The 60,948-nt window shown below is 45.6% G+C and overlaps 4 protein-coding genes across 11 annotated transcripts in view; 2 read left to right on the forward strand and 2 right to left on the reverse strand.

The window, feature by feature from the left end:
* The window catches only part of AOC1 (amine oxidase copper containing 1), a 14,292-nt gene extending 10,884 nt beyond the window's left edge, over positions 1–3,408 (reverse strand). The window contains exon 1 of one of the 2 annotated variants that reach the window (XM_036863762.1): positions 3,230–3,408. The gene's annotated coding sequence lies outside the window, so the exon portion shown is untranslated. The remainder of the gene's footprint in view (positions 1–3,229) is intronic. The other variant, XM_036863761.1, reaches the window with a different exon arrangement.
* A 17,364-nt stretch (positions 3,409–20,772) lies between these two features.
* On the reverse strand, positions 20,773–25,520 carry TMEM176A (transmembrane protein 176A). The gene is given in 8 exon segments (XM_036863626.1): positions 20,773–21,081; positions 21,672–21,782; positions 22,330–22,542; positions 22,706–22,762; positions 23,892–24,002; positions 24,492–24,536; positions 24,539–24,689; positions 25,453–25,520. Coding segments are annotated over 7 exon segments (708 nt in total). The 5' UTR covers positions 24,668–24,689; positions 25,453–25,520; the 3' UTR covers positions 20,773–21,039.
* A 456-nt stretch (positions 25,521–25,976) lies between these two features.
* Positions 25,977–37,219, forward strand: TMEM176B (transmembrane protein 176B). 6 transcript variants are annotated; one of them, XM_036864372.1, is made up of 8 exons: positions 25,977–26,058; positions 26,758–26,823; positions 28,888–29,119; positions 30,909–31,019; positions 31,390–31,446; positions 31,686–31,916; positions 32,851–32,970; positions 33,405–33,718. In XM_036864372.1, exons 3-8 carry the CDS (start codon positions 28,928–28,930, stop codon positions 33,492–33,494), a joined length of 801 nt encoding a protein of 266 aa, XP_036720267.1. In that variant the 5' UTR covers positions 25,977–26,058; positions 26,758–26,823; positions 28,888–28,927; the 3' UTR covers positions 33,495–33,718. The 6 variants fall into 6 exon arrangements, with proteins under 6 accessions (XP_036720267.1, XP_036720268.1, XP_036720266.1 ...); XM_036864373.1 differs by having other exon boundaries at positions 28,920–29,119; XM_036864371.1 differs by having other exon boundaries at positions 25,978–26,075.
* A 17,239-nt stretch (positions 37,220–54,458) lies between these two features.
* LOC118900923 (GTPase IMAP family member 5-like) lies at positions 54,459–60,686 on the forward strand. Of its 2 annotated transcripts, none has more exons than XM_036863798.1 (3): positions 54,459–54,680; positions 58,286–58,334; positions 59,293–60,686. In XM_036863798.1, exons 2-3 carry the CDS (start codon positions 58,292–58,294, stop codon positions 60,171–60,173), a joined length of 924 nt encoding a protein of 307 aa, XP_036719693.1. In that variant the 5' UTR covers positions 54,459–54,680; positions 58,286–58,291; the 3' UTR covers positions 60,174–60,686. The 2 variants fall into 2 exon arrangements, with proteins under 2 accessions (XP_036719693.1, XP_036719694.1); XM_036863799.1 differs by lacking the exon at positions 54,459–54,680 and adding an exon at positions 55,210–55,274.
* Positions 60,687–60,948: the final 262 nt, after the last annotated feature.

The raw sequence follows: 60,948 nt of genomic DNA on the forward strand, positions 1-60,948 counted from the left end.
TAAAGCTGACCTAATTTAATTTATAGATGGGTCCTACTTATGGGATGAACGGGACATTACCGAGCCAGGTATGCAATAACGTCCACAATGGACATAATTGAAAACTTTTTTTTACCAGAAACAAAGTCAGCACAACAAGCCAAATTAATTGCCTTATCTCTAGCTTGTCAACTAGCTAAGCCCAGGTAACAAATATTTATACTGACAGTTGCTATGCTTTTGGAGTGGCATACAACTTTGGAATGCTATGAAAACAGTGAGGTTTTAAACCTCTTCAGGACAACTTATAAAAAAATAGAAAACAGGTTGAAGAGTTATTAATCATTATACAACTGCCCAAACAGTTAGCAATTATTAAAACAACACGGCATTCCAAATCTGACACAGCAGAAACTAAAGGAAATCAGCTTGCTGATGCTGCAGCCAAATGGGCAGCTTTAAATATTCGTCCTGTCCAGCCTCCAGAATGTCCACTGCTGGCCATTAACCCTGCTAACTCAATAAAAGATTTCTTTCTACAGGCTCAAGAAATCACCACTAAAGGAGAGAAACAGATATGGCAACAAAAAGGGGGAATTTTGACCCCTCCACACAAATATGGTTTAGACCTGATAAAACAAAATGAAACTTATAGTGTCTATTGAAGCCCAATGGCTATTGCTCCAACATGTACATTCTTTAACCCGTTGGGCGTCTGAAAAAAGGTTTTTATGGGGAAAACAATATTTTGGAAAATTTCACCCATAGTGGTGCAGAGGAAATATATTATATCATTGACAGGGACTTATTGAGACAATTAAAAAAATTGGTAACTACTTTTACAGCAAGCTCCCAGGAGATGAAAAAGATCATGGATTACAACCTAGAGATTTTATTTATTGGAAAGGACATCAGATAAAAGATTCTTTGCAGCCATGATGGAAAGAACCTTATCAAGTATCAATATTATTAACTAATCCATGCACAACCAAACCGAAAGACACTAATTCATGGAATCACACCTCCCATCTTAAAAAGACCCCTCCACTTGAATGGACTTTGATCCCTGTTTCTGGCACCTGGCTTCAACTAAGGCAAGCATCACCAAGCTAGGATGAGAAGAAGATGACAACAGTAGCAAACAACTGATCCGAGAGTCGAAACCAGGCCTGTAAGACCCATCCCACCAGTTCAATTGTACTGTTTACCAAAAGTCTGTCTCTCTATCAAAATTAGAAGTTATTGTTTTAATTCTAGCTACGTTTTTGCCCCAAAGTTTAGGATAGGAAGAAAACTCTTTAGTACCACTGTCACAAAATATAGTTACTAGGGGCAATTTAGCTGCTGTTGGATTTGTCATCCAATTCCTAAGTCAACACAAGGCCGAGATAACCCCACATAATTTTTGTCACTGACTTTTCAGATGTTTCTATAATCTATAAAAAGTCTCCCCATTGGCATATACCTCCATATTGGTTTACTACATTCAATTAGTTTACTCAGTTCTGAAGTTTCTATGATGAGAAAGTGATGCTGAAAAATCAAATGGCACTTGATTTTTAAAACTGCTTTGCAGGGGAAAACTTATGCTATAATCCAGACAATGTTGTGCTTTGATACCAGATGAGTCCTCTAATATAACCATCTAATGACTCACATAAGAAATCAGATTTCTGCACTGGGGAATTCCCTTTCTAGTCTAAATGAAATCTTGAATAAATGGTTCAGTTCTGGGGATTCATAGCTTAAATCTCTGCTTCTGACTTTGTTATTGTTGTTTGCCATATTGATTGTGTTCTATATCATTTATAGAGTAATAATCTCTTGTGCCTCTCGATGTATATTCAAAACTCCACCTAGAATACTGATGTCTAAATGACTTGAAACTACTGATCATATCTATAGCTCTATATAAAATAGTGGGCATGCACAATTCACATACAGAGTAAAATTGGCATAAGTCTTATTGGACAACCTAGAGTTGACTATCAGTCCATGCCAAGCATTCTACTAGCCTAATCCCCTTAAAGGAAAGAAAGAACTGGGCTGTTAAGACAGGGCATTGGGGGACATGGTGGATCCAGAGCAGATAAGCAACCACCCTGGCATTAGGGGACCAAATATTTGATCACCTAATGCTTTCTATTGAAAGATTAATGATCAAAGGGGGGAAATAATGAAATAAAATTTACATTTTAAGGTAGGACAAGAAAAAATTAAACATAGAATTTTCTCTCTGTGTTTGTTTGGGCCTCCCTCCTTTCCTCCTTAATATGCAATGTGCATCTGCATTACACATTAACCAGAGCTCCTCAAAGATGGGAGTGCCTGCTGGACCGTAAAGATCAATGTTTTCCCTTTCTTCTGATGCTAGCAATGTCACCGCTGAAGAGAATAGTGTTCTTTCCCAGCTCTGCAGGGGGTCATAGTGACTTGCTGCCTGCTCTATATGTGCATACCTGGACTATGCATCCTTGGTGAACTTTATGTAAAATATCAATATGTCATTTTGATGTATGACCCTTTTGTCTTGAAAATGTATATGACTGTGCCTTCAACTTCTAACTGGCAGAACAGCTCTCAGAGCTTTCTGAGAATCTGCTCCCTGAGTTCTAATCCTCAGTTTGACTTGAATGAAATTCTCCTTTTTTCTTCTTAACTTGGTAGTTAACTGAATTTTCATCAACACTTCTTATCCCCAAATTGCTTTTTTTTTCTTAACTTGGTAGGTAACTGAATTTTATTTTCTTAACTTGGTAGTTAACTGAATTTTCATCAGCACTTCTTATCCCCAAATTGCTTTCTGCTCTGCTAAGGAGGGAGATGAGGAAGAGACCTGCGGTCCTTTAACCCGAACTTGGCTATTCCTTTAACCTTTCCCTCTCCCAGTACCATCCTCTTGTCCAAAGTCCAAATGGGCAGTGGATGAGGTGGACAATGGCAATGAAGCCATGGGAGAAGGGAGAACTTAGTGGCCAGTGAGACCTCCATGCTGGGAGATGTGAAACACACCCTCTCCTCCCCGCTGCTCATCTCTGGCACCCGAAGAACAGTGGCCACCTCCTCACTGCACATTTCCCATCTTGCCCCCGGGCAGCTTGTGCCCTGGAGTGACACCTTCTGGGCTGTTGCCCCTCCGTCTTGTGTCTCTGTTTCTCTTGACCCCTCACTCCATGTCCATCTTCCCTTGCTTCCCTCCTTCCCAGTCAACCCCTGCTTGACTCTCCCCAAATATCCCATCAGTACATACCTGTGTGCTCTGCTCTGGGCTCGCCTCTGTTGCCAGACTTTGTCTCTGACTCCTTGAGCTTTATGGCTCTATTGGTCCCGCCCTGGAGGGAGGGACAGTGTGAGGCATGTGCTGACCAAGGTTGTGACCACAGCTCAGGAGGCTCCACAATGGGCAAGGGGAGTGGCACAAGGAATTGTGTGGGGCTCTGGCTGCTGCAGCCCAAAAGGCACCTGTTACCCCAAGCACCCAAGCTGGGAAACTGCCCAGTCCTTCACCACTTTAGCAGCTGGGTTCACTTCTGTTTTCCCCAACAACACCTGTGCCCTAGATCTGCTTCCCTATCTTCCTCCTGCTGCAGGGACACCTTTCACAATAGTTGTCTGTGTTTTCTCTGTTATGATCTGTGCTGTGCCAAGGTCCGTTAAAGTAGGTGGTGAGTTTCAGAGGCCGGAGATAAGGACAAGGAGAAATTTACCAGCAAGTAGTCTCACCTGAAGCAGATATACGGACAAAGGCAGAAGCTGGTAGAGACTGACACCAAAACCAAAAACAGAGAATTTAACCCATGTGTAAATGGAGAATCAGAGACAGAATAGTTTGGGAGAGAGAAGCCACTGAGTTGAGACTCCAGAAGAAGTCATATTAGCCATCTCTGAGACCCTGGCAGGATTCAGGAAGGAGGGAGGAGTTGGCTGGGAAGAAAGTCTATCAGGATGGCTGAGGCTGCGGCCCAGAGAAGGGAAAAGGGAAAGGGAAGTGCGGGTGGGGTGGGGCAGGTACCTGTGCCAGGAGGGGAAATAGTACTAGAGTGGCTTGGTTAGATGGCGAGGGGCAAAAACGGGCAGGGAGGATGCTCTTGGTCAAAGGGAAAGAATAGTCAGGAACACTGTGTGGCTTGGGAGGACCAAGAGGTCATTTTGCCCCTTGCTCACCGACTCTTGATGGCTGATTCTGTTATCATTACATGCCTTTTGTCTTTCTCATCATTATCTCCCTGCTTCTTGCATTGCAAGTCATTTCAGTATTCACTGACAGCTAGATGAAGGAAGGAGAAAATGGTTAATCAACCTGATACTTGTTTGCAATTTCAGAAATCAGAAAGTCAGATAACAAGTGTTGGTGAGGATGTGGAGAAATCAGAACCCTATACAGAGTTCACGGGAATGTAGATGGTGCAGCCACTTTGGAAAACAGGCTGGCAGTTCCTCAAATGATTAAACATAGAGTTACCATACGTCCAGAAATTCCACTGCTAGGTGAATGAGAAATGAAAACATATGCCCACACAGAAACTTGTATATGGATGTTCATAGCAGCATTATTCATAATAGCCAAAAGGTGGAAACAGCCCAATGTCCATCAACTGATGAATGGATGAACAAAATGTGATATATCCACACAACGGAATGCTATTTGGCATTAAAAAGAAATGAAGTACTGATACATGCTACAGTATGAATGAATCTTAAAAACATGTGAAATGAAAGAAGCCAGTTAAGAAAGACCACCTATTATATTATTCCATTTAAATTAAGAATCCAGAATAGGCAAATCTGTAGAGACAGAAAGTAGATTAGTGGTTGCTTCAGGCTGAGGAGGGGAGGTTGTGTAGGTGCTGATACCAAATGGATGTGGGGTTTCTTTTTGAACTGATGAAAATGTTCTAAAATTGACTGTGGTGAGGGTTGTATATATCTGTGAGTATACTAAAATCCATCAAATTATTTACCTTATGGGTGAATTGTGTAGTAAGTGAATGATATCTCAAGAAAGCAGTTTTAAAAAAAATATCGAGAGGGACTAATATCTAGAAACACACACAAAACTCCTAAAAAATCAGCCAGAAAGAGGAAGTCATCCCAATGGAAACATGAGTGAAGAATCTCAAGGTAACTTACAGAAGGGGAAACCTAAGGGGCTCAAGGGAACGTGAAAAGGTGCCCAAATGTAGTGGTTGTTAGAATAGTGCAAATTCTTCAACAATGAGATATAATTTTATACCCATTTCTGGCAGAAATGAGAAAGCTGGATGACGCCAAGTGTTGGCAGAGATGTAGGGAAATATGCTTGAGGGACGGGATGCGATGATACAGTCATTCTGGAGCGCCATCCCCAGGACGTGGGCACAAGGTAGTTGCATCGCAGGGTAGAAACAGCCTCGGGAGCAGGTACCACTGCAGGGCTCACTCCTGGAGGATGAAGGATGGTGAGGCCACCACTTACTTTTGTGCAGGCGGGGACGGAGGGCGTACAAGTGCACATTTCACTTTTTTATTTGAAGGAGTACAAAAAATGTTCACAGAAAGATAAAAATATTACAGGGTAGCACAGACTAAGTGCCGCAGGAGTTGTGCCCGACTGGGATTCCTGCAGGATTCAGAAGGAGCTGGCCCTCAGGACTGCCAGCTTCTCAAGGCCTGGGGCTCTGTTTAGATTCCCCTGTGTTAGACACCCAGGGCTGCTGTAACAAAGTGCCACACACTGTGTGGTTTAAAGCAACAGAAGTTTATTCTTTCACAGTTCTGGAGGCTGGAAGGCTGAAATCAAGGTGCTGGCAGGGCCACTCTCCCTCTGAAACCTCTAGGGGAGGGCCCTTGCTTGCCTCTTCCAGCTTCAGGTGTTGCCTGCAATCCTTGGTGTCCCTGGGTTCCTTGGCTTGTAGACGCATCTCTCTAGTCCCTGCCCCCGTGGACATTCTCCACCCCCCCCACCCCCGTGTGTATGTCTCTCCTCTTCTTACAGGGATACTTAGTCATTGGATTAAGAGCCCACCCTACTCCAGTATAATTTCATTTTATCTAATTAAATCTGCAATGACCTTATTTCTAAATAAGGGCGCATTCTGAGGTTCCAGGAAGGACAAGAATTTGAGGGGACACTATCCAACCCAGCACACCCTCTTCACATCCCCCCCTACCCCCTGCCCTAGCAGATGTATGGCTCAGGGCAGGTGAGCACTCTGGGCTGCTCCACCCTGAGGGCTCCACAAAGCTGAGGTGAGTGTTGTCTTGGGATGTGCGAGGGACCGAGGAGGAGGGGCAGGTAGGAGCAGAGCTGTAGAGCTGAGATGGGTGGTGTATTCCTGGGACTCCGGCTGGGGTGTGAGTCCTGGGCAGAATCTGCTACTGTGCCGAGGAAGGCAGAGGTGGGGTGTCTGGGAGGAGGTGGTTAGAGCCATGAGCCCCTTGTGCCCGTCTGTGGAAAAGTGGGACGAAGAGGGGGACTTGAGGGAATGCCATGGAGACCGTGGAGAAAAACGTCTTTAAGAACCACCCCCAAGGAAAGAGAAAAGAATGGACCCAGCAGAAATGCCCGGTGAAGCTATGGTTGTTCACGTAGGTCGAGGGCAGTGAGGTTTGGAATTTTGGAATTTTGGAATTTGGGCTCTGCTGCCTTGCTTCCTGCTCTGTTTTCCCAGCTCACCGCAGTCTCTGTCTGGCTGCTGGTCCCTCCTGTACATGACCTTGATTTCTCAGGTGTGGTTCCTCCCCTCTTGGTGTTAATGATTGGTGAGAGTTACAGATAACACTTGGGCAAAGATTGTGTCCTTGAAGTTCTGGGCTCCCTGCCTCCCTTAAAGGGGCAGAAATGATGGCCTTGGGGATGACCGTGTTGTAGGGGACAGATTATCCAGTCTTGGGGAGGGGCCGCGTGACAGGTAAGGATGGCGCCAGTGTCCGTGGTTAGTGGGCCAGAGGTCACAGCTCACAGCTTCCCCATTGCTAACTTTTTTTTTTTTAAAAGGAATTCCTTTTTAATTTTTATTATTTATTTATTTATTTATGGCTGTGTTGGGTCTTCGTTTCTGTGTGAGGGCTTTCTCTAGTTGTGGCAAGCGGGGGCCACTCTTCATCGCGGTGCGCGGGCCTCTCACTATCGCGGCCTCTCTTGTTGCGGAGCACAGGCTCCAGACGCGCAGGCTCAGTACTTGTGGCTCACGGGCCCAGTTGCTCCGCGGCATGTGGGATCTTCCCAGACCAGAGCTCGAACCTGTCTCCCCTGCATTGGCAGGCAGATTCTCAACCACTACGCCACCAGGGAAGCCCCTATTGCTAACTCTTGATATTTTGTTTCTGGAAAAGTCACAACACATCAGAGATAGTTTGCGATAATCTAGACAGCGTGAGTGTTTCCGTAGAACCAGGAGAAAGAAATAGTTCCGCAGGTGCTGTGACCACCAAAGTCACCTGATTAGCTCTCTAGGCTAATGAAGCCACCGTCATGGGTTGCATCCCTGATTAGGGAAGACTGGTTCACAAGGAGAAAATTCTACCGTTTTCATCAGGGGCCCTGGCACTACTGATATTTCGAGCCTGGTGACTTCGTCATGTGGCTGTCCTGTGCATTGTAGGGTGTTCAGGAGCACCCCTGGCCTTTACGCACTAGATGTCGGTAGCACCCACCCCCCTCCCGTTGTGACAACTAAAAATGTCTTCTGACATTGACAAGTCTTTCCTGAGGGGCAAAATTGCCCTCCTGTTGAGAACCACTGGTCTATATTTAAACCCTCATGATTTGTACCTGGAAATTATTATTATTGCTATTGCTATTATACAATAGCATCCAAACTCCCTGACTCTCCACTGGAGTCTCTCCCATCTGTCCTTCACGCTTTTGCAAGAATAAATCTGACCACGGGCCTTCCCCGCTTTGGTGGGGTACTGTTGCCTATTGGATAACACTCATACTATTGAGTTGGCATTAAACACCCTTTCCAGCCCAGCCCTGATCTTCCTTTTGTTCTTGGAATATCCCTTTCCCTCTAATTTGCCATCACCTGGCCCCGTGCTCCAGCCATTCCCAACCAGGTCAGGCCCACAGGGCATCCTGGCCTTGGTCCACATCGTTCCGTTGTCTGAAAGGTCTCTCTCACTCTTCTTGTTCACTCACCGAGCTCCTTCCTTCAAGGCTCAATGCCAAGGCCCCTCTTTCAACCCCTCTTCCATTCCCCCATGGTCTTCCTTCACTGCTCGTAACTCTCTGTTCACAGGTCTGTCTCTTCTTATCTGCTTCCTTGAGGTCAGGGACTGTGTCTTAATTTCTTCAAATATACAGAGACCAACACAGGGCCTGGCATACGGCAGGGACTCGAGTTTTGTTTTCAGAGTGCATGAATGGACAGATCATGTGGACAAGGGGCACAGAAGAGATGTTAGAACCCAGAGGTTAGAAAAGTCTTGATGGATTGCTGTGTGGCCTTCTAAGGAAAAGACATGCTCCACGGTGAAGTTTCGACTAGATTACGCTTCTAGCTTTATTGAGATATAGTTGACCTACAACAGTGGGTAAGTTTAAGGCATAGTATGTGTTGATTTGATACACTTACATATTGCAATATGACAACTGACCAACTGCAGTGTCAGCTAATGCCTCCATCATGTCACATAATTACCATTTCTCTTTCCTGGTGAGAACGTTTAAGATCTACTCTCTTACCAACCTTCACGTATACAACACAGTATCAATAATCACCATGCTCTGCATTAGATGCCCAGAACTTATTCATTTTCTAACTGGAGGTTTGTATTCTTTGACCAACATCTCCTCGTTTCCCTCATGCCCCAGCCCCTGATAGCCACCACTCTACTCTATATTTCTACAAGTTGGGCTTTTTTTTTAGATTCTACATAAAGGTGGGATCGTATAGTATTTGTCTTTCTCTGTCAGACTTATTTCACTCAGCATAATGCCCTCAAGATCCACCCATGTTGTCACGAATGGCAGGAATTCCTTCTTTCTCATGGCTGAATAATATTCCAGTGTATAAACATACACCACATCTTCTGTAGCCATTCATCTGTCAGTGGACCCCTAGGTTGTTTCCATACCTTGGCTATTGTGAAAAATGCTGCAGTGAACCTGGGAGTGCACATCCTGTTTTAATTTCCTTTGAGAATATACTCAGAAGTGGGATTGCTGGGTCGTATGGTGGTTCTATTTTTAATTTTTTGAGGAAACTCCATACCGTTCTCCATAGTGGCTGCACCAACTTACATCCCCACCCACAGTGTAGGAGGGTTCCCTTCTCTCCACACCCTCCCTAACCCTTCTTACCACTTGTCTTTTTGATGACGGCCATTCTTAGAGGTGTGAGGTGATACCTCATTTTGGCTTTGATTTGCATTTCCCTGATGATTAGTTTTGCTGAGCACCTTTTCATGCACCTGTTGGTCATCTGTATGTCTTCTTTGGAAAAAATGCCTATTCAGTTTCTCTGCCCATTTTTTAGTTAGCGTGTTAGTTTTGTTGCTGTTGTTATTGAGTTGTATGAGTTCTTTTTTTTAAAGTTTATTTATTTTATTTATTTATTTTTGGCTGCGTTGGGTCTTCGTTGCTGCACGCGGGCTTTCTCTAGTTGCGGCGAGCGGGGGCTACTCTTCGTTGCGGTGTACGGGCTTCTCATTGCAGTGGCTTCTCCTGTTGAGGAGCACGGGCTCTAAGCGTGCAGGCTTCAGGAGTTGTGGCATGCGGGCTCAGTAGTTGTGGCTCATGGGCTTAGTTGCTCCGCGGCATGTGGGATCTTCCCAGACCAGGGCTCGAACCCATGTCCCCTGCATTGGCAGGTGGATTCTTAACCACTGCGCCACCAGGGAAGCCTGTATGAGTTCTTTATATATTTTGGATGTTGACCCCTTCTCAGATATATGATTTGCAGATATTTTCTCCCATTCTGTAAGTTACCTTTTCATCTTGTTGATTATTTCTTTTGCTGAGCAGAAACATTTTCCTTTGATATAGTCCCTCAAGCAGGTTACTATTAATATGGCCACATGGATGGGGTCTGGGGTGGGCCCCTTGGGGCAAGGACAGCGGAGGATGGTGTGAGTCAGCTCGGGCTTCGAGGGCGTGCAACCTGTGGGGTCTCCCAGGCTCCACACTAAGCAGGGCCCTGCCCTCAGTTTAATGCTCTACTATTGCTGTCTTGAAGTTCTTAACTTTTGAAAAAGGGGTCCCACGTTTTCATTTTATACTGGGCTCTGCAGTTTATGTACCTGCTGCTGGCTTTATAAGGACAAGATTTAGACCTGCCTTTAGAAGGCCAAGGAAGGGCAGGTCACGGGGACGGGGTGGACGGCAATCAGGCTAGCCCACTGAAGGTAGATGAACAGGGTTGATAAGATAAAGGGGTGAGGCTGAATGGCAGAGGGATCCAGGTCAGGGGTCAGGAAAAGAAGCTCCAGGAAGACGGGTGACAGCAGCAAATATGTAACATCAAGTGGGGCCAAAGTCTCAGATGCCTAATTCTGGGCGTAACCCTTGCCGACTCCTATTTCTTACTCTTAAGGATGTTCTTTTGCCCCATTCTTCTTATACAACTCCCCGTTTGCTGGAGTGCTGGACAAAGGCTTATTTCCCTCAAAGCAAATGCCCACTTTCAATGTTACAGCCCCTGGGTCTGGAGGCAGGTTGGGGACTGAGGGAGCATGACTGAAGAGGCTTCTCTGAGCCAGCTGACGTTTGCTCTAGAAGAAAGGCAGTGGCCACAGGAAGCCCAGGGCTGTTTGAAAACCCACATTCCAGTCTGCAGCCTGCAGGAACCCTTGACCGGCTCCATGGCCACTGAAGTTGCGGCCCGGGCATTTCTTCTCCTCTCCTTCTCCGCCTTCCTGCTGAAAGCTGTAGGATTTTATAAACAGCAAGAAAAAGAAAACATCTATTATCATACATTATCCACATCAGTGGAGGGGTGAATGAGGCCCAGGCATGTAGCTCAGGTTTTTTATTTTTTATTTGTTTATTATTAATTTTTTTTATTGGAGTATAGTCGCTCTACAATGCTGTGTTAGTTTCTTGCTGTACAACAAATTGAATCAGTAATACGTATACATATATCCACTCTTTTTTAGATTTCCTTCCCATTCAGGTCACCCCAGAGCACTGAGTAGAGTTCCCTCTACTCAATGTAGAGAACCTACTGTGTTATACAGTAGGTTCTCGTTAGTTATCTATTTCATACATAATAGTGTATATGCGTCAATCCCAATCTCCCAATTCAACCCTCCCCCCCTTCTCCCCTTGGTAACCATAAGTTTCGTCTCTACATCTATGACTCTTTTTCTGCTTTGCAAGTAAGTGCATCTCTACCATTTTTCTAGATTCCACATACAAGCAATATTATACGGTATTTGTTTTTCTCTTTCTGACTTACTTCACTCTGTACGACAATATCTAGGTCCATCCGCGTCTCTGCAAATGGCACTAGTTTGTTCCTTTTCATGGCTGAGTAGTATTCCAGCTCAGATTAACAGAGAGAGTATCAAGCTCTCAGGGTGGGGTTGGAGTTGGGCCCTGAGGGTACAGGGTGAGACGGACTTCGCCAGCCCTGGCTCTGAGGGAGCCACAACCCAACTCCCCGGGCCAGGTTCATCCTTGTCCTCCCTTTGATTTGTTCCCCGCTAGGACTCGGTAGAGCCTTGTTTTACAGATTTCGAGGGTTAGGCTGGGCGTGCTTGTTAAAGGGAGGTGCAGGCAGGGGACCCAGAGGAGGTGACACTCAGGGGGTAAACTGAGGCCACCGGCCAGCTTGTCCCTTCAGTGAGGAGGGTCCCTTCCACATTAGCGTGAGAGGTCCTGGGTTTCACTGAGGAGTGAATACCCCCCACCGCGCCCATCACTCACGCAGGCCCAGGCGCCACTGTGCCAGGGACGCTGTGCATGGCCTCGAGGAACCCTAGAGGTGGCCCTGCAAACAGGCATCATCCCTGAGGCTGCACTGCTGGTCAGTGGCAGAACCGGGATTTGCACCTGGGTCTCTCTGGCCCCCAAACCTGCAGCCATCCCTGTTCCCTGCGACAAGGTGGTATTCAGTCCTGTAAGGGGCAGGGGAGCACTTTCCTTACAAGAGGCATCTGCTGAACCCCCTTCATCTGTGTAGGCAACCCTTCCATGTCTCTTTCAGGAAAGGAACTTTTGTGTCTATGCCAGGATGGGTGTGTGGGAAAAAAAGACCTACTGCTAGTAAGCAGATACCTCTGCTCACACCTACTTAAAGAAAATCTTCAAACAAATATTATATCTAGAGGATATCTTTTACCACCTCAATGGCATTATAACTTAACCTAGAAGGTAGGGCGTAAGCTGGAAACATTTGCTTTTTTCGGTAAAGATCTTTGCACCTAAACAGGTGCTTAATCTCTGATTTTAAGCTATCGGAATCTGTCCAGGATAAACCCAGATTCCATGCACTGGAGGCTTCCTCTGACAGCTCTGGGTCCCATCTGGATGAGGAAGGGACCCTCTCCAGCGGGGGCTGCATGGGGCACCAGAAGGATGGCCTGATGGTTTCACACATGACAAGGCTCCTCACGGGAGCAGGAGCGAGCTGGTCCCCCTGCCACCCCCAGGGATGGCGCCGACTTCATGCATGAGCAGAGCGGCCTCTGCCCTGCGTGGGCGGTCAGGCCCGTTAGCAGGCTGCCTTCGCTTTGGACACAATCCAAGGCTTCTCTAGAACTGTAGGAGCCGATGAACCTGTGTTTTTCATAGGCTCCAGGACTATGGAGATTTGTGAGCACCCAGGGTAGAAAAAGCTTCTCAGCCGTGGGGCTCTGACACTTGCTCAAAGAAGCAAGGTCTGGGCTATTCTACCTCAAAGGGGGCAAAAAAGAACTGAAAACAAATATGGAACTCTAGTGAATGATATGTGTGCTGAAGTATTGAAGGGGACGGGTACAGATGTCTGCAACTTACCTTAAAATGCATACAAAACAAAATGCAAAAAGGGATGGATGATATAGCAAATATAGCAAAATATTAATCATAGAGTCTGAGTAATGGATACATGTAAATTTTCCCGCCAACTTTTCTGTGTGTTTGAAAATTTTCATAGTAAGATGCTGGGGGAAAGGCAGAGGCTCCCTTGGCGGTGTTTCGGAGTGGGCAGCTGCTCTGCACAGCGATGTTGTCTGCATGGCTGAGGGAGCAGTTGGAACAGCCAGTAAAAATGCCAGAGAGGGAGGCAAGGGCCGGACGTGCAGGGAATGTGGACTTTATCTCGGAGACAATGAGGAGCCAATGAAGTGTTTTAAACGGGGAAAACAGACCTGTTTTTGCATTTTCACCTCTCACTGTGCAAGTCACATCCCCAGACTGAATCTTCTGAACGGCTGGTTACTTGATTTGAAATGCAAATCATTTGGAATGGAGTTAGGAGATAATTCTGCTTTAGTCAAAGCATTACTTCCCTCGGTTTTCTTTCTCATTAGTGGGTATGGGGGCAAAGTCCCAGGCTCTTTCAGGAACACATACAAATTGGAAAACTCAGAGCCTGCAGGCATAGGGCAGTTAATTTTAGTGTTATCTTTAAGACCTACCAGTCCTTGGAGGTAAACAACATGAAGAAAAAAATATAAAACTCTAGTATAGGGCTTCCCTGGTGGCACAGTGGTTGAGAATCTGCCTGCTAATGCAGGGGACACGGGTTCGAGCCCTGGTCTGGGAAGATCCCACATGCCGCGGAGCAACTAGGCCCGTGAGCCACAACTACTGAGCCTGCGCGTCTGGAGCCTGTGCTCCGCAACAGGAGAGGCCACGATAGTGAGAGGCCCGCGCACCGCGATGAAGAGTGGCCCCCGCTTGCCACAACTAGAGAAAGCCCTAGCACAGAGACGAAGACCCAACATAGCAATCAATCAATCAATCAATCAATAAATCTTTAAAAAAACAAAAAAAACAAAAAAAACCTCTCTAGTATAGATTGAGCAACTGAGGAGCTCATTCAGTGAAATGATTAACGAAAAGCCCAGGATCAGGGGTCAGACTCTCTGGATTCAACTATCCGTGATGACATTTCCTAGCAGTGTGGCCTTCGGCAAGTTACTTAACTTCTCTGAGCCTTAGTTTCCTGTTTGTAAAATGAGGATACCACTAGTCAGTGCCTCACAGGGTTGCTGTGAGGATTATAATAAATGAGGTAAAGGCATTCAATCACCATAAAATACTTGGCTTAGTGCCTGGCATGCAGCCAGTGCTGAAGAAATGTTCAGCAAATAATTATTGCTCACTGGTCTACTTCTCTACATGCAGTTTATCTGTACTCATGGCTTATGCCATTCCACCAATGTCTTTAAAATGATTATGAAGTGCCTATCTTTAGTTCATACTATTTGGAGCTTCAGACCTATAGCTCCCTTATCATGGGAATGCCCCTTCCTTCCACCCGAATGCTCCAGCTGGGCATCTGACAGGCCTGCCAAACCTGGACTTCTTGGCCTCCCAGCCCCTCCAGCACACCAGCCAGTTCTGTGCCCAAGCAGCTCCCTCATCTATTGCCTGCTCTCCACTCCTCCTGCTATTGATGCCAAGACCTTGGCCTCTGTGCACCGGGGCTGAATCGAATCTTGGAGACAGAGTTTTGGGTGAAGTAGAAAACAATAGCTTTATTGGTCTGCCAGGCAAAGGGGAACACAGAGGGTTCCTGCCCCTCAAAACTGTGTGTCCCAGCCCAGGAGGATTTGGTGAGGAGTTTTATAGCAATGGTTCAAGGATGGGGCTGCTGATAGGGGTAGGGTGTGTGCAGGGCCTGCGCTCCTTTCATCTGGTCTCAGGTAATCTCTTGATGAGCTTCCTGGTTCCTTTAATCTGGCATGGTTCCTAGAACAAGCTGAGACTTGTAGGACAGAGCCACCTGACAAGAGCTGTGGCCCTTGGTAGGACGCTGCCATGCCAAACTGGGGTCTGGCACAGAGGAAGCCAGGGGACCAGATACTTTGATCACCTTCACCTGCCAGGGCCACCTATAGGCTGAACCCAACCTGCACTATGGCACAAGGGAGCTTACCAATGTGGTCCATGGAGGCCAGCCTGCCAGGCGAGCAGGGTGGAGAGAACACCTGGAGGGGCAAGAAGAACATCAGCACTCTTAGGAATCCTGGTTTCTTGTCCACTGAGCAGGTCTAGGTCTGTGACTCTGAGCGCGGAGGAAGGAAAGTGCTCACATCCGTAAGAACATCACCTCCTTTCTTCTGGTTTCATCTTTTTCAACCAGAAAAGCCATACTGGCAACCAAGGAAGTCCAGACCCACTCCTGGGCCTGGCACGGCAAAGTCACTGGGGCCACGAGAGACACCTGATATCCACTCTCTCCTGGCTGTTCTCAGCTTATGCCACGGAGGCCTTTCCATGGTGAGCCCTGGTTCTCTTCTGAAACCATCGGAAAGCTGGGACCAGTTTCTGTCACTCACAGTGGTCAGGAGTGAGTATATCTTTTGCAAACTCAAGGGTAAACTTTAAATATCTCTCTCTTATTTTTATCTTCAGGTTTGGCCACATGCTCTGTTAGGAAGAAGGCTCGTAAATCACGTCTCTAGGGCAGAACCTAATTGGTTTCTGTATCTTCTATTCTGAGCATCCAAATTCAGCCCATGTGCCTTCAGGCAGAAAACTTCATGCCCAGAATCATGGGCAAGCCTAATCTAAAGAATTTGGAGTCCCAAAGGAATTCTGTGCCACCTGCCATCCTGCAGTTTTCATTCCCAGGGAATGGTGTGATGGAAAAGTCTCACTCTATTCCGAACAGGCAAAGGGAACCGGTATTGCCCTAGGACTTAGACTGAGCTGGGTAAAAAAAAAAAATTTTCTTGCAATGAAAACTCTTAAGATTTACTTTCTTAGTGACTTTCAAATTTGCAATACAATATTATTGACTATAGTTCTCATTCTGTACATCGCATGACTTTTTTTTTTTTTTTTTTAATAACTGGAAGTTTGTACCTCTTGATCCCCTTCACCCATTTCATCCACCCTCAACCCCCTTCCCCTCTGGCAACAACCCGTCTGTTCTCTGTACCTATGAGTTTTGTCCGTTCGGTTGTTTTTTAGATTCCACATATAAGCGAAATCATAGACTATGGCTTTCTCCATCTGACTTACTTCAATTAGCACAATGTTCTCGAGGGCCAGCTATGTTGTCACAAATGGCAAGATTTCATTTTTTCTTAGGGTTTAGTAGTTTTCCATTCTCTCTCTCTCTATATCTCACATCTCCTTTATCCGTTCATCTGTGATGGACACTTAGGTTGTTTCCATATCTTGGCTATTGTAAATAGTGCTTCAATGAACATAGGGGTGCAGATATCTTTTCGAATCAGTGTTTTCATTTTCTTCGGGTAAATACCCAGAAGTGGAATCCTCAGGTAAGAACTCTGGGGTGTGCAAACGGACCTGAGCCAGTCCTGACTTCAGTGTTCACAGTCTAGTTGGGGAGATAAGGGAGCTACATGCACACATGTATATATCACTTGTATATACAACAACAGTGTATATACAAGTGATGGGGGTTTCCTGGTGGAGGAAAGGTCACCTATTTGAGAAAGGGTGTAGAAATAGATGGAGGCAAGTCTCTCTGAGGAGGTGGGGTCAGCACGACGGCACGTGCAAGTTGGGCTGCACTGGGCGGGGGAGGGGCCTGTCTGAGTTTATCTTCCTGCCAGCAGTGTATGAGCGTTCCCATTGCCCCGCATCCTCACCAACATTTAATATTGTCAGACTTTTAAATTTTTGCCAAATATGACGGATAAGCTCATGGTATGTTATTGTGGCTTTTTTTTTTTTAAAGCTATTTTAATTAATTAATTATTTATTTATTTATTTATTTTTGGCTGTGTTGGGTCTTCGTTTCTGTGCGAGGGCTTTCTCCAGTTGCGGCAAGCGGGGGCCACTCTTCATTGCGGTGCGCGGGCCTCTCACTGTCGTGGCCTCTCTTGTTGTGGAGCACAGGCTCCAGATGCGCAGGCTCAGTAACTGTGGCCCACAGGCCTAGTCGCTCCGCAGCACGTGGGATCCTCCCAGACCAGGGCTCGAACCCGTGTCCCCTGCATTGGCAGGCAGACTCTCAACCACTGCGCCACCAGGGAAGCCCCATTGTGGCTTTAATTTACCTTTATCCAAATATTGATGAGTTTGAGCACATTTCCTATACTGACTGGCCATTTGGATTTCCTCTTATGTGGAGTGTCTGTGCAAATCTTCGGTCAATTTTTCTGTCGGATTGTCTGCCTTAATGATTTGTAGGAATTCTTTATGTTATTTTGAATCACATGAAGTTGCTGGTATTTGATCATTCTGACCTACAAAAAATGGCAGTTTCATATGGTTCAACTTGATACACACTGGATACTTGTCCTATGTTAATTACATGTGCTGCTAAGTATTTTATCATGTTATATGACTTATCTTTTCTTTTTCTTTATTTTTTTGAGGGTCAGAAGTCTCTAATTTTAATGCAGTTAAATGTATCAGTCTTTTCTTTTATGGCTGGTGCTTTTGGTGTCCTGTTTAAGAAATCCTTCTTGTCTTTTGTGCTGAAGGTGACCAGACGGTGCTGGAGGCTTGGGGCTGTGCTCTCAGGGCATCTTCTTTGGGCCCTGGGTCACGCTGCTTCCGCTGTGGGGCAGGCAGATTCCTCTGGGACCCCAGGCTTGGCTGGATAGGGGAGGGAGAGGCCACTTCCGGGGTCCTTCTTACCATGGAGCCCAAGTTTCCAAGAAGAGATTTTTCGTGGACCGTGTCCCCACCATTCTTGTGAGTGTGGAAGGTCTTCCCAGTGGATGGGCAGGCCCGTGTCCCAGTGGGCCAGGGTTGGGGCAGGACCGAGCTAACACCTGTGTGGATGCTGAGGCAGGGTGGGCTGTGACAGGGGCTGACTCCAGCTCAGAACTGGGATATCTGGTTCCTGAATCGTGGGTCCCTGGAGCAGATGAGGTGGGACGGGGAGAAAACTGGAGGCGCTGGAGCAGTAGGAAACCTCCCATCTGCCCTCTAATTCTGGATTTGGGGGGATGTAATGGCACGATTCTAATCAACTGCCTCAAGCAGAGCAGGTGGCAGGGGGTACGCCTGCTGGGGGATGGGAAAGATGTCGTGAATTCTTGGCCCTTACTCCTCAAGGTCACCTGGGTTAGGCAAGGCAGAGGATTGCCCCACTGTTCACAGTTCTCTTCCCAGCACCCACAGTGCCTGCCACATGGGAGGCATTAGTACATATTTGTTCAGTAATGCATTGACAGTTTTCAAAGAATTGTGTAAGAAAACTAATTTTTTCTCTTCTAGTTTCTCCTGAAGAACACTTTTTGTAGCCACTAGGTGGCGGAGTTAATTACATCAAGCTGGCTTGTCGGGGGGAATTCAGATAGGGAAGCAGGCGTTTGAATTTAAATTCAATCTTGCTTTAATTCTGTTTTGGAACCTGTTAATCACTAAGTTTAAAAAACATATTGTCATAAGAAACATTTGCAGGGTAAATCTGAGATAAAGACCGTGGTGGATTACTTTCTTTCTCAAGCTAAAGATGGTATGAATTTCTCTTCTACAGTGTTTCCAAATTCAGTCCTTTTTACGGCTGGACTAGATGTAAATTCTTTCCGTTCTTTATTCAGATAAATGAATGTCAACTCAGTTTGCCCTTCTGCTCAGAAGTGGTCTTTTACTGTCAGAATGTGGCAACCTCCTTTGTTTATTGCATCTGGCAGGTCTGAGTCTCTGGGACTGACCCCTTCCCAAGTCCCCCCCCAGAGCTCTTCCTCAGCTTCCGTCCCCGTTGGTTACCCTTCCTCCCTCCGAACAGCTTCAGAGAGTCCTGGATCTTCAGTTTTCTCTTCTGTAGGAAATCAGGTATCTTGCCAGCCCTGCCTTTTGTTTAAAAAATTTTTTTCAAAAGCAATTTGTTTATTTGAAAATACAGGGCTTCCCTGGTGGTGCAGTGGTTAAGAATCTGCCTGCCAATGCAGGGGACATGGGTTCGAGCCCTGGTCTGGGAAGATCCCACATGCTGTGAAGCAACTAAGCCCATGTGCCACAACTACTGAGCCCGTGCCACAACTACAGAAGCCCATGCTCTTAGAGCCTGTGCTCTGCAACAAGAGAAGCCAACGCAACGAGAAGCCTGCGCACCACAACAAAGAGTAGCCCCCGCTCGCTGCAACTAGAGAAAGCCCGTGCACAGCAACAAAGACCCAATGCAGCAAAAAAAAAATGTATATATATATATATATATAAAATACAGCTACAATCACAGGCTTGCATCAAAGAGGCTCTTATTTTGAGGGGGAAAATGAATGTACACATCTGGAAATGACTTGGAGGTGTTGAGATAGGGATGGACAAATAATCCCAAATTTATCTCCATATCATTATGAGTTATTATGATAGTAAAACTGACCTTCGTTTTTCTGTGTACAGGTCTGTGAGTTTTAATACATGTATAGATTCCTGTAACCAGTACCATGATCGAGATAAAGAACAGACCATCACCCCCCAAACTCCCTTGTGCCAGCTCTGCTTTTAGTCACACTAAAATGTTGCTGTACAATATTGTGCTTACATTTAATGATTTAAAAAAACATGGTGCCACTTTCTCTGGCCATCACAGTTTCTGATGAGAAACCACACTCATTGGATTACCCTTCTCTATAGGTAATGGGTCATTTTTGTTTGGCTATTTTCAAGACTTTGTCTTTAGTTTTTAGCAGTTTGATTATGATATATCTAGGCTTGTACTTCTTTGAGTTGGTTCTGTTAAGGATTCATTGAGCTTCTTTTTTTTTTTAATTTTATTTATTTATTTATTTATTTATTTATTTATTTATTTATGGCTGTGTTGGGTCTTCGTTTCTGTGTGAGGGCTTTCCCTAGTTGCGGCAAGTGGGGACCACTCTTCATCGCGGTGCGCGGGCCTCTCACTATCGTGGCCTCTCCCGTTGCGGAGCACAGGCTCCAGACGCGCAGGCTCAGCAATTGTGGCTCACGGGCTTAGTCGCTCCGCGGCATGTGGGATCTTCCCAGACCAGGGCTCGAACCCGTGTCCCCTGCATTGGCAGGCAGATTCTCAACCACTGCGCCACCAGGGAAGCCCCCATTGAGCTTCTTGAGTCTGTCCGTTTGTGTCTTTCAGCAAATTTGGGAAGTTTTCAACCATATTTTTTTACACACAGACAAAAGTAATTGTTTCGGATACCATTTGTTTGCCTCTCCAGATATTCTTTCCATATTTCTCTAGCCTGCTCTGTGCCCCTGCCCCAAAGGCGTGTCTTATATGGATCATATCATTGCCCAATGTCCCATGACTTCCTGTTAGGTTTGGCGAATAGGGAAAACTAGCAAGAGGTAGAAATGGGTATAGAAATGGGTAGTTTGGGTATTTATTCCTCTGGATGCCTCACTGCAGAATCATCTCAGGCTGGCTGTGTTTCTCTGGGAAGGTGAGAGCTCAAATCAAGCACCATCTCCATCGGGTTTCTCTGTCTCTGGCTGAAACACAGTAATTGCTCCCCTTCCTCATTTTTTGGGTTTAGCTGATAATACGCTCCCCTCCACCTCAGTTAGCAATCCTGCTATGGCAAAATTCATAACAGGGAGCGGGGATCAGAGTCTCTCTTCCTTTCATCCTTCATTGCCAGGCATTTGGGCCTACAGTCCCAGGACCAGCCTCAAAGAGAGTCTGTTTTCAAGGCCGGCAACTCTAGACTCAGACTGGCTGCTGGGAGTGGAACGAGCTTTGTAGGTTTGCTGTTGGCTCATTCTCCTCTGCCTCCCTCCAGCCAAGAGAAATACCCTAAGCAAGAAGCTGGGAGCAACAGCACGAGAGTTTATTATCATCATTGCTCAAGAGGGGACATGAAGCAGGCAGGATGGTGAAGGTGAGCAGGAAATGGACCAGAGCAGCTCTGATGGTTGGTGGTGCAGGGCAGTGGCTGTGGCCATGGGGGAAGGATAACTGGGGCCAGAGGAGAGCCTCTCTTCCCAGCCTGGTTCTTCTTCCACCAGGCAGATGCTGGGACACCCAGTCCCGGCGGAGCTCCAGACATGAGTCCTCTGGAGAAGCAGGGCTAATTTCACTCACTCCCAGCAGTTTCTTCCAAGGGAGGGTCTCTTTTCTAAGGGAAAAGGAGGTGGTGGGACAGCCCATGGGGGAGAGAAAGTGTAAATGCTTTGTACCAGGGCAGCTTAGTTCTGGAGCCAATCAGATCCAACATCAGCCTCATGGAACCTGATGCAAAGAGCCCCAAGGTCCCACCATGTACACGGACTTCCCTAGCTTCCTAGGGTCTCTTTTTCAGATTTTTTTTTTCTTGTTTTGATGTGGACCAATGTTTTAAAAGTCTTTATTGAATTTGTTACAATATTGCTTCTGTTTTATGTTTTGGTGTTTTGGCCGCGAGGCATGTGGGATCTTAGTCCCCGACCAGGGATTGAACCAGCAGCACCCCCTGCATTGGAAGGTGAAGTCTTAACCGCTGGACTGCCAGGGAAGTCCCTCCCTAGGGTCTTTGGACTGGGTGTTACTTGGTCAGGGACAAGGGGTCTCTGGGCTGGGCCACTACTGGGGTGGAAACACAGGAATGACGCCCCTTGACACTCACTGTAATGACACTTTTCTCCTCCCCAAACCATCCGCTCTCCATTCCTGTCTCCCCTGGAAAGCCCTGCTGCCCCAAACACACAGACACAAGCTTTAGGGACTCACCTCCTTAGGTCGGTATTTTCTCCAGCAGCACAGACACAGGGGGACCAGAGATGCCAGAAGCAGTAGAGCCCAGACCCCCAACAGCATGGCATTGATACTTATGAACAGGGCCTGGGGACAGAGGACCAAAGCGGTAGGCACCAGAGTGACTGTTGCCGTTTGTGGTCTGTCTTCACGCTGATCGTGGCACAGGGTCACTCTCCTCCCCATTCATCCCATCCCCAAGTCGGTAGCTTCCGGGGTGGGGGGAGGCTGAAGAAGGAGCCCGGGGTGGGGGTCAGTGGGTGTAGCATGCAGAGAGCGGCCAGTAACCCCTGTCACCGGGTCTCAGCGTCCTCATCTGAGCAGCGATGGGCTTGGGCTGTGGTCTGGTTCCCTGACAAGCCCAAGACTTGAACATGCATTTAACACCTTCGCAGCTCTTCACGTATTTGCAGTATTAGCTCATTTATTATGAGTTCAGTGTTTGTATTTCCCATAGATCTGTAACTCCCACAACCATAGGAACCGCTTCTGTTTTGTTCCCTGCCACGCTGTGGTGACGGGAGACGTGCTCAGGGTAGAACAGGCCATGCCCTTTTCGGTGGACAGCCTCACTCTCCACTGTCTGACCCTCCCTGCCCACCGCCCGCTGCCGTGCCTTCCCCGGCCCGGCTACCTTCAGCATGTTCACATAGGAGGTGCACAGCTTCAGCCTTCCCATGTCTGCACTCGGAGAGCTGGGGGCCCTGGTGGGCCCCCAGGAAGGGGAGACATCACAGATACTGTGAAAGAAAACATGGTGGTACTCATGGAAACTTCTAGCCCCGATGATGATGGCGGCTGTGGCCGTGGAGAAAGCTGCCAGGGCGAGCAGGGTCCTCAGCAGGGCCTGGTGAGGACAGGGGGCAGAGACAGACCTTGGAGACTCAGTCTCTCTGGAGCCCAGCCCGGGACAAAGAGCGGGAAGCCTAGTGGAGAGGGCGTGGGATGGGTGGCAGGCTTGGGGTGGCCTCCAGCTTCTGGGCCTGGTGTCAACCCCTCCCCGAACTCACCCAGTAGGTGCCACCTCGTTTCTCATAAATGAAGGCGACAGCACCAGCCAGCACAGCCTGGGGAGAGAGTGAAGCAGCAGGGGGTAGCTCAGGGCAGCCAAGCCCCACCCCCAGCAGCCTGCTTCTTTTTCCCTCCTCAACTCCCACAGGCAAAGCCAACCATCCTGCTGGCCTTTCCCCACAGCACCCCACGTGGACCCTAGGTTTTGAGCTGAGCTCTGTTGTCTGTAAGACAACGGTGAGGGTATTGAAGGCTGAATCAAACTCCCGAGGCTGCAGGACTCTCTATTTTAGGGACATCGAAAGTGCTCATGGTCAAGCCGGGTGTAAACCCCCCTTCCCTTCTCCAAAACCTCTCTTTTTAAGCAACACCAGGTGCTTTACGAAAGCTCCAGGGCGGTGGGGTGGAAGGTCCGGGGTGTTGGAGGAGCTCTCAGTGCAGGATAAGCGTCCGCTGCCTCGGGGTGAGGGCAGGCGCTCGTTCCAGCAGCGCTCAGCCTCCCACCCAGCGGGTCTTCCGGGACAGGAAGTCTGGTTGATGCCAAGGGAAAGATGGATCTGAATCCTGTTTGGCAGTTCTGTAGCTAATCTCAGTGTTTTGGGCCACGGGGTGGATGAGGATGATTACTTCTGGCTCCTCTCTTAATCGGTATGTGTGTTTTGCTCTTGTTCTGTGAGGGTGGGCAGGACAGAGGGTGCCTCTTTCCTGCTATGATCTGCCCACCCATCTCCTGCTGCAGGTGGCACACGTCCATCTGCTGACATAACTGCTGTTGTCCGGTGAGCCCCCCTGGACTTCCCCTGTGTGCAGGGCCTGCAGAGGGCAATGGGAAACCACCGGGAGGTGCATCTCCCTTGTACACACCCTCCAGCACGTTCCGCCTCCCTCGATCTCAGTGCAAGTGCCTGGAGATGAGCCCTGTCCTAGATCCTTAGCTGATCTGCTGCTGAAGGTGGGAGAAGTGGTGGGAGAAGTCCGGTGCAGGCACCCGCGAGAGCTGACCGGTGACCGTGGCCCTCCCAGCCCTTAGCTCAGCTATTTTCCCATCTGTAGAAGCCTGGCGTCGGCCGAGAGAGCTGGGAGTCTTTTCAGCTGCAAACGGTCTACATTCTGATGGGGTCGATGGTGGTGGTCTCTCACCTCTGATAGGGGTCCCTCTGCCCACGGTCCTCCCGCACCACTCACCACCGCCCCTGTCCAGATGGGAGCTCCCGATCCAGGCAGCGTGGTGTAGTAGAAGATGAAGAGGACTCCTCCCAGGACCCCACTCAACACGCCCAGCACGATCTGCACCGCCTGAAAGATGAAAAACCTAAGAACCCGGATCCCAGGTTCCCGGGCCCAGGAGAAACCCTCTGCGCCTAAGTCTCAGGGGAGTTGTGAGGACCTGCCACTCCGTGTATTAAAGGTTAGAACCCCATGAAAGGGAAAGAGAGAGAGAAGAGAGAAAGAGAGGGGGGACGAGGAGGGAGAGGACAGGAGGGGAGAGAAGGCGAGGGGAGGGGAGAGCTAGCCCACGCTGGGTCGGGAGAGGATGAGCTCCGGGTTCCACCAGCTGGGACTTTAAATGGTCAGGGGCTCCTTTGCACCCTTCAGCCCACAGCCCACCCTACGTACAGCTTTCCCTGAGAGGCCAGTAAGTGAAGGAAAAGCCAGAACTTGATCTCTAGGAAGAACGTAAGACTGGCTCAGCATCGCATTCAGAGAGAGGCTGGCTGGGAGAGTGTGCAGCAAGAGGAGGGGGCTTACCCTTCCCAGTCCAGGGAGACTGGGCGCCCTACTCACCCAGGAGGCCACCAGCAGCCGGCGGCGGCCCAGGGCCCGGGAGGCGGCGTGGGGCGGGGGCACGCGGGGCTGCAGCCGCTCAGCAGCAGCTTGGCCAGAGCCGACTCCTGGCGGATGTGCACCTTGATGCAGGTGGGCTGGGGAGCTCCAGCGGCCACCTCCCCGCCACCTGCCATCCCCAAGCCTGTGGACACCCGCCTGGGAGGGAGGAAGGGGGCGTCAGGAGGAAGAGTTGGCAGGAGGTTTGCACAGATTCCGCGGGAGCTGGCGAGGCCCCCGGTCACAGTGCAGCATCTGGGACCTGCCTTGAGGGGTGTCATGTGAGGGATCCCTGAGTCTGCTGAGGCTGAGGCCACCACTCAGCCCACTGGAGTCGCCGCCTTCACCCCAGATCTGCTCTGTCTCCCCATCCTCCTCCCACGGCCTCAGGGTCTGGACCAAGCGGTGCCCTGGAGCCCTCACCTCTCTCCTTTCTGCTCCCAGCTCGCTTGTGTGATCACGGCCCTCACCCTGGCTTTCCCCTCTGCCTCTTGCCCTCCAGAGCCCTCAGGCTGCCAGACAGAACTGAGTCCTGGCTGCCTGTTGAACTACTATTGAGGCAGCTGCTTCCCAGCTGAGCCCGGGGACCCACCCCCGGCCCCTACATATTTCCCTCTCCATCAATGGCTACTCAGCCCTGCGCTGCCTGTTCAAACTGCCCCCCCCAACCCTCTGCATGAAGTTGTGGGTGCAGATGGAGGCCAAAGGCCAGGATGATTTGGCATCACACGGGGACAGGGATGAACCTGGCCTCCACTTGTGCCACCTTCCTGGATGCACATCCTCTACGTGGTCATTGGTCCCTCCCTCCCCAGCAAGTTCTGGGGGGCCTGTGAGGGGGCAGGGTGGGCACTCCTCTGGGGAGGGGCCCTGTGAGAAGGGTCTCTGGGAAAGGGCCGCCTGGGCTGAGGGCCTGCCTCACCTGCTCTCCTCGGGGACCGACAGTCACGGTCGAGGGTGATAGGAGGGCTGGGGACGGCTGAGTGGGGGCTGAGAACCAGGCAGAAAGGGGAGGGGGTTGGTGGGGCTCCAGAAAGGGAAGGATGAGGCAACTTCCCAGCACACAGCTGGAGCAAAGGGCCCCTCCAGGGTTTTCCAGCTGCCAGGGGGGAATCACTGGGCTCCGATGCCCTGGAGAGCACAGGGGCCAGGTGGGTGGCCTGGGAGACTGCAGAGCTGACCAGCCCTGGAAAATCCCCCATCCCCACCAGGGCAGGGGCTTTCTGAACAAAGACTTGCCTGTGCCGTGTGCACCCCAGTGTGTGTGCTGAGGAGGGATGAACACGCCAGTGTGTGTGTGTTTGTGTGTTTGTGTGCTCTGCCTTCTCCGGCCAGCCTGATTATCTACTGGAGACCAAACCCCCCTCGAGGGGCCCCTTTGGGCCAGCTATTTTCTGGGAAGTCAAGGTGCTGAAGGTCAGGCCCTCATCACTCCACCCCTTCCTTCTGTTCTCTCCCACCCACTGCCAGGTGCCTCAGCTCTGGGCAGCTCTGCTCTGCTCGGCCGCTGGTTCCCAGAGGACAGCAGGTGAGCAGGGCCCTCAGGTGAGCCACCCAGGTGACCTGTCCCAGGAGACTCTCAGTGCAGCACCCCTCTCTCTTTCTCTCGAGGAGTCTCCAAGACCAGTCCCCAAAGCCCCCATCCTGTCTCACAGGATGCCATTCTCCCCCCATTCCTGGTCCCTGTAGGACCTGCTTGGGAGGGAGGGATACACTAGATAGAGGACGTGACACTAGAAAAATGGCTAGGCGGGTCGGAGGGCCACGTCAGCTGGACTCTCCCTCCCCAGTGCCTCATATCTTTATTCTGAGGGTGGGATGGCTGGTTTCCTGGTGAGAGGTCCTTCAGTAGCAAAGGCAGAAGGTGGAGGGCCCAGGGTGTAGCTGGGATCCCGGCCCTCTCTCCCCAGCTTCAGGGTCACAGGGAGGAGCTGGGCAGAGAAGAGCGTCCAGGGCAGCAGGGAAGAGCCCCACACCCCGGAGTTAGGGTGGCGTGAAAGGGGATCTTCATGGCGCTGGCCTGGCTCAGAGGAAGAGCAGGAATCTAGGCTGATCTGGGGATTGGAGCTGGGGGGTGAGGCGGGAGGGGGAAGCAGTGGTATCCAGAGGGTTCAGAGGGAGCCGGAGCCCAAGGCACATTCTGGACTGCAATATGATGCTGAGCCCTGGGTCCCAAGGAAGATCTGGCTAGAATCCCAGCTGGGCTTCCTTGTGTGTCTGTGAACAGGTCTGAACCTCCTTGCCCATCTGCAGAATCGTCAAACACCTGTCCTTTATACTGCACGGAGGCCAGGTAGGTGAAGAGTGAAACTGCTCTGTAAAGTTCATACGATACAAATGGGAAGACCTTAAACTTATTGCTCTTGCTGGTGTTTTTAGAATTGTTATTAATAATGTTATGATTTAAACAGTGAGAAGTAGGATGCCCATGAGAATTACCTGGAGAGGATTCCCTTTGGAGCTAGGCAAGTTGATTCTAAAGTGCCTAAGGAGAAGTAATCTAGCAAAAGTGGCCATGAAAGAAAAAAGTAACATGGGGGGGGGGGGAGGGTCATGAAACAGCTCAACTAAATATTAAACTCTATACTCATTATTAAAATTACAGTAATGCTGCATGACTCATCAGATCCACCAATGGGCAGAATATAAAGACTAAAATAGGCTTGGATTCCTACGGGAATTTCATTTTTGCTCAGGGGAGTATTTTAAATCAGTGGGAGAAAGATGATATATTCCGTAAACAGAATATACTCTTCAGAAGTTTACCATCTGAAGAGAACAAACCAAAACCAACTTGGATCCATTTTTTCCAACTTACAAGGTAAATTCCAGATGACTCAACATTTAAATGTGAGAACTGAAAACATAAAAGCACTTAGAAGAAAACATGGACGGATTATTATTTTATAATCTTGAAATGGGAAAGTCCCTTTTAAGTACAATATAAAACCCAGAAATCATAAAAAATGACTGAAAACTTTGATTATATAAAAATACAAACGAAGTCAAAAATAAATCACAAATTGTAAAGCACTATTTGTAACTCATGTCACAGATGGTAATTTTTCAAATACACGAAGAACTCCTATAAAGACCAAAACAAAACAGAGTAACAGAAGGAGGTCATAGGATATGAAAGGAAAGCTCACAAAAGAAGAGGAAAAAGGCTCTTAAACATGTGAAAAGATGACCAAACTCACTCATAAGAGAATTGATACTGGAATAGTCACAGAAAGCAGCCTGGTGGTTGCCTGGGGCCAAGGGTTGGAGGGGTTCCTGGGGAAGGGACATTAGGGAACTTTTTGCAACATAGAAATGTTCTGTATCTTGATTGTAGTTATGGTTGAACATATGTACACATTTGTTAAAAGTCACTGAGATACACAATTAAAAGGGGATATTTTATTGACTAAAAAGGATTAAAATCTACAACGGAATGTCATTTTTCCGAGAGACATTTGAAAAAGATTAGAAAGTTTGCTGACACCTTCTGCTGGTCTTGGGGAGGGGCAGTGGACGCTCTTGGAATTGTCCTTGCATGAGAATTGCATGGAAGTAGCTCCATGGAGGGAAATACCTTTTAAAATTACAAACACACATTCCCATTGACATGCTGATTCCACGTTGCTTGTAAGAAAAAAAATAAAGGTCTATAAATAGGGGACTGCTTAAAAAAATTATGATGCATTCATACAGTGGAATACTATGCAGCCATACAAACGAGTGAGGACGCATTTTATGGACTGATGTAGGATTATTTTTAAAAGATGGTTCTGCGAGCAAATCATTGTGCAGAAACTGTGTGTGCTATCCTGCCATTTGTGGGAAAAGAGGGAGAGAAAGAATATTTTTACATGTTTTTATATGCAAAAAAGTCATTGTAGGATATATTAGAAAATGATAATATTTTTCCACCTGGAAGACAGCTAGCTGGCTAGGAGAGAAAGATGGGAGAGTGGGTTTTAGCAGTATACCCTGTTTTATCTTTTGATTTTTTTTTAACCATATGAAAGTGTTATGTATAAACATATACACTCCGTTGCTGAAATAATTCAGATTCCTTTCTTTGTCAATCCCAAGGCCCAGACAAACTGTATCTGACCATTTTGGGAAGAGGTCCAAGAGTATATATGGTGAAAACTCTAGAGGTGATTCAGATTTGCAACCCAGATTAAGGTCACTGCGACAGAGACTTCCCTGGAGGTCCAGTGGTTAAGACTCTGTGCTTCCAAGGCAGGGGGTGTGGGTTTGATCCCTGGTTGGGGAACTAAGATCCCACATGCCGTGACTTGACTTGACTCGAAGACTGTTTTCTCTCCCTGAACTCATGCAGTGTATTCCTTTTTCCCTTACTTAGATCTCAGACCTCACTTCTGTGCATCTCCCCAGCAGGCAGGATGACCCAAAACATGCTGGTTGTGAATGGAGTCGACGTGGCCTCTACGCTGTCCCAGCCCACTCACATCGACATCCACATCCACCAGGAATCCGCTTTGGCACAACTGCTGAAAGCTGGGAGTTCCCTGATGGAGCACCTGTCCCACCGTCCTGCCAAGGCCAGGATAGGCTACGGACAGCTGGCACTAGGGGTAAGAGCGGGCTGGAGAGGTGGGTTAGCAAGGTGACACAGAGGAGGGTAACGCTCCTTCTTCCATACGATGCGGAAAAGGAAAGTGGAAACTCACTATTCCCCATGAAAACTCACTATTCGTATCCCATCTCGTTTGGGAAAAGAACGTTTGGGAAGTTTCGCCACAGAGATTTAGATGGAAAGGAATAGTGGATCCCTTCTTTGGTGCAACGTGAACAGTCCCAGCCAGAGCTGGGGGGTGGGCGGAAGGATCCCTGGAGGCGGTTCCTTCAGGTTAATTGAACCCACGTGGACGGAGGGCCTGCAATGCAAGGCAATATGATAGGCACTTTGGGGGAAAAACTTCAGAGAGGATATCTAGGCAATAACGTGAAGGTGCCCAGCATCCATCAGAAGGGATCAGGCAACTACACAAATGCCTAGAATTAAAGGTAGCTCAGGTGACATCCTTGGGAGGCAGGATGGCGTCCTGCAGGGGTAGGCATCTGAGCCAGCCCTTGAACGGAGCAGCGGTGTGTTTAGACAGATAGAGGTGGAAGATGGAAGAAAAGGAATTTCAGGTTAAAAGAATGGCAAGAAAGAGGACAAAGAAGCCAGAAAGCATAGGACAAGTTCTGTCAGGGTAAAGAGAATGGGACTCATGGCTGATTAGACTGGAAATACAGACCGGGGCCATATTGCTGAGAGCCTTGAGTGACAAGGTGAAGAATCTGAATCAGCTTCGATGGTGGGAAGACTGTGGAGAGATTCTGAGCAGGCGCCTGAGCTTCAGGCAGCCTCACAGCCAGGAGGTGTCCAGGTAAGAAGCATGGAGGGTCTGCACCTGCGACGTGGCAGCAGAAATGAGGAGGAAAGAGAGGAGTCCAGATCCTTTGTGGATGGGGTCGCCGTGACTTGGGAGTGAGTGGACGTGGAGTACAAGGGAGGAGAGGAGTCCGGGAAGATGCTGAGGTTTGGAGTGAAGGAGACCGGAAGATTGGAGCCCTGGAAGTCAGCGAGGCAGACACTGAGGGTGTGGGTGGGGTCTGGAATTTGGACGCAGTGAATCTGAGAAGCTGGCAGGACGTGTAGGTGGTGACGTCCAAGAGGCTGTGATAGTTGGATCCTCCAGGAAGCAGACGCCGAGTGGGAGTTGGGTGTGCGAAAGGTTTATTGGGGTGTAACATCCATGCAATGAAAAGGGCAGGAGAAGGACTGGGCAGGGGGAGACATCAGATCATGAGGCAGGGCTGACAAGGTCTGGGCCAGCCCAGTGGGGAGCTCGGGAGCAAAGACTGCCCATCACAGGAGTTCCGTGTTAGCTGAAAATGGCCCTTGAAACACTGCCTTGCTTAATCATTGGCTGGGTAGCCATCCCCAAAGACTGTGCCCTCAGTTTGAAAGATGAGGGGACCTTGAAGGCGCTGCCCACTGTAGGCTGTCAGCTAACCACTCTCCTTTTTTGAAGGAGGTCATCATGGCCCATCCTGGACAGGGTGATGGGTTTCCCAAGGGAAAATGAGGAGAAAAAAAAGAGGAATCATCAGGTGGGATGACAAATTGTGGTATTTAGGAAAAATAGGATTTAGAAAAGAATGAAGGATAAAAGGCTGGCAAGTCAAAGGGATGAGGGAGAACCAGGACGGGCTGCTTCATGGATGTTAAGGGAACAGAATTTCCAGAATCAGAGCTGCGGAGAAGTCGGGGCAGAGGAAGAGGAGAGGAAAACCACCTAGGTGGGAGCTGCATGGCTGCTCTTGGAGCAGGTGACTCATGGGAAGGGGTGTGGCTTTCCCCATCTCTTGCAGGTGACCCAGATATTGCTGGGGGCTACGAGCTGTGCTCTTGGAGGGCTTCTCTACTTGGGGCCCTGGATTCAGCTGCGTGCCTCAGGCTGTGCCTTTTGGGCAGGGTTTGTGGTGAGTAAGAGAGGGGTTGTGAGCTCTGAGGGAGGCAAGTGTTTATGGACAAGGAGAGAGAAAGTTCCTTTGGATCTGGGTCAGGGATTTGGGGAAGAGACCACAGACCCAGAGTCCAAATGCTCTCTGTTATAAGGAGGCTGCCTTAGGGGGTGGGCAAAACCCTTCCACCCTCTGTTTTTCTCTTTAAGGCAAGGCTGGGAATAGCGGGGCAGTTGTAAGTAGAGTCCTGTCCATCTGCTAGGTTTCTTTGCCTGTTCCTTGGATCCTGCTTCACATTGGCTGTTCTGGGGCCTGTTGGGAGAAGTGTGACGGGAGATCATTTCAGGACAGCCAACTGGAGGACTTTTCTGGTGTCTTCTCTTCCTAGGCCATTGCAGCAGGAGTTGGGGCCGTTGTCCATGAGAAGCACTGGGGAAAACTTTCAGTGAGTCTGGGCATCCTCTGTGCCCCACCTTGTCCTCTTCCCCCTCCTATGTCTCTGTTTTCCTGCCCTATTTTTCTGTCTTCTCCCCTTTGGTTTCAAATATCCTAAGATCTTTCCTGGAGGGGTAGGGAGGGTTTCCTTGGCCAGGAAGCTGGGGAAGAGGAGACCAGTTTGAGGCCGGGACCCCACAGCTCTGCCATCCATAGAGGGAGTCTGCCGCCTGAACCTCTCTCTTCTAGGGCTGCATATCAAGTCTGCTCACCCTGGCTGGCATTGGCACGGCCGTGGCCGCTGTTGTCTTCTGTGTGAATAGTTTAACCTGGCAACCTGATGTCTTCTATGACATCAGCTCCGTGTGTGATTCCTTAGTCCCTGCCACCCCCACCTTTGGGTACCAACAGACTGGACGAAGCAATTCCTATTCATCGTGGAAGGAGGAGCGCTGCAGAAACTACATGCAAATGCTGATGGTGAGAAAGGAGAGTCAGTCTTCCAGGACGCAGCACAGCTGTGCATTGGGGAATTGGGGCACCTGAGGGCAGAGATGTAGGCTCTCTGAGCTTCGACCTCACCCGAGGTCTTTGGTTCAGGAGGTTTTAACTTAATCTGAAGCCACTGTTCAGATCCTCATGGCATGAAAATTCCCTGAATCAAAGGGGATGAGGGCAAAGAGGAGACATTGAAGCGAGGATTTCATGAACCACCCTTCCGTCTTTTCTGGTGTGTGGCTGTTATCAGTTATCTATTGCTGCATAACGTACTACCCCAAAATGTACTGGCTTAACACTGCAATTTATTATTACTTCTCACATTCTGCGGGTTGACTAGGCTCACATGGGCAGTCCTCACTTGCGTTTTCTCATGCAGTTGCAGTCAGGTGTCAGTTGAGGGTGAAGTCATCCAAGAGCTTGACCGGGCTGGACCGCTAAGATGGCGCACTCACACAGCAGGGAGCTCAGCTGGGGTTATCAGCCAGGGAGCCTACAATGGCTTCTCCACGTGGCTTGGGCTTCTCGTAGCCCAGCACGCAGGTCCCAACAGGGAGCATTCCACTGTGAGCATTTCAAGAGGTAGGAAATGGAAGCTGCCAGGCCAAATAAGGGCTACCCCATAATTGACCTAGTGTCACTTCCACTGTATTTTGTTGATCAAAGCATTCCCAGGCCCTTCCAGATTCTAGGGGGGTGGAGCAGTGGATCCCACCTCTTCACAGGGGGAGGTAAGGTCACATTGCAGGCAAGCAAATGGGATGGAGTCTGTGGATGCCCCCGTAGTTGGAAGATGCAATCTGCTTTGGCGGGAAGTAGTTAGTTGGACAGGGTCTGATCCCTCCTGGGGTAGCAAGATGATAGTAACAGCAGAAGCAGACTCCTGACTGTAACTTTTTTCTTCCTTTATCTTCAGGATTTGTTCCTAGGAATCCGTGGTCTGCTCCTGGCCGTCTGTGTCCTGCAGGTCATTGTATCCTTGGCTTCCCTGGGCGTGGGTCTTCGACGCTTCTGTGGCCAGAGCTCCCGGGCCCTGGTGAGCTGTTAGGGAGGCACTAGGGAAAGAGCGGATCTGGTTGGTGAAGCTCTAGGGCTGGGAAGGACATCGGGGCAGGAACACTGCTGAGCAGGGGTCACGCTCCCCCTCACTCAGCCCTTTTCCTGTGCTTGGCTCTGCCCTTCACTGTCTGGGGAACATGACCCCATCACTATGTCCTGGGTTGACTTCTGCCTTCTGCCTCCGCTGCCCTTCTTTGCTCTCATTTTCCCACGTTCCCCTCTTTCCCACGTCCTAGGTCTTGTCTAGCTCCCCTTCCTCCGTCACCTTTTTCTTCCCTCCTTCTTTCATTTGTCTGATTTCCAGTTCTATGGAGCTAACTCTACTCCAACCTTTTCCTCCCAAGAATTGATTTTCCTCCTTTTTTTTTTGTTTTTTTTTTCTGTTTTGTTTTTGTTTTTGTTTTTTTTCAGGATGAAGAAGGGTCCGAGGAGAAGCTGTGGGGGAAGGATTCAGTGCCTTCCTCCCCCCACAAGGAGAAGAGCACAGCTGTTGTCCTGTGAGCAGCCAAAGACCCTACCTGGACCCTGCATGTCCCTCCAGAGTAGCCCAGGGCCCCTCACTGCCCTGTCCCTCACACTTGCCTCCTTTGGCTGCTCCCCATCACCCCAACACCCTCACCCACTGTTCCCACTCCAGGGTCCTCAATTCAGTGAACAGGTATTGTCACATTTTCCCCAATGCTTATTAAACAGAAACAACCACAAAAAATGATTTTGTGCAGAAAGGGTGTAGTCTCCCTTTGTTGATACACACGGTGCGTTGATACACATGGAATTAAATGAGAGTTATGTATCATATGGAAACAAGGTCCCAATAAGACTTAATTTACGTTCTGCTCTATATCCCAAGTGTAAAAACTCCTTTTCATGATTTCCTTCTGTTCAGTGTAAAGTGAAAATAACTCTTACATACTTAGAATCTTTTTACCTGCTAAGGTTTTCTTTAAGCATCTGTAACTGATCAGTGGGCTTTAGAGAACCATGTGAGACATGGAACAAGATCATTTCCTCCCTCCCTCCCTTTCTTCCTTCCCTTCATCTCCCTCCCCCTCTGTCTCTTTCCTTCCTTCTTCCTTCCTTCCTTCCTTCATTCCTTCCTCTCTCTCTCCCTTCCTCCCTCCCTTCCTTTCTTTTTTCTCTTTCTCCCCCATCTCTTTCTTTCTCTCTTCTTTTTTGCAGCAATTACTGTTGGTTCTCTCGCCACACACACACACACACACACACACACACACACACCCCTGTTATTCTTCAATTTCATTGTAAATGATAAGATTGATTAGTTTTTTACTTTTTAAATTTTCTATGTACAATATAAGTATATAGATGTAAGCACTTCTGCTATGGAAGCAGGTTCATTTGTCCAATGTGCAGCAAGCCAAATGCTGAGATGCTGAGGTGTGCCACAGAGAAAGTGTTTATTCACAAGGCAGCCAAGCGAGGAGACAGGAGAACAAATCTCATATCTGCCTCCCTGAAGGTGAGGGGCTTGAGATATTTATGGGATAGAGAAGCAGGGTGGTCTTAGGCATGGAGAAAGGTGATTGGAAGTAGGGAAAATGTGAGGTAGCTGGTATTCCATGCCAGCATATCTGAGTTACATGTTTCTTCAGGGGATACATGTCCAAAAATGGAGGTACTTAGCATGATCTGAGGGTGGAGTTTTCACCCCTCTGATGTCAAAAGGTCACTCACTGGACCCCTGTGCAGGCCCAGTTTTAGGGTTGTTGGTCCCAACCAGTCTTAGCCAGCTTGAACTGGACAGGAGCCGACTCCAAGCCTTGGAAAACAACTTAAGCCCCTGTTACTATAGTGACCCATTCATCAGAGGTGTTATCTATAGAGGGCCACTAAGGAGTCAAAAAATAATTAAGACAAGCTTAGTCAGTGAAGGCAGGTTACAAGGGAGGGGTTTTTAACAAGCTGTTGCCTTCCCTGCAGTTCTGTAGGATGAGCTCAAGAATTTCTGTTAGTCACCAGTTTCTGTTAGCCTTATGGCGCATGATTTCATCTCTGAAGGGTAAAAAAGCAGGCCATGGTCTGTAGAATTAAGACATCATAGGGATTCTGGCATTTTTGGTTCCAACATAGTGAGCAGACTTGCATTTCCATTGGGGTTTTATGAAATCTCTGAGAGGTAAGTGTTATTACTAGTTAGAAGACCCACAACAGAAGAACTGGCTGGGAGCCCCGCCTTTACCCCCTGCACAATCCTGCACTACGATGTGGTGTTGGCAGGGGCAGAGCTGCTGGTATGGGTGAGGCATAGCCTCACCGTGGGAGGTTAGGGTGGTGGGCTTGTAGATAGAGATTTGTAAACAAGCTTGTGTAATAAAGGTCAAAGGGATGAGGTGGTATTATGTTCAGAGTACTGGACAGTACTTGGCAAATTACACCCTGAGGGGCAAGTCTGGTCTGCCACCTACTTCTGTAAATAAAGTTTTATTGAAACACAACCACACTTCTTGGTTTACACATTGTCTATGCAACAAGGGCAGAGTTGAGTGGTCTCAGTAGAGACTAAATGGCCCACAGAACTTAAAATAGAGTTTGCCGTCCCCTAGTGTGGGAGACCCCAGTGGAGGGAGTAGCTAGTCCTACTGGGTGATTGACAGGAGCTGGGGAGCTTATGCTCTTGCTTCACCAAATGTGAATCTAGCATGGGCAACAGGGAGAAGGCTTTGCCCCACCCTAGACTGACTGAGTCAGGATTTGCATTTTCTCAAGATTGGCAGGTGCTTCCTGCCTTCAGCACATTTAGAGAAGCACAGAGATAATCACAGGTGTCTTGTTCGGATATAGAACAAGCCCCTTTGAATTTGATGTCTTTAATTCTTTTGATGCATTTGTTAACCTTAGCATTTTAAAAAGGAATTTTCGTGAGAAGAAACAACAGCAAGGCAGAACCAAAGATGCCGCTAAGAGGAAGCATCTTTCCTCTCTTCCTTAGCTTAAGATGCTGTTAGTTTTTGTGCTTCAGTATTTCTAAACCATCCTTTTATGGCTAGATTAGATAGAAATTCTTTTCATTTTTCATTCTGGTAAATAAACGACAACTTGGTAGTTTGCTTATTTGTTTATTTTGTTGTTGTTTTTCTAGCATGAAGCGATGTCTTACTGTCAGAGTCTGGCAACTTCTTTTCTTCCCCCCTGAAGTCTCTATGTCTCTGAGGGAAGGGGTCGCCCCTCCATCTGACTTCTCCCTCTCCCCCATTTCTTCTTTTCTGGGCTCCACTGCCCTCCCTCTCCTTACACTGTGAATAACCTTGGAAGTTTCATAATCTTTGTTTTTCTTTTCTGTAGGAAATCAGATGTCATCCCCTTCTCCCCTTGCTTTTGTTTACTTGGAAAAACCAACAGTTATTTGTCTATTTACACAACTCAGTTTTTGTGACCAGATTGTATTTATGCAACTGACTTCATGACCCTGGGATCCAGCAATTAATCACAAGCCTATTTATATTTACTGAAGTGTTTAAAACCATTCAGAGTGTAAACAGGAAATGGTTCTATTTCTCTTTTCCAATCACTGCTTTTAACTGTGTTTTGTCAGCTCCCCATTTCCCCATTGGATATTGGTCCTTTAACATCAGGACCAGATTCCAGATTCCACAACCTGGTCATTAAAATGGTCTCATGTTTGGTGTTCAAGACCCAGTTCTGTTCATGTTTAAAACTGCAGTCATCAGAGCTTGGGTCCCCCTGCCAGCAGAGACCACTGCTTGGACTGGGAGGGTTAGGGTTAAGGTTAGGGATGTGCTGTCCTAGTGTGTGGCCCCTCCTTCTCCTTCCAGTTTCCTAAAGAGTCCTGAGGGAGGCAGGGGAGGGGATGGGGGTCCGGGCTTTCTTGGCTCAGCCGAGGGCCAGTGACCATTTGCTGATGTGATGTGGGTAGTGTCTGTTCTTGCTCCATCGCGGAGACATCTAGGAATTTCCCTGCCCACTGCTCCGTTAGCTGCCTGGCTCAATCAGGAAAACTTCCTGGAAAAGTACATCCTAAGGAGACAGCTATGAAATGCCGGGGAGGGGAGGGCTTTCCTGCAGTAGGAGTATTCATTTACTATTTCTTGCCCCTTCAAGGCCCAGAGTCTCTTCAGAGATATTTCAGGGGATGGGATAAGGCCCCATCACCTCAAACTCCACAAAGAAGGCCCTGGAGCCTCAGATGCAAAGAATTGCTCACAAGAAAGTTTGTAATTAATTTTTATGGGAAACTAACGGATGTGTGGACACGGGGTGGGGGGATGAGGAGGGTGGGATGAACTGGGAGATTAGGTTTGACATAAATACACTACCAGGTGTAAAATAGCTAGATAGTGGGAACTTGCATATAGCACAGGGAGCTCAGCTTGGTGCTCTGTGATGACTTAGATGGGTGGGATGAGGCGGGGATAGGAGGGAGGTCCAAGAGGGAGGGGATATATGTATACATATAGCTGATTCATTTTGTTGTACAGCAGAAACTAACACAACATTGTAAAGCACTTATACTCCAATAAAAAAAAATCCTTTCTGAATTAGGAAGTAGACATTATGAAAGTGTTTCTTTCCACCGGTAGGTACTGCTCTGAACTTGTTCAGCGTTTATTGGTTTAGTTTATTTCTCCCTCTCCCATCTTCAGTGCCCCATTCACTCCTCATTCAGGAGGATTTCTGCTTTCTTAGTGGTTTCCTTTGAAATCTTTTTTTTTTTTTTTAAAGCATGTGCACTTAACTAAACAAATTCTAAAGGTAATCAGTATCCTTATCCTCTACCTGAAAAATACTGTGCCTTTAGAATGCTCCTTGTTAAATGATATTCTTATCTTGAGTTTTAGTTCTATCTTGACTTATTTCAACCCACAAATTAGATATTTTATTTTTTTCGTATACTCAGTGTTTGTTTAAATTTACCTATGTTTTTATTAATGGCAAAAAAGCTCTCCTTTTCTTCCTGTAGTTCAGGCCTTCTTTCTGATATCCTTTGTCTTCTTTTTTGAGGTACATCCTTTAAACGTTTCTTTAATAGCAAAGATCTCTTGGTGGTAAACCTTCTTAGTTTTTTATTTATCAGAATATTCTTTATTATACCTGGCTCAAGATAAATAGTTTCACTGGATATACCATTCCAGCTTTAGTTAATTATATCTAATTCAGGTTGCTTTTCAGATCTTTACCTTGTCTTTGATGTTTTGAAATTTTACTTCAAAATGTGTAGGTGTGCATGAATTTATTTTCCCTTGAAAATTCCTCCTGAGAAAGTATTTTTAAAAATTCCAAGTCTCAGAGTTCACACATTTTTTTTTTTAACCTGGGAAACTCTGAATTATGCCTTTGAATAGTTCCTTTCCCACATTCTCCCTAATATTTCCTTCTAAAATTTTGATTTGCCTCATGTTAGACCCTCTCACTCTAGCTTCCTTATCTCCTAACCCGGTTTGTGCTTTTTATTTTTCATCTCTTTATTTCTACCTGCTGCACTCTGGTTAAATTCTTCATAAGTATTTACCAAGTTACCCAATTTCTGCCTCAGTTATGTATAATCTGCTTTTTCCGTTCCATTAAATTTTAAGTTCCATTAAAATTTTCTAGATATGATATTTGCTTCTTTTTCAGATCTTCCTGTTCCTTTTTGATATTCTCTTGTTCCTAAGTCATGCCACCGATGACCTATTTTACTTCTCTAAGCTTACTACATTATTTATTTTATTTTCTGTAAGAAAAGTACCAGATTTGAAGTCTTTGCTGTTTTTTCTCCCAACTCTCCCAACTCTCACCAATGCCGTCTTATTTATTTTATTAACATCTATTTATTTTTATTAATTTTTTTTTACCATTTTGACCATTTTTAAGTGTATAGTTCAGTCACATTAAGTACATTCGCATTGTTGTGTAACCATCACTACCATCCATCTCCAGAAATTTTTGTTATCCTAAATGGAAACTCTGTACCCATTAAATACTAACTCCTCATTTCCCCCACTCTCCAGCCCCTGCTAACCCCCATTCTGCTTTCTGTCTCTATGAATTTGATTATTCTATGTACCTCATATAAGTGGAATTATATAATATTTATTATTTCGTGTCTAGCATATTTCACTTAGCATAATGTCTTCAAGGTTCACCTATGTTGTAGCTTATATCAGAATTTCCTTCCTTTTAAAGGATGAACAGTATTTCATTGTACATAGCACATTTTGTTCATCCATTCTTTTGTTGATAGACAATTTGGTCTGTATTACAATGAATTGTAATGGTAAATAAACCCTCCTGTCTTGTCTATACAAGAGTGATGTTAGAGAGAGTTGGGAGGACAGCTTCTAAATATTTGTTGGATGAATCAATAAATGGCATGAATTATTTTTTGCAGTGTGAGTAGAGTTTTGTTTGAACCAATTATACAGTCTGCATTGGGGTCAATGGGATGAATTTGCGGGGTAATTGAGTAGAGCAACGAGTCTCAATGTGGGATTAGAATAACATTCCCACTAGGAATGAGAACCACCTGGAGCCTCTTACAAGCTATCCTACCGTTCTTGGTTGAAATATCTTGGTTCCACTTTTGGAACCAATGGACTAGTGTTAGTATGAAGTTTCATAAGTAGATGGCCCCAGCATTCATCATTCCCCAATTTTCTAGGCACAACCCTAGATTTCCATTTGGGGATCCACTTTTTCCTCATTGTCTGGCTGTGTGTTCATGGTGGGGTTTTATCCTCAGTTGCAGGCATAAGGCATGTGACCCAAACTTAGATTAAGTGCGGATCATTTCCCCCAGACCATGGTGATTGTTTCAGGAGTGGGCACATGGCCCAAGTCCGTCACATTACAGTAAATCTTAGGGCTACCAGGAAAAGCTCTTGCACTTGCTGCTGAACTTGAACCTTCAAGGATGTAAAGTTGGAGCTGCAGCAGCCACCTTGCCCCCCCCGAGAGGTTCTCCTGGAGCTGCCAAAGACCACACCCCCTCCACGGGCTTGAGAATGAAGACAACCTGTGGAAGGCAGAGCTGAGAGGTGGGAAAGAACCACTCCTGAAGGTGTTGCTTGAGCTCTGAGTTCAGCAGTGCCTGAAGCTGGATTGAGCCTTGACATTTTAGTATGTGCCCAATAAGTTGTCTTTTGCTTAAGCCTCTTGCAGTTTGAAAGAGTTCTAATTAATAGGCTGAGAGACTGGGCTAAGGTAACTGGCATTTAGATGGGTGCCCAGGAGTCTCCAGGTCCCACATCCTAGGGTGCTGCACTCAAAACCGCCTGGGTGGGGTGCTGTTTTGTGGGGTGAACCCAGGTGTACTTACTCCATTGCTGTTACTTTGGGGGATAAAACATTGTGATTTGGGGGTTGGAGGGAAATCACATGTGCCCCAATATGGTTTTTACATTCTACTGCCTCCCTTCCCCCCATTTTCCATGCCCTTAGGAGAGGATTTGGTTACAAAAATATATGTGCAGCATAACAAGTTGTATATAGTCTTTGCAACGAATGCAAATATACACATGCATATATATGTATATTTATTTATATACTCATAGGATCAGCTTTTGGAAGGAAACACCAAAACTGGCTACCCTGATTGCCTGGAGGGATGGAAATTGGACATCAGGAGATGAAGCAGGGGGACTTTTCACTGTAGACCCATTCCTACGTTTTGAGTATTCCCTAATCAGAAAAGTAATTTAAATTAAATTATTAAAAAACTAAAATATTTGAAGACTTCCACTAGATCCTTTCTATCCTCGCTAACCCAGTGCCTGCTCGGCGTTATCACCAAGCCCATCTGCTTTGTCACTTTACGGCTTCAAATGGAGACGACAGCATGACATGATCCAGGGATGGTCTGCATGCGCAGAGAACCCAAAGTTCTCTGTCAGGCCCTAGGCAAAAGAGCACAAAAAACGGGTCAACTGCCAAGAGCCTTTCTCTAAAATGATTGCCCAATCTCTCTGGGGAGAACTGAGGTTTCAAGTAGGGCTATGATACTGCACAGCAAAGCCCCCGTTTCTGACATTTGGGGTTTGGGAGTCCCTGCCTGATGGACCAGAGTCGCTAATCAGGCTGCCTGGGCAGGGAGGGCCCCCGGGAAAGTTCCTGCATGGAGGCCACAAATTCAGGCTGCCGCCACCTTCATTTGTAGGAATGAAGACCAGGTACCTGAGGAAAGCAGAAGCCCAACGAACTGATAGAGAAGCCCTGAGAGAAGCAGAAGGGAAATTAAGACCATCCAAATAACATCTTTAGCAAGATGAGGAATTGCATTAAATATTGCATCTATCAGCATTAGAATGTGCTATCAATAAGGACAATTAGCAGACAAGAGTCACTTAGAGATTAAACATATGGTTGCTAAAGTTAAAAAAAAAATCCAAAGAAAATCTAGAAAAGAAGGAAAAAGAGAATGAAAAAAGATTGAAAAAGAGGTATGAAATATGAGAGAAGAAAATAAGAGCAAGAGAAGGCCATCCCTGTGGCCATGGCTCTGTTAGAGAAACATCCACTAATAGGGGTGTCTGCAAGAGAGAACAGAGAAAAATCAACATAAAGAAAACTGCAGAGTTAAGGAAAGACTTTAATTTGCAGAGTGAGAAAGCCCATTTAGTGGCCAGCACAAGAAATAGGAAAAAAAATAGACTCTTTCGCACTTAGACCCATCTTCATGAAAGGATAAGAAGATTCCAAAAGTTAAATAACAACAATAATGATTTGGTGGCTTACAAAGGTATAGGAGTTAGATTGGCATCAGACCCAGTCAATCTAAGCTGGAGGACAAATGGAGAAATGTCCTCAGCATTTTGAGGGAAAATGATTTTGAATCGGCATTTTGAAAGTGCAGTCAATCCAGTTCTTGAATGAAGGGGCAGAAAAATACTTTTATTTTCACAACATCTGGAATTCAGAAAGTTTGCCTCCTACTCACTTTTTAGTGATAGCTATTTGAAGGTTTGCGCTGGCAAAACTAGAGAGAGACCCACCCAAAGGAGAGATGGGCTCTCCCAGGGGATGTGATCCAGAAGAAGAATGACAAGAGGTGCGGTTGGCGGCAGGAGGGAGGTGGAAGGTGGGGGGGTGGATGAGGGAGGAAGGGCAGGGTGAGGATATTTCATCTTCCCTGTGAGAACCTAGAAAGTCACTCCTGTTGATGGAATAGGACCGGTACTCATAGATAATGAAGGCCTCATTGGCAGAGAAAAAAGTAAAAATGCCAAAGAAAACTCGAAAATAACTTAGAAAGGGCATATATGTACTTAAGTTATGCGTAAATAAGTCCTCAAACCACATCATCTTGGTGTGCACCAACATTATCAAAACATGAATGAAACATTCAATTTTGATTAAGCTTTATTATCTATATACTTCATTTTATTTTGAAGATTTATAATTTCAAGTAGCATTACTTAGGGACTGAGCCCTAAAAATACAAATGTTAAAGGACATTTTCAAGCACACAAAACTATAGCCAATTGTAACACACTGCACCCACGTGCCCTCAGAACACATTTTCTACTTTCAGCGATCAGATCTAGTTTCATCTATATCTCCCTCATATTTCCTCTCTTTGGAGAATTTGTTTTATTGTGAAGGGTGTTTGCTGGTTTCTGTAGTGAAGAGCTGTGTTTAATACCAGATGAGACTCACATTATCTCCGCTTCCCAAATTGATCTTCAGCGGACCTGGTTTCAGAAAAGAATACAGGAAGGATATTCAAGTAGAATCTGCAAACGTTTAGTGATTATTTCTGGTATTGCATTTCTCATCATTCGTGGACTGATGACCATTTATGGAAGATGCTGGGAGTCAGAGGAAATCACTGCTACCCAACTGGAAGAATTATCGGCATGTGTAATTAACCAGGATCAGATTGAGGCTTTAGCAACAGAGAAATGAACAGATGCCACCTCAGTATGATCTTATATTAAACCTGAACATCTTTGGGTATTTGGGCCTTTCAAAAGTTTCTTGAACACTTAAAACATAGAAATAAATACTGGTGTTAAAAACTTAAAAAAAAAAATCAGATTAATCTTTTTTGGGTGACATCACTAAGCGTTGGCTGTTCTGGCAGCTCAGCATGCATTCCTGCTCTTTCTGGGAACAGGCCCCTGGTTTCCTTTGGAAACAGTCCCCCTCGGCTGCAAGCCCCTGAACCTTAACTAAGTGACTCTGACTTCACCAGCTCTCAACCCGGGACTGGCATGATACAGGGCATCATGTGATGCAGGGTAATCGGTGTATCCCAGCCCCATGGCTTGGGTATAGGGATGGGCTTGGGCTCCAAGGCTGTCCCACAGGACTCAGTCCTGGGATTTTTTGTTGGAGAGGTGAGGAGAGAGAGAATATAGCAATGACTGAAGCTAGATAAATTTCCTTTTCTGTTTAAGCTGTGTGAGTCGTACTTCTGTTTCCTGCAGCAGAAGCGGCCTGAGGGATTGGTTAGCTTACTTAGAACTAGAAACGAAATTGTAAAAGTGATAAGAATGTTGCCAAGCACACAAAACAGGCCAAGCTGACTGTCATTGCTGAGAGTGGACCAAAAAGTAGGAAAGCACACCAAAATGGGCCAAAGCATCTCAGGTTTCAGAAAGTTCTCCAGAGATATCTGTCCCTGATTCTGGGACCGGACATAATTGCTTAAAAGTAGGTGAGTTTGAAAGACAGCAGCCATCGTGCACAAATTGTAAAAACGTGTAAAACCAATCACTAGAATTAGTAATTTAAAATATTTTTTCATATTTTCAATTGTGAACCTTTCATACTTGTTTTTATTTTCAGTGCAGTATTTTTCTTCTTTTCCTTTCTAAAATTCTTGGTCACTCCTTTGGCCAGCCCCACTCCTCACTTACTTTCCCATTCCCAAGTGGTTTGTCTTAAGAGCTGATGCTTGTTTGTACTTTTCTTGGTACTTGTTTATCTTGATTGAGGTACAATTGTTACACAATGAACTGCACATATTTACAGGATGCAATTTGGTAAGTTTTGACATATATACACCACGATTAAGGTAGTGAAAATATCCATCACCTCCTGGAAGTGTCGTTGTGCTCCTAGGCAATCTCTCCCTCCTGGCCCTCCTCTCCCTGCTGGCCCTCCTCTCCCCCCATCCCCAGGCAACCCCTGATTTGCTTTTTGTCAACGTAGATTAGTGTACATTTTCTAGAGTTTTATATAAGTAGAATCATACGATGTGTATTCATTTTGTCTGTTTGTTTGACTTCTTTCCCTCAGCCTAATGATTTTTTTTTCAGTAAACCTGATTTTGTTTTTGTTTTTTTAATTTAATTTTTATTTTATATTGGAGTATAGTTGATTTACTAAGCATAACGATTCTGAGAGCCATCCATGTTTTTGTGTATCAGTAGTTCATTTCTTTTTATTTAGAATAATATTCCACTGTGTGGATATACTGAAGTTTCTTTATCCGCTCACCTGTTGATGGATATTTGGGTTGTTCCCAGCTGTTACAGGTAAAGCTTCTGTGAACAATCAGGTACAAGCCTTTGCAGACGTATGCTTTCTCTTCTCTTGGGAAACACCTAGGATTAGAATGGCTGAAACATCACAGGTGTATGTTTACTTTTTAAGAAAGCGACCAAGTGTTTTCCAGAGCCATGGCACCATTTTATATCCCAACCATTTCCCCCACATGCTCACCAACACTTGGTGTGGTCAGTGTATTTAGTTTCAAGCATTCTAGTAGTCCTTTTTAACGGTTGCACAATATTTCCATGATATCCTTACCGATGAACTTTTACCGCACTACCTGTATTTTTGCCTCTAGAAAAAAATGCTGTGCTCCTGGGCTGCGGTAACTGGAGCTTTTACTGCTGTGAGATGGAGTCTTTGGAATAGGATCACTCATTGAAGGGTATAGATATTTAAAATTGCAATAAATATTATCAGAGAGCTTTCCAAAAAGGCTGGACTCATTTACATTTTACCAGCAGTGCATTAAAGTGGCCTTTGTCCTTCTCCCTAACCTCACTACTGACTTTTGCCAGTAGTAGATATTGGAACTCATTTTAATTTTTGCAAATTATTTTAATTTTCACCTCCTTGACTATTTATGAAGTTGAGTATCTTTTCATATATGTATTGGCTGTTTATTGTTCATCTTTGAACAATCTACACATATATTGCCCAGTTTCCTTGATTTTTGTGAGCTTTTTTTACAACATGCATTTTAAGATTTCATCTTTTTTTCAAGTCTGTTTTTTTTTGTGTGTGTGTCTTTAACTTTGAGGCCATAATAAAACATTAAAGTATCTTTTCTTTGATAACTTCTGGCTTCATGTCTTGGTTAAGAAAGTATATCCAACTCTTGTATTGTACATACAGTTTCCTATATTTTATAAGATTTTTGTTGTTTTATTTTTTACAGATGAGAATTTAATCCTCCTTGGATTTTTATATAGTATGGGGTAGGAGCTCTGCTTTATTGTCTCCTAGTTGGAAAACCATTTGGTTAAGCACCACTTACTAAATAAACCATTGTTTCCCTGCCTTTGTCATATATTAAATCCCATTATTAACTGGGATTCCCTATGTACTATGTATATTGTTCTACTTACTGATTTGTCTTTTCTTATGTCAATACCAGACTGATTTCATTACACCAGGCATTTTTCACCCCAAGAAAATACGTAATACTTAAGAAAGTGTTATTTAATTCTACCTACAAAAAGTTGGGGTTTCAATTGGAATTAAATTACATATATATCAATTTTGGAAGAATGTATATTTCAATTGGAATTAAATTGGATTTAATTGGAATTTCAATTGGAATTAAATTACATATATATCAATTTTGGAAGAATGTGTATTTTTATACTAGTATTTTCATACAAGAACATAGTGCTGCTGAAACTGGGCCTCTGTGCAACGGCACCGAATTGAACCTCGGAGACAGAGTTCTGGGTGAAGTAGAAAAGAACAGCTTTATTGCAGGGCACCAAGAAAGGAGTTCAGGGCAGCTTGTGCTTAAAAGGCCAGAACTCCCCGAAGGCTTTCAGGGAAAGGTTTATAAAGACAGGGTGAGGAAGGGTGTTTGTGGGGTGTGTGATCAGCTCGTGGACCTTCTTCTGATTGGTTGGTGGTGAGGTAATCGAGAGTCAGCATCATCGACCTTCTGGTTGCAACCGGTCTGGGGTCTACGTGCTTGTGCGCAGCATGTAGTTAACTTCTTCCGCCTGGTAGGGGTTTCAGTATTTGCAAAATAACTCAAAGGACGTGGCTCAGAATATTATCTATAGCCCTTGAGGAAGAACTAAAGGTCCTTGACTTTGTTTAATGGCTAAAATGCTATTATTTTGTCTTGCTTGACTGTTTTCCTTTCTGCATTTTCTCACTTTACTGATTAAATTTATCCTTTGACTAAAGTTTTTTTTACAGACAAAAGGCAGGTGGAGGACATGAGCGGGGATTTATTCTGGGAAGGCCTCATAGGGTCCTGCTCAGTTACAACAGTAAGTTTCTCTACTAGTTCACATCCTGTTTCATTGCTCTTTTTTTTTTTTTAATAAAGCTTTTATTTATTTATTTATTTATTTATGGCTGTGTTGGGTCTTCGTTTCTGTGCGAGGGCTTTCTCTCGTTGCGGCAAGCGGGGGCCACTCTTCATCGCGGTGCGCGGGCCTCTCACTATCGTGGCCTCTCTTGTTGCGGAGCACAGGCTCCAGACGTGCAGGCTCAGTAGTTGTGGCTCACGGGCCTAGTTGCTCCGCGGCATGTGGGATCTTCCCAGACCGGGGCTCGAACCCGTGTGCCCTGCATTGGCAGGTGGACTCTCAACCACTGCGCCACCAGGGAAGCCCTCATTACTCTTTGAAGTTCTCCACTCAACTCTCATGAGTTCCTTCTTGATCACATGGCCTCCCTCTCAGCAAGGTATCATCACTCGCCTATCCTTCGTGAAAATCATTCTCTTGCCTTTCCTTATAGTTTTACCGCCTATGTCTGTTGCTCTAAATAATATATATATTTTAGTTTTGTCCGTTATTAAGCTTGACAAAAATGGAATCAGACTCTGTGTTCTCCCGGGACTTTCTTCTTTTGTTCAACATAGTGTATATGAGATTTATCCATGCTGGTGCCGGTAGCTGTATTTTGTTCATTTTTATGGCTGTGTATTATTCCATTGTGTGGGTATTCTACAGTTTGTTTATTCAATCTACTCTTGATGGATATTTGGGTTGTTTCTAGCTTTTTACTGTTATGAGCTTTCTTATAAAAATATCCTCACGTATTCATCCATGTAAGAGTTTCTCTAGAGCAATTGTCTTCAAACATTTTTGCTTGTGTATTCACCAAAAATTTTTTTTGAATCTAGGTGCTCCCTTGAGCATTTTAAACTGAACTTAAAATTTTTTTCATCATGAATGTTTGCAAAGAATGCAATTTCTAACACATTGTAGATATTAACATTTTAAAATAAAACTGCTACTTTTAAAAAATTTTTTTTAAATTTATTTATTTAATTTATTTATTTTTGGCTGCGTTGGGTCTTTGTTGCTGTGCGTTGGCTTTCTCTAGTTGCGGCAAACAGGGGCTACTCTTCGTTGCGGTGCACGGGCTTCTCATTGCAGTGTCTTCTCTTGCTGCAGAGCCCCAGCTATAGGCACGTGGGCTTCAGTAGTTGTTGCACGCGGGCTCAGTAGTTGTGGCTCGCCGGCTCTAGAGCGCAGGCTCAGTAGTTGTGGCGCAGGGGCTTAGTTGCTCTGCTGCATGTGGGATCTCCCCGGACCAGGGATCGAACTTGTGTCCTCTGCATTGGCAGGCGGATTCTTAACCACTGCACCGCCAGGGAAGCCCCAAAACTGCTACTTCTTTAAAAAAATAACATAAATAACATAGAAGTTGGATACCAACCATAAGCTATTTAAAAAATACATGAACAAGCTCTTTTATAATAGAAATTTTATACTTGTTCCTTTTTCTCCTTGACTGTCCATTTAAATCCTCCACAGACTTGTATCTTATTATAATGGATTTTTATGCTGGAAAAATCTTGATCATCCTAGCATATATTTCTGCCACAAAAATATATATGAAAATTGAAAAAAGTTCTGTGACTGTAAAACTTTAAGTAAAACATCTCTTCTGTATTTAAGTATAATTAGTACACAATTGATCAAAACAACACAAACATATCACAACATTTGTAAAATAATAACTTAATAAACTTTTTTACTTTGGAAGTGCATCTCTCAGAATCAGTGAGATTTTTTCCCATTTATTTTATGTATGCATGCATGACTATTATTCTCTGCTAGAATGAGACAATGTTCAGATCAATTGGACTCCTATTTTTTGTTTTAATCAGTGCAGGCAAGAGAAACCTTGTTCACATAAATAAATAATAAGAATAAAACCATTTTTTTTAATGGCAAGTCCGCTCAATTCTCTGAACCCCTTCCAAGACAAATGCCCCCAAACCACATAGTGATCTCTCATTAATTTCAAATTGTGTATTAATGGATATATCTGCCTTCTTTTTTTGTTGAAAACAAAATAGTGTAAACTGCTTGGCTTGCAAAAGGAGTTATTAGCCAGTCATTTGAGACATTAGATTTTGCAACATCTGGGTAGTATACCAAAAAGGCTTTACCAAGACCTATCAAATGACTATATTATATCTCTTATTCTTTTACTGAGAGGCTGAAAGGTATCTGTTTAATCTGATATATCTAAAACATTTGGAAAAAAATTGAAAAATTGTAAACTTTGATAAACCTTTGTCAATATATATATTTTTTACCTTCCGGTTTTATTGAGATATAATTGACATACAGCACCGTATAAGTTTTAGGTGTAGAGCATAATGATTTTATTTACATACATCATGAAATGATTACCACAGTAAGTTTAGTGACTATCCATTATCTCATGTAGATACAAAATTAAAGAAATAGAAAAAAATATTTTTTCTTGTGCTGAGAACTCCTAGGGTTTGCTCTCTTACAACTTTCATGTATAACATCCAGCAGTGTTCATTATATTTATCATGTTGTACATGACATCCCTAGTACTTATTTATCTTATAACTGGAAGTTTGTACCTTTTAACAGCCTTCATCCAATTTCCCCTTTCCCACCCGCTGTATCTGGTAACCACAAATCTGATCTCTTTTTCTATGCGTTTTTTTGTTTGTTTTTGAAGTATAATTGACCTACTACACTACGTTAGTTCTTGTTGTACAACATAGTGATTCAATTATTTTGATACATTTCAAAATGATCACCATTATAAGTCTAGTTATTACTCACATCTTCTTTATCCATTCATTTATTGATAGGCACTTAGATTGCTTCCATATCTTGGCTATCGTAAATAATGCTGCAATGAACATAGGGGTGCATATATCTTTTCTAATTAGTGCTTTTGTTTTCTTCAGATAAATACTTAGGAGTAGAATTGCTGGATCATATGGTAGTTCTATTTTTAATTTTTTGAGGCATCTCCATACTGTTTTCCATAGCAGCTGCACCAATTTACATTCCCACCAACAGTCATGAGGGTTTCCTTTTCTCCACATCCTGGCCAACACTTGTTATTTATTGTCTTTTTGATAATAGCCATTCTGATAGGTGAGATGTGATATCTCATTGTGGTTTTGATATGCATTTCCCTGATGATTAGTGATGCTGAGCATCTTTTCATGTGCCTATTGGCCATCTGTATGTCTTCTTTGGAAAAATGTCTATTCAGATCATCTGCCCATTTTTTAATCAAATTATTTTTTTGATGTTAGTTGTTTGAGTTCCTTGTATATCTTGGATATTAACCCCCTTTTGGATATATTATTTGCAAATATCTTCTCCCATTCAGTAGGCAGCCTTTTCATTTTACTTTTTATTTTCCTTTGCTGTGCAAAGCTTTTTAGTTTGATGTAGTCCCATTTGTTTATTTTTGCTTTTGTTTCCCTTGCCTGAGGAGACAGATCCAAAAAAATATTACTAAGACGGATGTCAAAGAGCTTACTGCTTATGTTTTCTTCTAGAAGTTTTATGATTTCAGGTCTTAGATTTAAGTCTTTAATCCATTTTGAATTTATTTTTGTATACGGTGTGAGAAACTAGTCCAGTTTGATTCTTTTGCATGTAGCTGTCCAGTTTTCCCAACACCATTTATTGAAGAAGCTGGCTTTTCCCTATTTGATATTCTTGTCTCCTTTGTGCAGATTAATTGCCCATATAAGTGTGGGTTCATTTTGGGGCTCTCTATTCTGTTTAGGCTATCTTTTTCTTCTTGAGTGAGTTTTGGTAGTTTGTGTCTTTCCAGGAATTGAAAGACTATTTCACCTAAAGCGTCAAATGGATGGGCATAGAGTTGTTCACAGGATTTTCTTAATGGCTATTTAATATCTGTAGGATCAGTAGTAATGTCCCCTCTTTTACTGGTGATATTAGTAGTTTGTGTCTTCTCCCTTTTTCCCTTGGAAAATATATTTTTTAAATTTTTTACATAATTTTTTTTTTTTTGGCTGCACTACATGGCATGTGGGATCTTAGTTCCCTGAACCAGGGGTGGACCTGTGCCCCCTGCATTGGAAGCGTGGGTCTTAAACACTGGACCACCAGGGAAGTCCAGGAAAATATTTTTTAGATGTTTATTAACTGGTCTTTTCAAAGAATCAGCTTTTGGGTTCATTTTGTTTTTTCTGTTTTTAATTCCATGATTTCTACTCTCATCTTTATCATTTTTCAACCTTCTTGCTTGCTTTTGGGTTTGTTTTGCTGTTCTTTTTCTAGTTTCTTAAGGTTGATGAAAAAATAGATTTTTTGAGAACTTTCTTCTTTTCTGATATAAGCATTTAATTCTTGCTTATATACAAGCAAGAATTAAATGAATGCTATGTTCCCCCCAATTCATATTTTGCATTAGTGTGGTACATTTGTTGCAGTTGATGAGCCAATATTGATACATTATTATTTAATTAAAGACCACAGTTTACATGAGGATTCCCTCTTGGTGTTGTCTAGCCTATGGATGTTGACAAATATATAGTGAAATGCATCCACCATTATAACATCAGACAGAATAGTTTCACTGCCTTAAAAATACTCTGTGCTCCACTTATTCATCCGTCTCCCCAAACCCTGGAACCACTGATCTTTTACTGTCCCCACGGTTTTGCCTTTTCTAGAATGTCGGACTTGGAATCATACAGTATGTAGCCTTTTCAGATGGCATCTTTTACTTAGTAATATGCATTTAAGGTTCCTCCATGTCTTTTCATGGCTTCATAGCTCATTTCTTCTCTTTTTATTTATTTTTAATTTATTTATTTTTAATTTTTATTTTTGTCTGCGTTGGGTCTTTGTTGCTGTGTGCAGGCTTTCTCTGGTTGCAGCGAGCAGGGGCTACTCTTTGTTGTGGTGTGCAGGCTTCTCATTGTGGTGGCTTCTCTTGTTGCAGAGCACGGGCTCTAGGCACGTGGGCTTCAGTAGTTGTGGCACGCAGGCTCAGTAGTTGTGGCATGCGAGCTCTAGAGCGGAGGCTCAGTAGTTGTGGCTCACAGGCTTAGTTGCTCCACGGCATGTGGGATCTTCCCGGGACAGGGCTTGAACCCGTGTCCCCTGTATTGGCAGGTGGATTCTTAACCACTGCTCTACCAGGGAAACCCCTCATTTCTTTTCAATGTTGAATAATATTCTATTGACTGGATGTACCACAGTTTATTTATCCATTTGCCTACTGAAGGACATCTTGGTTGCTTGCAAATTTTGGAGATCATGAATAAAGCTGTTATAAATATTCATGTGCAGATTTTTGTGTGGACCTAAATAATATATTTTTAAATAAAGGGATGAGAAAGGAGGGCCTTCTAACAATGATAGAAGCCATAAAGAAAATGTTTGTTAAAATTTCCAGACTGAGAAAAAAACTTACCATAGCTAACATAAGAGATAAACAGCAGGGGGTAGTATCTGCAAGATATTTGACACCAACTGACAGTTCTCTTTTACTGAGCATATTGTCAATTTAAATTAGAGACACAAGTCTCAAACTTTTTTTGACTATTTTATTTTGTTTTATTTTATTACCTCCATGCCTATGGCAGAAGAAAGAAGTATCAGTGATCTCCTTTGGATCTGTCCAAGAAACCTTATGAGTATTTACACTTGTTAGGAATTACTAGATTTCAATTTACATCTCACAATAAGGAAACACATTATTTTTTAAATACATTTATTACTTATTTATTTTTTGGCTGCGTTGGGTCTTCATTGCTGTGCGCAGGCTTTCTCTAGTTGCGGTGAGAGGGGGCTGCTCTTCGTTGCGGTGCGCAGGCTTCTGGTTGTGGTGGCTTCTCTTGTTGCGGAGCACAGGCTCTAGGGTGCACGGGCTTCAGTAGTTGTGGTGCATGGACTCAGCAGTTGTGGCTTGCGGGCTCTAGAGTGCAGGCTCAGTAGTTGTGGCGCACAGGCTTTGTTGCTCCACGGTATGTGGGATCTTCCTGGACCGGGGCTCAAACTGTCCCCTGCACTGGCAGGTGGATTCTTAACCACTGCGCCACCAGGGAAGTCCCAGGAAACACATTATTAAATAAGACAACCATAATTCTACAAGTTTTGAGAGACAAATGGTTATTTTCACAGGGCAGAGCTACAGTTTTCGAGGACTAGATATCTCACAGACTCTGTTGCAGGAATAATATTTGCTGTTTTTCTCTGTAGCTGTAGGGGCAAAGGAACAATTTCCCTCCTTTTTTATTGCTGGTATTTCTTTCACCAACCATTAGAAGCACTTATGGTTTGAAGAACCATCACTAGTATTCCAAGAGCTAACACGGAAGGAAAAAGAGGAACCCTGAATAGCCACAAAACTCTAAATAAAGAAAGGAAAGGGGCAGAAAAGGAGTGTTAACCGGTGTTATATAGAGTAGGTAGTATTTTGCTTTCTTGAGTAATAAATAAAGGCCTTTCTTGAATCAACAAGAAAAATACATATAATTTAAAAGAAGAAATCAGCTAAGTATATGAAGAGGCTGTTTAGAGGAAAAAGCATACAATTGTCCCCAGTAGAAGGCATCTCGTCTCACCCTATGTAGTAGCTGAGGATGCCTGAAGACAGAACCAAGATGATTTTTTCAGTGATTAATTTGCATTTTCTGTAATGCACAGAAAGTAGCCGGTCAGGATCCATAGTCTCTATGGTGTGGGCTCGTGAGTATTAGCCTCAGTAGCTTAAGACAGGTAAAAGGACAGGTTTACCTCAACCGTGAAAAACTCACGAGGCAGGTGTGGATTTGATACCTTTGAGCAATGTCTTGTGTACCAAGTATTTACAAAATATGTGCTGAGATGACTGAATAAGTTGACTTCATGCATAAAAGTATTCATGATAAACCAGTTAAGAGTTGATAAATGTCTATCACAAAGAGTTATTTTTGTTTTAGAGGAGTTGATCTTTTAACCTTCTTTCCCCTACCCACCCCCACCAAGTAAAATGAGATATCGGAGGGATTTCTAGCTAGCAAAGAGAAAAAAATGTCTTCTGTATGTTAAAAGCATGCCTTTCTGTCCTCTACAGCAGGAGGGAATGTATCCACCTCATTCAGTGTAATAGCTATTATTGTTTGAAAAGTTAAAATGACAGTATCAATATGGGAGAATATTTTGTAAGTCAGGCATGGCTTTCATTGCAAATGTGAAATGTGGGTGTTATCTGCATTATAAATGCCCTCCTCTCTAAGCAAAGAACCAAGAGTTACTTGTAGCTCAATGTCCTGATTATAGCTGTTTCTCCAACTTACAGTTCTGAACCCAAATGTGCAAGTAATGGTTCAAACTCTGCCCCCTTCACTCTAAGAATGTCTCCAGAGAGGCGCTTCAGCCCCTACAACCCAGGGGCCCCCAGCAGGGCCTTTGCACAGAAGCAGAGGAAGAACATTAATCAGGGCAGTGGGAGGCACCAGGGCACCCCTACCCCCTTAAGTGCCTGTCACTTTGCCTAAATTGCACTATGGGTGGGGTCGGATGTGGCCCTGGCTTCTGTGGAAATGCAAGTCCACCTAGGTGAAGAAACCTACCAAACTTTGTCTCCTCCTCAGGTCAAAGCATGGGTGACTTGAGAGCAGGGCATTTGACAGAGAAACAAGAAGGGGGGCCAGAGCCATAGAAGGTCTCAAGCAAGATGCCTGCCTTGAGTTCAGCCTTCACTGCCGTCTGGAATTACATATAAGAAGCTATCTTTATGCAGGAGAGGTAAATGGTGGGCGTGGGGAGATGCGAGTCTGTCCAGTGTGGGCCAGTGAAAGGCGGCGGATGCTTGGTTTGGGATGCAGCTGTGCCCCAGATGTTCATTGGCTTCCCCGGGTCTCCAGACTAACTCAGGTAGAGACTTTGTTCTGCACAAAAGCCTTACAGAGATGCGGTGGGGAGAAGGAAATGGAACTGTTATTAAAAAGAAAACAAAACCAAGCCAAACCAAAAAAGAAAACCTTCTTCCTCTGGCGTCTCCGAGGGCTTTTGAGTCACTCTCTGGGGATGGCTTGGTGAGGAAACTCACACATTGTCCTTTTCCTGCCCCGGGGGACGGGGTCTTTCTCTCTCTCTCTCTCTGGCAGATAGAATTGGTGGCCAGGTTTTTTCATCTGCCACTGCTCTTATGTTCTTGTGAAGAGACTAGAAGCCAATGAGAGAGGTTGCCTGGGAGAGGAGGGAAGATTGCAGCAAGATTGTCTGAGAACTTGCAGAACTTTCCAGGACCTGCCAGGTAACAGGGCTTGTTCATCTCTCTACCTCTCTCTTTCCCCTTCCCTCCCTCTCCTTCTCCCTCTCACTGCAGTTCTCCCAGTAGTAATCTGTGTCGATCTGCACACTTGATCTTTCTAAGCCTCAGTTTCATTATTCCTAAATTATTAGGGTCAGGAATTGCATACCCTAAAGCCCCAAATAACTGCAAACAGAAAATATTACTAGTACTATATTTTTCAGAACCTAAAATTTTGAACAGAATGAGCTCAGAGAGTAGCCCTTTGGTGATACTAGCTTGCTTATTTCTCACATTTGTGCAAAAGTGTATTCACATATGCACCTAGTGGCTGCTGCACCCACATCTGGGTGCACCTATAGAGTTCTCTGCACGTTGCTGGGTGAGGGAGGATGGTCTGACCCTCCTCCCTGCAACCTGCTCCCAGAAGTCATAGGATGCCCTTTGAAGAACGGGCTGAAAACTTGCCTTGCGATTTTAATCTGACTTGATGTCTGTTGCTTGTTTCTGTTGCATACACCACTCAACTTGAAGGCAAGTTTCTGTTTTCAAGAGGGAAAAAGATTTCAGGAACAGGACCCAAGGTGATCTGCTCGGGTAAAACATGTGCTTTATTTCTGAGAAAGAAATGCAATTTATTGTTTTGAAAAATGATTTAACCTGCTCATTGACCAGAATGGAGTTATGAGGGCGTTATTCCTGGAAGATTACCCTGCCTGGCACCCTTTGACAGCGACAGTGTCTCACCATGGCATCTTGTTTATGATTCCTAATCAGCGTGTCACCTTCTCCAACCCTCTCTTGTGGGGCCAGTAGGGAGGAGATCCTGAATACTTTTGGCAAATGAGAGTAAGATAATCTGCCTGGGTTTTGGCCCATTTCAGGCCAGTTTCAGCCCATTTCACAATTTTGCCAAGGGTGCCTCTACCTTTCCTGTCCCCACGTGCTCCTTTCAGCCCTGTCCAGTGGAGATGTTGCAGGAAGTGGGGCTTCCCAAGGGTGGTAGAAGGAATCACCTTCTTTCCCTGTCTTTGGAAGGAGCTGTTCTCTAAACTGGTCCAACCGTCCTCCAAGTGTAGGGAGAGAAGTGTCTAGCAAGGCCAGGTATTTAGTAACATTTTAAATGAATGAATGGAAGGATGATGGCTCTACAATAAGGGAGCTAGGTGGATGGCCAGGAGGAAGCATGATGATGGTGATGTCGGGAGGGGACTAATGTGGCGACAAGGGCACAGGGATCTGCAGGGGACAGAGCGGGGGAGGGTGTGCAGCTGGGACCCGGTGGCAGCCTTCTGGCCAGAGGTGTGGCCGTTTGGACTAGAGAGGGAAAAAAAATCCTCAAAAAATAATTGAGAAAGATGGTTCTTGAGAAGGGGCCCCTTTTTTCACTTCCCTTTCTGCTCAGACTAGACTCAGAGAGAGCAGCAATTTAAGCCTCTCATTCTTGTTCCAAGATGGCTGGCTACCAGTCGCTTGGCCATACACATCACGTGAGTAGCGCTGCTTGACCCGTTCCCGAGGGTCTGAGGGGCAGCCAGAGGGGAATATCCCTCCCAGAACACAGCGCAGGCAGCACATTCTGGTCCTGCCTGCACTCCCAATTGGCCGGGAGACACCGTGAAGGGGTTGCCATCTCTCTCGGATATCCCTTCAACCCACAGTCCTGGGTGCAGGTGGCTTCTGTATCCTCATATATAAAAGACGTGGACAGTGTTACCTGATTTCTCTGAGTCCAGGCATATCAGCTCCAGCCCCACTCCAGCTCCCCTTTCTGCAGCTCTTTCAGCATCACCTTCTCTGCCCCTTAACATTCATCTAGACACTTACCTGGTACCAGCCTGGTGTCCTCAGATGCTTGGGAGCCCCCCCTTGCTGGTCCTCTCTGGAGACCACCATTCAAGATGATCCAAGGGCAGTACATGAGAAAAGTATAAGAGCACCTTGGTTTCAAGATCATCAGCACAGAAAATAAGCTGATATCTAAAAATCACCGGTGTCCCCATTTGCCACCTGCTATGCAATCACATCTTTAAAAAAATCCTCCCTATAGACTTCGTGCTTGAAAAGATTCAGCCAAAGATGAGAATTATTTTCAGGTTTGCTCCTTCTCCAAATTTCAACAGAGAGAATTAGCTGGATCAATGTATCAGTTTTCTCCAGAAAAACAGAACCAATAGGATGTATGTATGAAGAAATTTATTTGAAGGATTGGCTCACGCAATTATGGGGGCTGGTAGGTCCAAAACTTGTAGGGCAGACTGGCCGGCTGGAAACTCAGACTTGAAGTCTTGAGGCAGAATTCTCTTTTGGCTTGAAAATACCATTAGAACGAATTGCAAGATATTACCGGGAAACTGTCTGATAGAAGCTGAGTTTTGACATTCAAATTAAAATAATTCCCAAGTTATATTTTATTAAATTATTTTTCCTTCAAAGGTAATCACTGTGGCCAGTTTCAGAGGTGGAGAGGCTAGATAACATCCTATATGGTGTGATCCCAAGGAGCGTGGAGGAAATCTACTTTTTCCAAAAAGTATTTTTTTTTCGGTTCACCTGTCCTAGGTGCTGAAATTCCACAATTAGAGATTCATTCTTTAGCATTAACTCCTTGAGCCTTAGAAAATACTCTAAAACTTTGCACACAGCGAGGTCCTGATGTAGTTTTGGGAAGGGTCGTGAAGTTCTTTCCCAATAGTGAAGCTTGAGTAGTCATCCTTGGGTGGGGCCTGAGTGGCCCCACTCACTGAGCACAGGAAGTAGGAAGTAGGAAGAAAGACAAAGATCAAGAAAAAGGCATATGGGGGACAATGAAAGAAGGGGAGTGGACTGGAGAGAGATGCCCCTGAGGTAGCTACTGGTCGAAGACTATTTGAGCTGAGAATATGGAAGCATAGATCTTTGGTAACATAACAGCTGGTCTGAGCCTAACAAATCAGGGCTTCCCTCTGTTTACCGATGTACGCTCCACCCCACTGCCCACCTGGGGTCATGACAATCTCCTACTCCTGGCGTGACCAACTCGTCCTGGTTTGCCTGGGACTCTCCCAGTTTCAACACTGAAGTTCCTTTGATCAGGGGATCCTCTCAGTCCTGGGCAAACTGGGATGATTCGTGACCCTCTCTACCACCATCACCCTGGAAACTTAGGGAAGAACGTCTTTTGTGAGTTCACCCAAGGCAAAACTTTGCCAGGCAATCTTGAGTTTGGGTGCCAGGACTGAGACCCTGAAGACAGAGAGCCAGGAAGCCAGGAAATGACCAACTTCCTTATTTGGTCTTCTGGGTGGACAGCACTTTTTCAGTGCATCCTGTTAGTAGCTAAATACAGGTGGTGGGAAACCACATGCGGTGCTCTTGTGTTGCGACTGTCTATATACTCTTTGTGAGGAAGCTCAGTCTAGTGCCAAGAATGGCTGAGGGTCAGCAGCCCTGGGTTTTAGTCTCGGCTCATCCATTAAATTATGTGTGACCTTCAGTAGTTGTTTTTTTCTCCCTTCAATCTCCTCATCTATAAAATGTGGTGTTTTGTGTCAGATGTTGCATCCAGTATGCAACAGTATACTCCAGTATACTCCAGTATGAACAATCTCTGCCTGTTTTCCATCTAGAACAAAATGGAGGGGCTTCAGAAGGGTGGAGAAGACACCTGCATCAAAGGTAAGATCTTGTGGAGCCCTGCACAACACCTGGGGACCATGAACTCAGCATTGGGTCAGCAAACTTCCCACCTGTAGTGAAAGGTACAAGACTAGAGTCACCTCAACACAAAGAAAATGCATATCCCCCAAGAAATAGAACTTATTAGGCTATTTGATGTCATGCTCTCCTTAGTGAGGGTAAGTTTCTTCAGATAAAACCCTGCCATCTTGTAAAACAGAGGCCAGGCAGGGATGGGAGGAGTTGAAAGTATGCGACTAACAATTAATTTAGTGGTCATAGGAAGCTCTGAGCATCAGAAAGCCTTCAGGGTGGGAACTGAATAGGGAGAATGTTCTGGAAAGGGTGGAAAAATTCAGCATCCCAAAAGGAGGGATCCTAAAGACTTTGGCCAGCTGGGATGATTTATTCCACCAGCTCTGCATGACTTCCCTTTATTCTCTAGTAAGAATATTTACTCTGAGCCCAGCCCTGTGGTGGGAAAAGAGAGTGTGATAGCCTTATTGATCCAGGGATGCTATTTCTTCTAGGTCTTTTCCTTTTTATCTTTTGTTCTCTTCCTCTTAAAAAGGCATTTATTACTCTTCTTGTCAGTTCAGGCTGCTAAAACAAACACCACAGACTGGGTGGTAATCAACAAATATTTATTTCTCACTGATCTGGAGGCTGGGAGGCCCAAGATCAAGGTGTGGTAGATCTGGTGTCTGGGGAGAACCCACTTCCTGGTTGCTGTGTCCTCATCTGGTGGAAAGAGAGTTCTAGTCTCTTTCTTTTCTTAGAAGGATGCTAATTCCATCATGGAGTTCCATCCTCACGCCCTCATCTAGACATCATCACTTCCCAAAGACCCAACTTCCAGATACCATCACATTGACGATTAGGGTTTCAGCATATGATTTTGGGGGGGACACATTCAGTCCATGGCAATGGCACATTAACTTTTTGTGTGCTCTGACAGGTGGAGGAGAAGAGAGCTTAAATCCAGGATCATTTTGGTTGAGGATCATCCTGGCGGGCAAAACAGGCGGCGGGAAAAGCGCCACCGGGAACAGCATCCTCGGCCAGCCAGTGTTTGAGTCCAGGCTGGGGGCCCAGTCGGTGACCAGGAAGTGCCAGGGGGCCACGGGCACGTGGAATGGGAGGAGCATCCTGGTGGTGGACACGCCCCCCATCTTTGAGGCGAGGGCCCAGGACCAGGAGGTGTACGAGAACATCGGGGACTGCTACCTGCTCTCGGCCCCGGGGCCTCACGTGCTGCTGCTGGTGACCCAGCTGGGCCGCTTCACAGAGCAGGACGTGGTGGCCGTGACCAGGGTGAAGGAGGTCTTTGGGGCGAGAGCCCTGAGACACATGGTCATCCTGTTCACCCACAAGGAGGACTTAGCGGACGGATCCTTGCATGACTACGTAGCCAACACAGACAACCTGAGGCTGAGGGGCCTGGTCCGGGAGTGCGGGCAGAGGTACTGTGCCTTCAACAACCGGGCCTCCGGCGACGAGCGGGGGGAGCAGCTGGCCGGGCTGATGGCCGTGGTCGAGGGGCTGGAGAGGGAGCACCAGGGCGCCTACCTCAGCAACGACCTCTTCTTTGATGCACAGCGGCTCCAGCAGGGCGGGGGCGACCCCCACGGAGAAGGTCACGTGCGCTACCTGGCCAAGGTGCGGTCGCATGTTGCAAAGCAAAAGCAAGACCTGCAAGAGGCCCAGAGACACTGTGCCTTCAAGGTGCTCCTCCGAGTCAAAAACTGGATCGTTGTGCATGATGAGCTTTGTGTTTGTCTTGTTTGGTGCAGCTTACTTTTTCTTCTTATTCTGCTGATCATCTGGTATCATCTTTAATTCTCTGTCTCATCTGTTTGTCAGAGCCTTTTCTAAAGTATCACCTCAAGGATTCATTGTTCATTTCAGAAATAAATTCTCTTGGTCTGCAGAGGTCATTGTTTGTCATCTCTGCAGCTCCCATCTTCCTTGTAGATTCCTGGCTTGGTTCATGCCTCCACCACCCCTTCGGTGAAGCTATGTGCCTCAGAAGAAGATGACAATGGCTCAGTTCGAGGGATGCCTGGCTGGTCTATATACAGTTTCATTTTCTTTGTAGTGGGCAGCTCAGGCATAGGCCTGAGACCCAATTCAGGCCAATGGGAAGTGAGAAAAAGTCTGCAGAGGTGGGGCCAGAAGGTTTCTCCTTGCCCAGGAGAGACCCCCATAGAGAGTCAGTCTCTTCCTCCTCTGAGCATTGTTGGATCTGAGTGTAATGCTTGGAATGACAGCAGCCATGTGGCTACCGACCTGAGGTTGAAGCCAAGCAGAATGATGGAATCAACCCGAGCCACCGACTCAACCAGCCCTGAAGCTTGCACTACCTCTGGATTTCCAGTATGTCAGCCAGTAAATTCCCTTATTGCTTAAGCTATTGGAGTTTGGGGTCTCCTTTACCTGCATTTGAAAACATTTGAACTAATGAAGAGTTCTCCATATCCTTTAAAAAAAAATCCTTAAATCTATCAGAACTTCCCTGTTTTCATGCTTCCTGTGAGTAAGTGAATCGAGACTAAATAAACGAATTTCTCTTTTCTTGTTCCTAGTATCAGGAAGGACATCCCTCTACAGCTAA

The sequence above is a fragment of the Balaenoptera musculus genome, chromosome 9 (genome assembly GCF_009873245.2).
Source record: "Balaenoptera musculus isolate JJ_BM4_2016_0621 chromosome 9, mBalMus1.pri.v3, whole genome shotgun sequence".
Classification (NCBI taxonomy): Eukaryota; Metazoa; Chordata; class Mammalia; order Artiodactyla; family Balaenopteridae; genus Balaenoptera; species Balaenoptera musculus.

Excerpts from the sequence above, each read along its gene's own strand:
- LOC118900923 (XM_036863798.1), top strand. The coding sequence starts at position 58,292 with ATGGAGGGGCTTCAGAAGGGTGGAGAAGACACCTGCATCAAAG. Across the intron at positions 58,335-59,292 it reads AGAAGACACCTGCATCAAAG|GTGGAGGAGAAGAGAGCTTA; the intron begins GTAAGATCTTGT and ends GTGCTCTGACAG.
- TMEM176B (XM_036864372.1), top strand. The coding sequence starts at position 28,928 with ATGACCCAAAACATGCTGGTTGTGAATGGAGTCGACGTGGCCTCTACG. Across the intron at positions 31,020-31,389 it reads CCTTTTGGGCAGGGTTTGTG|GCCATTGCAGCAGGAGTTGG; the intron begins GTGAGTAAGAGA and ends TTCTCTTCCTAG. Across the intron at positions 31,447-31,685 it reads AGCACTGGGGAAAACTTTCA|GGCTGCATATCAAGTCTGCT; the intron begins GTGAGTCTGGGC and ends TCTCTCTTCTAG.